Source organism: Phoenix dactylifera, chromosome 7 (assembly GCF_051530095.1).
Source record: "Phoenix dactylifera cultivar Ajwa chromosome 7, Ajwa_hap1_PhDact_Kaust_v1.1, whole genome shotgun sequence".
Lineage (NCBI taxonomy): Eukaryota > Viridiplantae > Streptophyta > Magnoliopsida > Arecales > Arecaceae > Phoenix > Phoenix dactylifera.
Genome location: NC_143196.1, coordinates 21,763,224 through 21,829,928, shown reverse-complemented (window position 1 = coordinate 21,829,928; position 66,705 = coordinate 21,763,224). Strand labels below are relative to the sequence as shown.

Genomic DNA, 66,705 nt, shown 5'->3' with positions numbered 1-66,705 from the left:
TTCTAATTGTGAAGGTTGCTGTGGGATAGGGGCATTATAAGGAGGTATAGATGGAACCAAAGGTTGGTTCATTTGTGGTGGACCTATCCTGGGGAAGTTGTTTTGAAAACCTGGTGGACCACTTTGATGCTGAATAGGTTCATTTTGCTTGTATGAGAAATTTGGGTGGAACCTATTATCAGGGTGGTAAACTGGGCTGAACGAGTTGGGAGTGGGCTTCTTAAAGGCACTATATGAATTTAGAGCATTTGCTTGCTCGGCCTTTATGATGGGCAGATTAGGGCAGCACTCCACTAGATGCTCCGGACTATTACACAAAACACACAAACTATATGACTCGTGATCCACTTTCATGACGGGATTTGACTCTTTGTATGAACTCGAACTAGTGGAAACAGTGAAAGCATCAAACTTTTTACTCAAGTTGTTCATTCCAGCCACCAGATTGGACATGACATTTTTGAGTTCTGGGTCTGCTTTCATTTCATAATTACCTGGTTTTCTAGACCCAAACTCATCTCTAATTACTTCCTCACCATAGCTCCTCCAATTTTGGGCATTTTCAGCTAAGTTAACAAGAAATTTATAGGCTTGATTTGGAGTTTGGTTTATGAACCTACCCTTGTGCATGGACTCAATCATGTTTCTATGTGCTGGAGGTAGTCCTTTATAAAAGAAGTGGACCAGATCAGCCTTATCAAGCCCATGGTGCGGGCACTTGACCAAAAGATCATGGAATCTTTCCCAAAGTTGGAAAAATTCCTCCTCAGATTTTTTTCTAAAAGTTCTGATTGCATCCTTAATTTTTTCAGTTTTTACCATGGGATAGAACTTAGCCATGAACTTCCTAGATAGTTGTTCCTATGATGTGATGGAATTTGAAGCTAGGGAATACAGCCATGCAGCAGCACGATCCTCTAAAGTCATGGGAAATAACCTTAATTTAATACCCTCTTCATCTAAATTTTGATTTCTAAACGTTTGACAAATTGTCAAAAATTTGTTTAGATGAATGTAGGGTTGTTCACTCTCGAACCTATGAAACTTGGGTAACATGTTTATTGTTGCAGCCCGAATCTCGAATTGGGCTGCATTATTTATTGGCAATACTATACATGTAGGTGGACTAGCGGATGCAGGAGCGAAAAATTCATTCAGGGTTCTAATATGTTCACCCATTGTAGAGAGCGACGGTTGGTTTACAGTTCGCAGGTTATGATGAAAAGTTCTGTCAATCTCAGGATCAAATGGGGTTAACTTATCTCTTAATGACCTTCTACCATGCATACATTTTCCACAACTTAATTAGACTCAATTTTTTTAAACGAAATCCTAAAAGATAAGAAGAAGGGCTAGACCAAGATGACCACAATCAACACCACACAACAATTTGATCTATTAGTCTTAGAACTAAGTGAGGTTTAGTAGCTTCTTAAATCTAGTTGCACAGAGACTTATCAGGTTAAAAAAGTTCCTGAAATTCTCTCTAGATTAGACAGCTCCTAATCTTCCTTTCAGATTAAGCTTGAGCTTACCAGTTAAGTGATCCAGTAACCAGTGACCAGGAAAGTCCCGGGGTGTGTGGTCGTACCAGAAGGGATACACCAATACCACAATACCCGTAACAGTTCTCACTGTTGTAAAACTTTTCTAGACATCACCAATTACTAAATCCTCACTGGAGTGGCTTTCAGCCGCTTCTTTCCAAGAGCCTAATTGAGCTCGAAAACCCTAAGGCCAATGTCTAATTTGATTTTAATTTAATTTGGCTTAGGATAAGTATGCAAGGTGGTGATTTTTGGGCTAAGGACAGGTAATGACTTTCCGACCTTATCTTTTTAATGGGTTTTGCCCTTAAATTATTTTATGCAAATGCTTAATACTAAATGCAACAAATAATCAATGTTTTTTTTCAAAGTTTATGCAATGTCATTAGGTTGTATTGATTAAATGAGCAAGCAAAATTTTTTTTTTTTTTACTTTTACTTTTTTTTTAAGCAATAACTTGAATGTAAACTAAACACAATCCTTATGCGTCAGTCAATCTCCGAATGCCCGTTGAATAAGCTCTGGAGATTACTCCGTGAGGAGCCCCAATAGAGGTATGATAACCTCGGGGGATTGCACCTTATCAATTACTAGCAAAAATAATATTTTTTGATTTTTTTTAATTTAATTAATTTTTTTTAACTTTTTTTTTGAATTTCCAATTTCGAATCACAGAATTCAAATTTTGAATTTAAATTTTTGAATTTTTGAATTTTTTTTAAATTTTTTTTTTCAAATTTTTTTTACTTTTTTTTTAGAAAACTTTAATTTCGAATTTCAAATTTCAGAATTTAATAACTACGAAATTACTAACTGAAAATAATCAAAATAAGAAAATTAATAAAAATAAAAACTTACTACCGGAGTGCGTTCACTCCGGGCATCCAAAATCCGATTTGATCTTCGTGATCGTTCTTGCTTCTCGATTTGCCTCCCCGGCAACGGCGCCAAAATTCTGTTCGTCCGATTTCTGTCCACCTAAAAATATGCTAGACAGATCGTTGTTAGAACCGACGGACAAAAGTTAAATTAAATTTCTACTCTTACTTGTTCTACTCGAAGAATAGCGGTTGTAAGAGGTCGATCCACAGGGAGGCGATTGGAGTTGCATAAAAATTAGAACATTCACTCGGATTCAAAATCGACTTTTGAATGATGGAAGAAAAACATTATTTTGAGGATGTTGATGGATTCTCTAGTCTACCGGAGAATGTTTTTTTTATTGAAATTAACTAAAAGACAGGTATTTAAATTCAAAAAGCATTTATTTAATTAATCAAAGAAGAGTTTTGGCATAAATTAAAATAGATAAAATAAGAAGATTGAAGCGAACACAAATTGCATGAAGGAAGATTTAATTGTATTGCATAACAAAGAAGAAAGATTACAGAATTTGGAGAACGGAAATTAAAAATAATAGAAATTAAAAACTTTAGCATAAATAGATCTCTCTATTAAACTAAAACTAAAAACTCCAAGACAACATGCTCTCAAAATAAAACTCTTACTAAAAACATTGCTCTTCAATCAAAATAAAAATAAATAAATAAGAACAATATGATACCCAAAATAGAATAATTAAACACCAATTAAAAATATAACCTTTAAAAGAAAAACAACTAAAACAATAAAAAAAAAATAAAAGAAATGTAATGCTCTGTTTTCAAATAGAGCACTACTGCCGATCCTTTCTTCTTCCTCTCGCTCGACTTCTCCTCCCTCCTCTGTTCTTTGGAACTGATCCCCAACCGAGCTCCTCTCCTTTGGACCCGCCGGCCACCAGCTTTGGACCCGCCGGCCACCAGCCTTGGATCCGCCGGCCACCACCCCGAGAGCCCTCGCCCTCCTCTACTTCTCCGTCGGCCTCTTCCTCTCCTTAAATAGGTCGCCCACCCCCTGATCTATAGCGACGAATCCCTTGATGGAGGGGTAACGGATGCAGGGGCTCTCGAATCCGGAAGAGGGGGATTTGGTGCGGGATCGTCGGGAAGCCGGAAGAGGAATCAATGGGCGGAAGAAATGGGACCTTGATCGATGGGAGGAAATCACGGAAGGGCTGCTGGGGGCTTGGACATGTGCTGAAACTCGGAAGCGGGATCATGGGAAGGCTGAGAGGTTGATTCGGGAAGGGAGGAGATGCGAAATTCCCATCTGGTTGGCCAAGGAATCGCTGGATTACGGGATGAGAAACGCGGACTTCCTTCTTCGGGCGCTGCTGGGACTGCTGGGAGCGTGATCGACGGGGTGCTGAAGAGGAAGGATGTTGATCGTGGCATGCTTGAAGATGGCGGCCTGATGCGGAAGGAAGGATCAGCTGGGAATCCGGAATGGGCGCACGTCTTGATGCATCGCGGGATCTTGGACACGGAAGGAGGGAGGAGCTGCAGACGGCGTGATTTGCTGGCACGGTGGCTGGCACGGATGAGGGACCGCCGGGGTCACGGAAAGGCAGGAGACGCGGGATCTCACTTGACTGAATATGGGTCATGTGCCAGTTTCTGCAATGGAATTGGATTTGGAAGAAGGTCCGGGTCCTTCTCTTCCCTTCTGAGAGGGGAGTGGGAGACACCAAGTTCCGTCCAATTAGTCATATAGATAAAAAATAGTGTGATATGAAATTTGGGAAATTCGTCACAGGTCATCTGTTCTGACTGGAGGTCAATTGCAAGTCTTTCAAGTCATGGGTCAGCCAGCACCTCATAGTTATGATATGGTCAAATTAGATTTGTCCAAAATTCTCTCCCAAAAACACAAAGAAATTGGACTCGATTCGGACCCGAACCCGACTCGGACCCGAACCCGACTCGTACCCGAACCCGACTCGGACCCGAACCCGACTCGTACCCGAACCCGATCTTCAACCGGGTCGGATCTGGGAAGGGATCCTTCTTTAGTCAAATTTGTACTTAATGTGCATTTTATCTCTAATTTATTAAAATATGTGCCAAACCCATATATAATATTAATCCAGTGAATTTATCATTATCGGTTAGCAATAATACTAATTTAGGTGACATGTAGGTCGCACTTTTGTGCTCTTATCAACTGGCTCTCAATATCTGTCACTACCTCTTCCACAGTAGTGATGTGAAGTGGCTTGGTTGTACTTAGATCAATAGTCTTCCTTTGGAAATCATTTTGAACAAAATCTAATTCTATAGGTTCGTCTTCAAAGTCTTCTTCATAGTCTTCTATATTTGATTCATAGACTTCTTCGACATATTCGACCTCTTGGCTCCTAGCTTCTGGTTCAGTAATCAGGTAGGTCTTAATGGAATATTGGGATGCTATGTGGTCGAATTGTTGACATCTTGAGCATTGGGTTTGGTGCCCAAGAAAATGGGGAAGGATTACAGGTGGTGCAACCAAACCGTTCTTAGGTTGGGCTGCAACAGGGGTTGGCGGTGTAGGGGTCCTAGAATTTTGCATGAGCTCACGGATCTCTTGTGTGAATTCCTTGTATTCAGCCCGCATGGCAACGATCTGTTCCTTGATAGACCTCAAAATGTCGGAATTCATGGTAGCTACAGGGGTTTTAGGTTGACTGAGATAGTACTCCATATCACTACAGGTTGGCATGCAATGATGACACTGGGTGATGATGTGAAATGCAGTGTCACTAATGAAACCCTTATAAGTATGATGCAAGACCAGATTTGATGCAGGACAACCTACTAATGCAATCTATTATGATTTCAGAAATCAACAAGTTTTCACAAGAATAACTTAAAATTTAAATGTTGCTGATTTTTACTACGGTTATTCAGAATTAAGGATTAAGATTATTCAATTTAAGAAATTAGATTGCAATCCAGTAGTGCAGTTGTTCTGATCCTAAAGTAATCTGATCGAATAATGTTGAGAAACGTCCTGTTACTAGAGTGTGCTAATTTAATGTCAAGATTTAAAGGGTAATAGGACGGGTTCGAAAGTGAAAGGTTTAATATTCTGAATTTTGACAACAATATAAATTTTCAAGAATATGGCTATCATGCAAGAGAACTAGAATATAATTAAATGAACAAGCCCAAGAAAAGTAGAAACCTTATTACCTGTCGTGAAGTAGGCGACCAGAATGTGTGCTCGTGGGCTGGGACGACGATCGGTGCGCGGTTGCAGCTGATGGACCTTTTTAATTGGCTTCAATTGGCTTCTATTTGGGTCTGATCACACCTTGGCTAGTCTGCTGGGCTTGTAAAATGGAGGAGAGTGGACCTGCTGAGTTTGTGAGATGGGATCAGGCCTACGTAGTGAGGGCCTGTTGGCTTGGGCCTGTAAGGAGGCAATGGGTGGCCTGGCCCAAAAGGGGCCTGTCTGGGGGTCGATGGAGAGGTGCTCGGGTGAGTTACAGTGGGCGAAGAAGAAAAGGGATGAGGGGAAAGGGAGGGCGGCGAGCTGTGGGTGAGGAGGCGGTGGTGAGTGGTGGAGGGGTGCAGCAGCGGTGCAAAAGATGGAGAAAGGTACACGGCGGGGCAGTCGGACTGTGAGGAGGAGAGGGCGGCGGAAGGAGGGCGGTGTGCGGCATGCGGCCTGTGGAGTCGGCCGGTGGTGAGGAAAATGGGAGGGGATGTACGAGGAGGCCGTCGGCATCGGCTTGGGCCCCGGCGGGATGGTGGCATCGGCTCGGGCACCGGCGGCTCAGGCGGTGGACGACGGAGGAGAAGGAGGGGCTCGGAGGCAACGGTTCTCGGCGACGGGGAAGCACCATGAGGGAGCGGCGGCACCTCGGCGGTTCGGCGAGGACGGCGGCGGAGGAGCCACGACGACGGCAGCGGCGGCGGGCGACGACAACAGTGGCGGGCAGACGATCGGGGAAGATGAACAGGTACCCTTTTTTTTTTTGGCAAGCACGTGAGACTCACGTGCAAGGGAAGCACGCGCAGATCACGTGCGACTCTCTCTCTCTCTCTCTCTCTTTTTTTTTTTTTGAAGCGGAGCCAGGCTAGCGGATTAACGGGTTTGGTTCTTACCCGTTAATGAAGTCTGTCTTCAACCGCCAACGGACTCGGTGTTATGCTGCGGTGGTTGCGGGACGGAGGCAGAGGCCCGATTGCGGCTCCGTGGACGGTGGCACCGGGGTAGTCGACCATGGGTTTCCGGCGGGCGGCAACTTCTTTCGACGATCGGTCACGGGACCGACGGTGGCAGAACCATGGAACTCGTGGCACGGTGGGTGTTCGTGGGGTGCGATGACCACCGGCGGCGAACCAGCGGCACGGAGGCGTCGTGAAGGGAGACGGCGGTGGGTGTGGGCACAGAGATAGGGAAGGGCCAACCACGAAGGGGCTGTTCTTTTTTTTTTTACTTTTTTTTTTTCTGTTTTGAAACCGAGGGTTTGTTCCCCTCTATTCCTTCCTATGAAAACCGAGAGAACGAGGATATATATATATATATATATATATATATATATATATATATATATATATATATATATATATATATATATATATATATATATCGCTCTCGGTTTGGAAGAAATAGCCGGGAGATGGAAGTGCTAACACAGTTTTCACCTGACGGCAGCCCATGGAAACTAAGGCCCTTATGGATCGGGGCTTTGGCAGCAGGGGCAAAACTGATAAGTGCTAAATAATGAATAAATTTATCTAATTTATATAGCACTTATCATTATTTTAATTCGCATATTTCATAAATTTAACCATAAAATATGTGTTACCATCATCATTGCATTTTAATAATTATCAGAGGTAATTCGAGTTGATTTAATTATTTAATGGTTGAGTCTAATGGATGCAGGTCAAGTCGAATTGATTTAGGATGATCTCTGAACCCAAATTCCATGCACCCCGCAAATCAAGACCCTCTGATTCAGTCACCTAATTTTCTTTTCACTCGTTCCAACTCTTTCTCCACATGATCCAATTTTAATCTCAAAAATAATAAAATCCCTTCAATTAATTGTCCCCCAGATCTCAAAGCATCCCATCTTAATTGCACGGATCCCAAAACCTCATCCCATCTCAGCCATTCATCTTGCATCCAAGTTACCACGGGTCATTTCCTCCCAACAGCTTATCTCTCCTTCAACTTCTTCCACATACACCCAAGCCAGTCTTCCCGAGCATCACGGGAGAGCTCTTTCTCCTTATCCCCTGCTCCCAGCGAACCTTCCCAGATTTCCCTCGCGCCCGTGTTCACCTTCCACGTCCACAAACCAAGCCAACAGCCGCTTGTATTCAGCCTCATCCACGTATTCACCCCATATCCTAGCTCCGAACCAGTCAGTGTTCCGGATTGAGCTTATCCACAACCGCAAATCAAAGATTCATCCTCTTCCCCTGTTTCGGAACAGAGACGGGATCTTCTGCATCCTAGGATCAATCGGGATTCCTCCCAACATTTCCTGCTTTCCACGATGCACTCCACGCGTCTCAAGGATTTTTCCGCCCCAGCTCCAACCTCTCTCGCATCCGGATATCTCGTGTCCAGCCGGGATGAGCATCACGAACGGATCTCAGCCTTTCAGCCGAAGCATTTCAGTTCATCCAACGCTCTCCACATCTTCCCCTGCTTCGGAACAAACTCCCAGTTCACCTTATCTTCACCCATGGATAAACTCTCCCTCTCAGCTTCATCCAGCTTCTCCTCCACGTTCCGGATTAGATCACATCTCCCAGCTTGCGATCATCCTTATCCCAGCAGCTTCTTCTCTCCCACTACATCCACGTCACCAGCAAATCCAAACATTCCCTGCTTCAAAATAGAGTATGGATAAGCTCTAAACTCAACGCCCGAATCCGCTCATGCCTTATCTGCCCATTCGGAAGAGCCACGAAAACAGAGGAGAGAGGGCTGGTGAAGCTATAAAAGGGGAGGAGACGGACCCCATGAAGCATTCCAGGGGGAGTCCAAATCCCACGGGAAGAAGAAAATAAGAGGGAGAGATAGTAGTTTGGGTATTTCGGGAATGATTTTCCAAAGAAAAAAATAATGAAGTTCAAGAGGGAGGGGAAGCCGACGGGAGAAAAGAAGGAGAACCCAGTCGTGATGAAGGCCTTCTACATCGCTGCTGCTGTCGTCCCCCACTCCATGGAAGGCTAATCTCCTCACTAGGGCTGGATGCAGCCCTAACAAAGGGACATGGGTTTTATATTTTATTTTATATTCTTGGGGTTGTATTAACTTATTGTTTTTAATGGATATCTTCTTTTGAATCATATTTAATTTCTGTGATTTTAAGTATGATGTTTATACAACTGTTCTTCATGATCACTACGTAAATATAAGATAGTCCATGCTTAGGAAAGATGCGATGTGCTGCCACCTCAGATTAGGGTAGACATTTCATGCCAACCAAAGATGGATTATGCCTAAATTACTTTTGTGAAATTTTATTCGGATGCTTATTAGGCTTGTAGCCAATTTGCATGTTAATCCAAGAATAAATTAAAATACAAATAACCCTTGTTCCAATGTTAGTGGTGAATTCCTTGCCTTAGGTTCCCTCAAACTGATATCACTTCAATTGCATTTCTCTTAAATTTTCTTTTTCAAATATTTTTTTTAAAGAAAAGCAACTGTACCCCAATCCCTGTGGATCGATACCCGTAATCACTATCCTACTAGATACGTGCTATTGCGTGGTCTTTAAAGTTGACTATCAATTTTTGGCGCCGTTGCCGGGGATTGCTAGTATAGTGTTTTTCTTTTCATATATATATAATTTTTTTTTAAAAATATATATATATATATAAAATAAAATAAAAATATTTTTTATTTTTGTTACTTTTCTTATATCCTTTCTCTCTCTTACTAATTTTTGATTTTTATTTGATTAGGAATCGAAGAGGAAATCTGGGACAATCAAAAAAGGAACTGCTGGAGAAGGAATGCTATAGAGGTTTGCCTAAAAATAAAGAAAAATTGTTTGGAAAATTCTCTTTGGTAACATCTAAACCTTTCTTATTTAAATTGATTCCCAACTAGCCTGAAATTTTGTGATGATTGTTTGATTTTAATTTCAGCAAAAGTGTGAATGCATGCTTGATACACATCCACCAATTAATCCGCACATAGTAAGGACAATCACCTTAACAAGATAAGAACTGGATTTTATTACCAGATTCTTGTCCAAATTAGGTGAATCAATTCTCACATAACTATCACGTTAATTAAAATTAATTGGACGTTGGCTCTTAGGGACATTCGAGCTCAATAGGACGAAGATCACCGAAAGTTGCACCAATTTCGCTCTGTGGCTTAGTTGATGTCTAGGCAAGCTTTGTCCCTTTAAGGGAGACAGTTCATCTGTTCGAGACAAGTGGTTTTTAAGTGGAACGTTTGCAACGCATCGTGACCCCCCCACTTATCTGGGAGCTTACCTGGTCAACTCAGTTCATTAGACCGGATTGGAGGCTTAGGTGCCCTCTTCAAACCAGTTAGGAGTTGTCTAGTGATTTTAGGATAAACATAAGAAATTGATGTATTTTTCCTTTAGTGCATGCTTGACTGTACTTGACTGATCCAACAAGTTTTAGTGTATGCTAGGGTGTCATTCCAGATCTCCTGAATTAGTACCTTTTGATTCTGAAATAGAGCGTTCTATTAGGGCCCTTCGAGCCGAAATCCGCACTTATAAAATCCTAGGATCTGCTTCACCTATCAAGATGGCTGAAGAACAACCCAAGCTGTTAAAGGAGTACTTCACTCCTTCCATTTATACCTCTCCATCTTGTATTCGACTACCTGATACCACTGCTGCTGTACAGTTTGAAATTAAGTCTAGTGTCATCCAAATGCTTCCCTCTTTTTATGGACTTAACAATGAAGACCCATATAAACATTTGGATGAGTTCCTTGAGATCTGCACTACTGTCAAAATTCAGAACTTCACTGATGATGCTCTGAAACTTAGGCTGTTTTCTTTTTCCCTTAAGGATAGAGCTAAACAATGGCTCCATTCATTAGAAGCCAATTCTATTCTCTCTTGGGCTCAAATGCAACATGAATTTCTAAAGAAATATTTTCCCATAGGAAGAACGAACCAATTTAGGCGTGCTATCACGAGCTTCTCCCAATCTGACGGGGAAGAATTTCATGAAACATGGGAAAAATTTAGAGACTTACTCCGAAAATGCCTGCATCATCAAATGCCCAAATGGCAATTAGTGCAATGCTTTTATGACGGATTGTCTGAACGAAACCGTCAGATGGTTGATGCTTCGTGTGGGAGAACTTTCATGCTTAAGAGTGAGCATGAGGCATGGCAGATGTTTGAAAACCTTAATGAAAATTCTCTCCACCATGCCTCCTCCGCTGGTCAAGCACCCCCGAGTTCTCAAAGAAAAGGAACCATATATGAAGTTAGCCAGTCCATAGGTCTATCTGACAAAGTAGATGCACTATCCCCAAAGTTGGACCAGCTAATGTCTAGAGAACAGCTCCCAAACTTTCTCCAAGCACAAGTGTGTGCTCTCTGTTCTAGTCCGTCTCATACTGTTTTTGAGTGCCCTTCGGCAGCACAATTCCCTGAATTTGTGCAAGAACAAGTAAATGCTGCCCAAGCACAGTCCCAACCGGGTAATGATCCGTATTCTAACACTTATAACCCGGGGTGGCGCAACCATCCAAATTTCCCTTGGAAGCAGCAGACTTCCAATACCTCCCAGCCTTATTTCCAAAACTTTCAACCATTCCAGAATGTTAATCCCTACCGTCTTTCAATTCAATTTCAACACACTCCTCCTCCACCCCATAGAAACACAGCCTTTGAGGAGAAAGTGTTAACCTCCCTTCAAGGTTTGGAAACCATTACACAATTAGTGCACTCTCACACGCAATCCATCGCCAAGCTAGAATCCCAAATGGGGCAACTAGCTAATGCACTGAACAAGCGAGAGGAAGGAAAGCTTCCAAGCCAACCAGTGAGTAATCCTAGGGGACAATATATGGCTCAAGAAAATCAGCTAAATACAATTCATCATGAACAAGCCAATGCTCTGACTACCCTAAGGAGTGGACGTGTAGTAAACAATAAGATTGAGGAGGGTAACAATAAGGAAGGTAAAGAGGAGGAGCAAAATGTATCACATGAAAATCCAAAACCTTCTTCTTCTTCAGCTCTTCCAGCTTTTGCCCAAACTCATATTCCAAAAGTCCCATTTCCTGAAGCTCTTAATTCACCCTCTCCCTTTGGCAAGAAAGGAACTTCACTAGAGGAGATGATGGAGGTTTTCAAACAAGTCAAAATCAACCTCCCGCTTCTTGATGCTATTAGACAAGTTCCTTCATATGCCAAATTTCTCAAAGACCTTTGTACCCAAAAGCGAAAATCTAGGACACATGTGCCTAAAAAGGTCTTCCTAACTGAGCAAGTGAGTTCTATTCTCCAACACAACACCCCACCAAAATTCAAAGATCCTGGTGCTCCCACCATCTCTTGTGTCTTAGGAAATAATTTCATTGATCAAGCACTCTTAGATCTAGGGGCAAGTGTCAATCTTTTACCTTACTCAGTTTACGAGAAACTTGGGTTAGGTGAGTTAAAACCATCCTCGGTATCCCTTCAATTGGCTGATCGATCTGTAAAAACACCACGTGGGATAATTGAAGATGTTCTTGTCAAGATAGACAAATTCTATTTTCCTGTAGATTTTATCGTCCTGGATATGGAACATGAGCCTAATCCTAAGAAACAAATCCCCGTGATCCTTGGGCGCCCCTTTTTAACTACAGCCAATGCGAGTATAAATTGTAGAACTGGGGTGATGAATATATCCTTTGGGAATATGAAGGTCAAGCTAAATATATTTCGTGCCTCTGACCAACCCGCGAGAACAGTTGAGTGCTTTCTAATAGACAAAATGGATGATCTTGTAGAAGAAGCTCTTCCCTATATTTTGGCAGATAACCCTCTGAAAATATGCTTGGCCCATTTTGACTTTGATATAGACAAGGCCATAGAAGCAGTCAACTCCTTGCCTGATAATTAGTTTCCCACAAATTTTCTTCCTTGGAGAACTCGACATGAACCCGGTATGATTTGATAAGGATGCGCTGCGTCTAGCTGAAGACGTTAAACTTAGCGCTTGTTGGGAGGCAACCCAATTTTCATAGGTTATTTTTGCACATTTTCGTGTCACATTTTTTCAAGTGTCCTCATATTACTGATGCAACTAAGGTACAATGCTTCTATCCTCCATATGCATCATATTTTTGTCCAAAATAAAAATAATAAAAAATAATAAAAAATAATAAAAAATAATAATAATTAAAAAAAACATTGAGGACAATGTCTGGTCTAGGTTGGGGGGTATAGAAAATTCGAATTTCCTAAAGAACTTTTTACATTTTCGTATTTTTAAATAAGTTTATCTAAAAAAAAAAACCTAATTTCTATGCTTTAGTGCTGAAATAATAAACACACAAAGTATATAAAATCTAAAAAAGCCCAATGACTAGTCAGGAGTAAGACAATTTGAGTTCTTTTTATTAAAAGTTCTTTTAGCGAGTTGTAAGATAATTTTTACTTTGGAATTTCACAACACACATGGCCTGCACTTCTAAGAGTTAGGTTCAACATTATGTTGTTAAGTCTGGTAGCAACCTTGAGTCCTGATGAATCATTCCTATCTAATTCACTATTATCCCATGTTAAAAAAAAGAAAAGAAAAAAAAAAAGAAGAAGAAGTGAATTTAGTCAGGTACATCGAAAAGGGCTACCTATTGTCAAAGGTCAGCGGGCTTGTATAAGGAACCCGAGCATAGGTCCGTAGGGGAGTCTTGATACCCAACATCTTACGCCATCTGGTGTGGGAGTGTTGACTGAATGCTCGCTACACGGAGGAATCATTACAAGAGTAAAAGTGCGTAATTTATTTATAAATTAAAAAAAAGAGAAAATAATATTGACCTTGAAAAAACGATAGGGTGAAAGCCGTCGTTGTAAAAATTCGAGTAAACTGGAATATTACAGATAAAGCCCATGAAGTATTAAAGTAAATATCCACAACTCTCGAAATCCTGCAAGATAGGATGATTTTGAATCAGTGATTAGGTCTTATATGATCAATTCTTGGAAACTACTAGTTTTAGCAATATTTGGAGAATCTACAGCCTTAGCTTGTGTATGGTCCAGATATCACCGAGCACCCAAGTATAAATTAGCCTTACAACTCTCTAATAGAAACTTAATAACTTCAACTTAAATTGCATACTGACATAGGATTTGGGCTGACTTAGTAATTAAAACTCTGTGTGCTTTTGAAATTCTTGGCACTTATGCATTTGAAGTTAGATTTTATAAAACAATAAACTCTTTGGATAGAGACAACAGTTTGTGGGTATCTGAGCCGAAAATTCTCACGAGACAAAACTCGTCCACTAGGGCCACCTAGGGGTTTAAAGCCTTATTGCATACGGTAAATGCAATCGCGATTCCTGCGAAAGTGAGTTAGTTTTTTCTATTTTGCTCGAGGACTAGCAAAATGTAAGTTGGGGGGTGTGATAAGTGCTAAATAATGAATAAATTTATCTAATTTACATAGCACTTATCATTATTTTAATTCGCATATTTCGTAAATTTAACCATAAAATATGTGTTACCATCATCATTGCATTTTAATAATTATCAGAGGTAATTCGAGTTGATTTAATTATTTAATGGTTGAGTCTAATGGATGCAGGTCAAGTCGAATTGATTTAGGATGATCTCTGAACCCAAATCCCATGCACCCCGCAAATCAAGAACCTCTAATTCAGTCACCTAATTTTCTTTCCACTCGTTCCAACTCTTTCTCCACATGATCCAATTTTAATCTCAAAAACAATAAAGTCCCTTCAATTATTTGTCTCCCAGATCTCAAAGCATCCCATCTTAATTGCACGGATCCCAAAACCTCATCCCATCTCAGCCATTCATCTTGCATCCAAGTTACCACGGGTCATTTCCTCCCAACAGCTTATCTCTCCTTCAACTTCTTCCACATACACCCAAGCCAGTCTTCCCGAGCATCCCGGGAGAGCTCTTTCTCCTTATCCCCTGCTCCCAGCGAATCTATCATCCTCATCCCGTAGCATCCCAAATCTCCCAACCAACTCCTCCCAGCTTCCGATCTCTTCTTCCTTGGGACAGAGCATCAGCCGTTCACAATAACCACGGTTTTCCCCTCTGTTGAAATAGATCCCATCTCTTCCCATATCCCATGAACAAAAAGCAAGCCTTGCATCCTTATCCAGCCAACGGCAGCACTTCCAAACTCCCCAGCATCCGCATCATCTTCCTAGATCTTATCCCATTCAGAACGGAATTCCATCACCCGTGGATCAAACCAGTGAACCTTCCCAGATTTCCCTCGCGCCCGTGTTCACCTTCCACGTCCACAAACCAAGCCAACAGCCGCTTGTATTCAGCCTCATCCACGTATTCACCCCATATCCTAGCTCCGAACCAGTCAGTGTTCCGGATTGAGCTTATCCACAACCGCAAATCAAAGATTCATCCTCTTCCCCTGTTTCGGAACAGAGACGGGATCTTCTGCATCCTAGGATCAATCGGGATTCCTCCCAACATTTCCTGCTTTCCACGATGCACTCCACGCGTCTCAAGGATTTTTCCGCCCCAGTTCCAACCTCTCTTGCATCCGGATATCTCGTGTCCAGCCGGGATGAGCATCACGAACGGATCTCAGCCTTTCAGCCGAAGCATTTCAGTTCATCCAACGCTCTCCACATCTTCCCCTGCTTCGGAACAAACTCCCAGTTCACCTTATCTTCACCCACGGATAAACTCTCCCTCTCAGCTTCATCCAGCTTCTCCTCCACGTTCCGGATTAGATCACATCTCCCAGCTTGCGATCATCCTTATCCCAGCAGCTTCTTCTCTCCCACTACATCCACGTCACTAGCAAATCCAAACATTCCCTGCTTCAAAATAGAGTATGGATAAGCTCTAAACTCAACGCCCGGATCAGCTCATGCCTTATCTGCCCATTCGGAAGAGCCACGAAAACAGAGGAGAGAGGGCTGGTGAAGCTATAAAAGGGGAGGAGACGGACCCCATGAAGCATTCCAGGGGGAGTCCAAATCCCACGGGAAGAAGAAAATAAGAGGGAGAGATAGTAGTTTGGGTATTTCGGAATGATTTTCCAAAGAAAAAAATAATGAAGTTCAAGAGGGAGAGGAAGCCGACAGGAGAAAAGAAGGAGAACCCAGTCGTGATGAAGGCCTTCTACATCGCTGCTGCTGTCGTCCCCCACTCCATGGAAGGCTAATCTCCTCACTAGGGCTGGATGCAGTCCTAACAAAGGGACATGGGTTTTATATTTTATTTTATATTCTTGGGGTTGTATGAACTTATTGTTTTTAACGGATATCTTCTTTTGAATCATATTTAATTTCTATGATTTTAGGTATGATGTTTATACAACTGTTCTTCATGATCACTAAGTAAATATAAGATAGTCCATCCTTAGGAAAGATGCGATGTGCTGCCACCTTAGATTAGGGTAGACATTTCATGCCAATCAAAGATGGATTATGCCTAAATTACTTTTGTAAAATTTTATTCGAATGCTTATTAGGCTTGTAGCCAATTTGCATGTTAATCCAAGAATAAATTAAAATACAAATAACCCTTGTTTCAATGTTAGTGGTGAATTCTTTGCCTTAGGTTCCCTCAAACTGATATCACTTCAATTGCATTTCTCTTAAATTTTCTTTTTCAAATATTTTTTTTAAAGAAAAGCAATTGTACCCCAATCCCTGTGGATCGATACCCATAATCACTATCCTACTAGATACGTGCTATTGCGTGGTCTTTATAGTTGACTATCAAAAACCCACCAAGGCTCTGATACCAAGTTGATGCCGGACTATTGCGGGAAAAGAGGAGAAGAAGGAAGAACAAGAGAGGGAGAAGGAAGAAGAGGTTCTAGGGACGCAGGAAGAAGAGAAGGAGAGGAGGAGGAGGAGGAAGAAGAATAAGATGTGGGAAAAAAGAAATTCTTAATCATTCATTCATTAAAACCCTAATCATGAAAATAGTCCCCTATATATAGAGCCAAATAAACACAATTAACATAAAACCTCCTTACACAAAAATAACTCCTAATAAGCCCACAAATAACACAAATAAGCCCTAAAATGCAAACAAGCCCAGAAATAAAATAAATAAAATAAATATGCAAATAAACGGGTCTGACTCAATCTGGGGGCTCAGGATCATCTGGATGAAGGGCTCTGATGTCCCCATCACAAAGCCTGACCAAAAGGAAGCAAAGGCTCCTTATAAAACGGGAACAGGAGTTGCCTATGAGTCTTCCCCCTTGATGGAAGGGAGGTGGAGAGTTTCCTAGCCTGCAGGGGGAAAGGAGAGGGAGAGTACATACCTGATCCAGTGTGAAGCAAAGGACCCATATAAAACGGGAATAGGAGCTGGCTACGAGTCTTCCCCCTTGATGGAAGGGAGGTGGAGAGTTTCCTGGCCTGTAGAGGGGTTGATAGTTGTTGTGCTGTGATGTTGCAGTTGCTGCTTCGAGTACAGGAGATGGTGGGATGAGATTTTTATTAGTTAGATGGAGTGAATTTCTCATAATGCCCTTGCTAGTGAATAGTTGCTAAGCTAGGATGATATGCTAACCTTTGATTCATAAGATTTTTGTAAGGGATCTACTTAATTCCCAGCCTTGTCTTGACTGTGATCACTATAGGAAATATGGGTTTTAACGACGCTTTTTTGTCAACGCTTGTTCCAAGCGTCGGCAATTTTCCAACTACTGCCAAAAATAGCCGACGCTTGTAAAAAGCGTCGGCTAATTACGACGCTTATTAGCGTCGTCGTAGAGTTGGGATAAGACGACGCTTATATGCGTCGTTGAAAACCAAATCTCATCAAATCCTGCGGCCGCCCCCCTTCTCCCTCTATCCTCGATCGATCAAGCCCTAATAGAGCTAGCCGACCCTTGTCCCCTCCTCCTCCCTCGTCTCTGGCGCCGACCCTTGTCTCGTCCTCCCTCCTCCCTCCTTTTCCTCCCCCCAAAAGCTCGGGTCCGAGTCTTGGCCATGGCCGGCGATCGAAGAGCTCTTCCAGTTCGTTGCCTCTTCTTCTTCTGAATCTCGTCTCTGCTCTCGATCTCGCTCGCTTACAGGCTGGGAGACATCGTGCCAATGAGCAAGGCGGGCCAGTGCCACGGGGTAAAAACTCGAACTGAAACCCTCGTTTTATCTGGATCCGTTCTTGATCCACTTCGATCTGATGTACTTTGGAAAATCTCAGTCAAGAACTGTCTGGAATGATGTTATTGGCCGCCACTGCCCTATTTTTGCTGTTAATCGGGAGGGTAAGATCTTTGGTTTTGTTCTAGGGTTTTCCGCCCTCATGATTTGTTCTTTATTTGTTTGTTTTTCTTTTGACTTTGTGCACAGGTTTTTATTCCGATACCAAAACCTACTGGTTTCACTGGTGCCGATCCTTACAAGATGTAAGTCTAATTGAATTTTCGTGTTTTTCTTAATTTGTCTAACATGTCATTTGAATATGCTTCTCTTTAGTCAATTTACGGTATCTGTGCAATTTCCCTGCTATATATATCAATGCAAACATCAAGAGTATAATGTTTATAAACACATTAGAAACTAGTTGACAGATGTAAGTCTAAATGGAGAATGATGCACATATTATAGCAGTCCTAGTATAGGGTAAGATGTGTGTGTGCACCTCTCCTTGGAAAATTCAAATCTCTTCCATAATGCATTTTGATATTTATATTTGGAGATCAATGTATCTCAGAATTTCTCCTCTGCTTTGTGCACTGTTTTGAGTAAGGGAAAAATCTTGATCTTACCTCAATCTGGAAATTCATATGCCTTTTGTCTTACACTCTCTTATTGCATATGCAGAGCTACTTGATCTTCACTCTTTGAGGAGTTGACTAAAATGGCTGCGGGAAGAGCCATCCACCAGCTTTTGAGGAAGAGACCTCAATTTCAATCAACTGTAAGCATCCCATCTGCCTCCCCATTCCCTTCCTCCACCCAGGTACTTAATCTTCATTACGCAAATAGATGAAACTTGTTCTCTGAGCAGTAGGCGAAGAACAAAAATTACTGATAGCCTTTCCAGTTATTATATTCCTCTGGTTGAAGGGAGTTTCATTTTCTAGTTTTGGTGGTGGTTTCTAGTCAAGTTGCATTAATTTTATTATTTCCATTCTTTGTGCATTTAACTATCTATCATTTACATGCAGGCCCTATTTTTGCTTCGATCTTATGTGTGCAAGCAAGATCAAGAAAGTGTTGGATCTACTGCTGTGAAATCACTAAGAGCATTGGCATTCCTTGGAGCAGGTGTTTCTGGTATATTGAGCCTGGCTACTTTGGCATCTGCTGATGAAGCTGAGCATGGCCTACCATGTCCAATCTATCCTTGGCCTCACAAAGGCATTCTTAGTTCCTATGACCACGCATCGTAAGTGGAGTACCATCTCTATATTTACTAATTTTTTTCTCATTTCTGTAAGATTCTTATATTCGCTATACTGATTTAATTATATATTACATGAATTTGAATGAATTTATGCTTTGAGATCTGCTGCATCAACTTTGAAGAGATCTCTTATCATTTAATGGCTAACCTGAGTAGCTTAGTAGCTTGGCTGCAAAAAAAGGTTGTCCGTTTTAGATAACTAACATTTTGTTCATCTACACAACGAAATAAGCAAAGCTGTATACTAGTTTTAATGTGGATGTACAATGATTGAAATACTAATTATAATGAACTTGAGCAGAATTCGGCGCGGTCACCAAGTTTACCAACAAGTTTGTGCTTCTTGCCATTCAATGTCTCTGATTTCATATCGAGATCTTGTTGGTGTAGCATACACTGAAGAGGAGACAAAGGCTATGGCAGCTGTGGTTGAGGTGGTTGATGGGCCAAATGATGAAGGTGAAATGTTCACACGTCCTGGTAAATTAAGCGATCGTTTCCCTCAGCCACATCCAAATGAACAAGCAGCAATATTTGCCAATGGAGGAGCATATCCTCCAGACTTGAGCATTATCACTAAGGTAGTATCACTGAAAATTTGGACTCAGATTTGCATCAATGTCTGTCTGGTTCTTTTACTAATGTTCTTCTGCATATTCCTCCAGGCACGACACAATGGCCAAAACTATGTTTTTGCCCTACTCACAGGATATCGTGATCCTCCTGCAGGTGTTTTGGTAATATTTTTCTCTGTTCTTTAAGTATTTATTGCGACATTTTTTCCATGTCCATCACAGTTCTTGTCTCACTTTGTTTGGATGATCATTCTTGGCATATCTGATAAATTCAATGGAGCTATGGCTGAATAAAATTTTACATATTATCAATTATGATGTATAAGTTAATGTATCCCATTTTTACAAATATCTAAGGTTTCTTTTTTTTTTTTTTTGTAGATTTCTGATACTTCAAATGCTCGTAGAGATGATGATGATGGAGCTGAATCCCGTCCCTGATACTTTATAGATTGTTTTTTATGGAGTTTGATATGTAAAAGTACATTGTAATTCATAACTTTTTATGTAAATTTATATTTCAAATGATCTAAATATTTGTGTTAATATCAATGTAATTTGAATGTTTGGTTCATATTCTATAATGTGTGTTTTATGATATATGTAAATTTATGGAGTTTGATATTTTTAATTTTTTTTAAAATAATTACATTGCCTGACGCTTTAAAGCATCGGTAAAAACCGTCGGCCTAGGCGTAACCCGCGTGCCACGACAGTTTTTTCTGACGCTTTATAGCGTCGGTAAACAGTATTTGCTGACGCTTTAAAGCGTCGGCAAATTCCGATTTTTGCCGACGCTTTAATGTAGCGTTGGTAAAAAGTTTTCGCACTCCGGTATCGCCGACGCTTCTGCGACGCTTTGATTGGCGTCGCCGAAGCTTTAGCCGACGCTTATAAGCGTCGCTAAAGGCCCTCAAAAGCGTCGGGAAAGGTAAGTTCTCCTGTAGTGGATGATGTCCATTTATAAAATATGAACTGATTTATTATTCCATCTAATAGTTGAACATGTCAAAAAATTATATAAATAGTTAAAGACATGAATTAAGCTGACAAAAATATAAACTTGTAGGTATATATGCTTTACTACATAGCCGCATTTTTTTTAAGTGGTCAATGTTTCATTATAGTTCTGTATTATTAGAGAATTTGTGTCTGGGTCCTTTTTTTCCTCCTCTCTATGGCTACTTGTTGGTTATGTACCATGCCTGTGAATTTGTCCCTTTCTGGACAAATTCTTTCCTTCACCTTGACCATGAAGTGCCATGGGATAACCTATTCCTATTCTGGTCTTGCTTGACATGGTAAAGATAAGTTCATAGATAAGTTCCTTATGTGGTTTTTTTTTGAGATTAAAAGAAAGCTTGCCATGTAAAATTAAATTGTTTGCATTATTGTTTGCAGTAATGGCTCGATTTCCAAGGTCAAGGCATTTGCAGTTACTTGGTATCTTAATTTTTTGAATGAAAATGATGGAGCACATATACTTCAGCATACAATTGCTTACTACTCTCATATTTAGGAATCAATCTAATTTGAGATTAAGATGGAAAATGGATTTAGTTAGTAGGCAGTACATAAGGTCTATGAATTTGGGTAAAATTGTGTTTGATAGTGACTTAGCCTCTGTTGAAAATATACAGATGGATAGGAGAGCCTTTCACAAATTATGTTATTTACTAAAAATACAAGAAAGACTCAAATCCTCTAAAAACATGGATATAGAGGAAATGGTTGCCATATTTTTACATATAATTTCACATGATGTGAAGAATAGGATAATTAAGAGACAAGTCGCCTGTTCTAGCGAGACAATAAGTAGACAATTTTATGCTATTCTCAACTCTGTGCTACGTCTCCATTCCATGTTGTTATGGAAACTTGAAGCTGTGACAGAGAACTGTACAGATGAGAGGTGGAAGTGTGTTGACCCCCTAATGGATTTTGATGAATACAAAACACTAGAGTATAATTCCATTTATCTTAACAATTTACTTGAGGATTTCATGTGTTTAATTAAGAATATTGTTAAGAAATGTCTAGGCAAGTTCCCATAATTTTATGAATTTATTGAAGAAGTTTTGAGCTGAAGAAAACAGATCAGGGACAGCCGAGACGTCTCCGGGTTGTCTCAGAGACGTCTCTGGCACAAACAGGAAGAACTGGCACGACTGGAGACGTCTCCGGCACCTGCCGAGTCGTCCCCGCGATAGCGGAGTCGACTCTCTCAGTAGCGGAGTCGACTCTCTCAGAGGCGGCAGAAAGGCCGATTTCAAGTGATATGCGCGAGTCGTCTCCACAGTAAGCGGAGTCGTCCCCGCAAGTAAAAAGTAAACCTCCCGAGTCGTCCCCGAGGTAGCGGAGTCGGCTCTCTCAGGGTTTTCCAGAGGATGTCTTTTTCGGTGTTAAGGCAGCGGAGACGTCCCCTGAAAGAGCGGAGTCGACTCTCTCAGAGAATTCCAGAAGACATGTTTTTCGGAGATATAACAGCGGAGTCGACCCCGAAGCAGCGGAGTCGTCCCCATGTAAAAAGCGCAAACAAGCCAAGACGTCCCCATAAAGCGCCGAGTCGACCCCAAACAACGTCAAAAGTAAAATCTTACAGCCGAGACGTCTCGCGTTGAAGCGGAGACGTCTCCGGAGCGCCTGGGACGCGACTGACACCTTTTTGCAGGATGTTTTGAATTTCAAATCCCTTTAACTTTATCTCTAACGGCTATATTTGCTTTTTGGGCTATAAAAGGGACCTCTTAAGTGCTTCTCAATAACTTCTCACCAACCCAACACAAGATCATTCAAGAGAGAAGCAAGAGAGAGAGGTTCAAGGGAGTTAGTGCATTCAAGTGAAGAAATCAAGTGCCTTCAAGCTTCCCAACTGATTTCAAGCTCGACTACTCTCTTCCGCTCGGGATTCAAAGCTCACACTCAAGCCAACGCGATCCACATCGGAAGAACCATCATCTCCCACACTTCCAACGGCTAAAAGGGTTCTTCCGGGTTCTATTGCTTATCATTGTTATATTTGCTTATTTAGAGCTTTTAAATCCTTGTAAAACTTTTTCAATATTGTGCTTGTTCCAGTCAAGAAACTTGGAACCATGGAAAGGCGTCCCAAGCCTAGGTTAAATTGGGGGTTATAGGGTTCGTTGTTAGTCCGGTGTAAAACAACGAGTTGGATAGTGCACTCGCAAAACTACCGGACTGTAATCTTGGATTATAGTGGAAATTCCCAAAGGTGCTTTGGGGAGTGGATGTAGGAGCAGTGGAAGCTCCGAACCACTATAAAACCTCGTGTTTGCGATTGACTGTTCTCATCCCTCCATCTTTACTTTAGTTCATACATCTGCGTGTTTTATTTTTTAAATAGTCAAAAAGTTTTAAAACACCCAATTCACCCCCCTCTTGGGTGACCATCTCTGGGCAACAAGTGGTATCAGAGCAGGTGCTCTGTGTATTTCTTGAAAGACCTAACCGTCTTAGCCAAAGATCTAGATGGCAACACCCTTTAACAATGTTCCTGCTGAGGGGCAGGCAACCAATAGACCTCCACTCTTCAATGGGACAAATTATACCTATTGGAAGACTAGAATGAGGATCTTTATTCAAGCACAAGATTATGCCTTGTGGAGGGTTATAGTCAAGGGACCACAAGAACCATCACACATGGTGAATGGCATTCAAGTTCCCAAACCTGAGGAGGATTGGGATGAGAATGATAATAGGATGGTTCAACTCAATTCTAGAGCCATGAACTCATTATTTTGTGCTCTAGATGTAAATGAGTTTAATAGAGTCTCCATATGTAGTTCCGCTAAGAAAATATGGGATAGGCTTGAAGTTACCCACGAGGGTACAAATCAAGTCAAAGAGTCTAAAGTGAACATTCTTGTTCACAAATATGAGTTGTTTAAGATGGAACCCAATGAAACCATCACATGCATGTTTACACGCTTCACCGATATAATTAATGGTCTAAAGAGTTTGGGTAAATCTTATACTAATCCGGAACTTGTGAGTAAAATTTTTAGGTCTTTGCCGAAAGCATGGGAAGCAAAGGTCACGACAATCGTAGAAGCCAAAGACCTCAACACCTTGGGACTAGAATAACTATTGGGCTCATTGATGACGCATGAGCTCACAATGAAGCAACATGAAGAAGAGTTGCCAAAGAAGAAGACAATCGCACTCAAGGCTACCTCGAGTGTGTGTGAAGAAGAAAGTAGTGAGAGTGAAGAGGAAAGCGAAGATGAGGATTTGGGTTTAATAGTAAGGAAGTTTAAGAAATTTATGAGAAGAAAGAAACCCTTCCCAAGAAAGAAATTTGGAGGGAGAAATGATTGGGAAAAAGAAAAGGAAAAAGAAAGAGACCCAATCATATGCTATGATTGCAAGAGACCGGGACACATTCGTTCCGAATGCCCTCAACAAAAGAAGTACTTTGGGAAGAAGAAGAAGAAGGCATTAAAGGCAACTTGGGACGATAGTGACACATCCTCCTCCGAGGAAGAGAAGGAAGAGACCGCCAATTTGTGCTTCATGGCATTCGAAGACGACGAGGTATGTCAAAACTCAACTATAAACTTTACTTTAGAAGAATTGTATGAAGCTTTTCAAGAACTTATGAGTGATTGTAGTATGTTAGGAGCAAAGAATAAAGAATTAAAAGCCTCCAATCTAAAACTAAAGGAAGATATTAAAAATCTATTGATTGAGAAAGAGAGCATTGAAAATGTTAAAACCATTGATCTAGAAAACAAAAATTCAAAACTTAGCATTGAAAATGAAACGGCAAAAACACTAATTAAGAAATTGAATCTAAAAGTTAAATCTCTACTCAATAATAATACCTCACTTGCACAAAATGTTGAATCCCTTAAAAAGGACAAGGAAGAACTAGTTAAAGAAAATTTGAATCTTAAGAATGAGGTACATAAGTACAAACCAATTGTTGAAAAATTTACACAAAGCTCTGAAAAATTAAATCTTATTCTTTCAAATCAAAGAGCTGTTTTTAATAAAGCCGGATTAGGACATAAAACTAACAAGCAACAAAAGTATCTAAAGAATTTCTTTGTGAAAGCAAAAGATGTCAAAACTGAAAAAACTACATGCTTTCATTGTAAAAAGGGTGGACATAAAGCCTACTCTTGTATTCAAAGAAAGATCCAAACTAACAAGAGTACATTTGTAAAAGCTAAAAACATAACTAAAGTATGGGTGCCTAAGGGAACCAACTACACTAACCACGAAGGACCCAAGAAGACTTGGGTACCTAAGAGCCTCACATAATCATTTTGCAGGTATGCCTTGCAGCCGGAAATAAAAAGAGAATGTGGTATCTTGATAGTGGTTGCTCAAGGCATATGACCGGTGACAAGAGTCTCTTCGTCACCTTGAAATCAAAAGAAGGAGGAGTAGTCACATTTGGAGACAATGCTAAAGGTCAAATAATTGGTGTTGGTAAAATCTCCATATCACCCTCCTCTTTTATTGACAATGTATTGTTAGTTAATGGACTAAAACATAATTTATTAAGTATAAGTCAATTTTGTGACAAGGGCTTTAAAGTGTCATTTGAATCATCACTATGCATAATTAGTAGTCCAATTGACAATGAGATCATACTCACAGGACATAGGCATGGAAATGTTTACATGGTAGATCTTGATGATCTCACCATAAAGGTGGCCAATGTCTTGTAGCCATGGATCCCAAAGTCAATGAGACTAGTTGGTTATGGCATCGTAGGTTAGGACATGCTAGCATGGATTTAATTTCTAAATTGATTACAAAAGATCTGGTCAAAGGACTACCAAAGATAGATTTCGAAAAGAACAAAATTTGTGCTGCATGTCAATTAGGGAAACAAACGAGAAGCTCTTTCAAGCCTAAAAACATAGTCTCAACAACAAAATCCTTAGAACTAATTCACATGGATTTATTTGGACCCACTAGAACTGCTAGTCTAGGGGGTAAGAGATTTGGTCTTGTAATTGTTGATGATTTTTCACGCTTTACATGGGTTTCATTTCTTGCACATAAAGATGAGTCCTTTCCCGCTTTTATCAAGTTTCATAATAGAGTTTCGAATAAACTCAATCTTAAACTAAAAGCAATTAGGAGTGATCATGGTACCGAGTTTGAAAATCAGCACTTTGAAAAGTTTTGTGACGAAAATGGTATCAATCACAATTTCTCGGCTCCTAGGACACCCCAACAAAATGGGGTGGTAGAAAGGAAGAATCGCACACTAGCAGATATGGCTCGTACCATGTTGTGCGAATCGGATCTACCAAAATATTTTTGGGCTGAAGCAATAAATACTGCATGTCACATTTTAAACCGTGCATTAGTTAGATCTATTTTAAAGAAAACACCTTATGAGCTAATAAAAAATAAGAAGCCCAATATAAGTTACTTTCATGTGTTCGGTTGTAGGTGTTTTATTTTAAACAATGGAAAGGACAATCTAAGCAAATTTAGTGCTAAATCAGATGAGGGGATCTTCTTAGGTTATTCCTCATCTAGTAGAGCATACAGGGTCTTCAACAAGAGAACTCTCGTTGTTGAAGAATCCATTCATGTTGTTTTTGATGAAGCTAATGGAGATTCTTCTAGAAAAGAAGAAGATGGCGATGCAGGTATACTTGAAGACCGAATAAAGGAATTCTCCATACAAGACAAACAACATGAGGATGAGATCAAAGAAGATACAATTCAGCAAGATGAAGAAGATCAACCTCCATTGAGAAATCAAGATCTTCCTAAGGAATGGAGGTATGCACATGGTCATCCAAAGGATCTAACTCTTGGTGATCCTTCACAAGGGGTAAGGACAAGATCCTCTCTAAGAAATACTAGTAATTATCTTGCTTTTGTTTCACAAATAGAGCCTAAATCACTAGAAGAAGCCGAAAAAGATGTTAATTGGATGAATGCTATGCAAGAGGAATTAAACCAATTTCAAAGAAATGAAGTTTGGACTTTAATGAAAAGACCCCCTAATGTTTCAATTATAGGCACCAAATGGGTATATAGAAATAAACTAGATGAAGATGGAGTAGTAATAAGAAACAAAGCTAGGCTAGTGGCCAAAGGCTATAATCAGGAGGAAGGAATAGATTTTGATGAAACTTTTGCTCCTGTTGCTAGGTTAGAGGCTATTAGACTACTTTTGGCATATGCATGCTTCATGGACTTTAAACTCTATCAAATGGATGTAAAAAGTGTATTTCTAAATGGTTATATAATGGAGGAAGTTTATGTAGGATAACCTCCAGGCTTTGAAAACCACTTACATCCAGATTACGTTTATAAATTGCATAAAGCATTGTATGGGCTTAAGCAAGCTCCTAGGGCATGGTATGAAAGATTAAGTAATTTTCTAATTGAAAATAAATTTAAGAGAGAAAATGTAGACAAAACCCTCTTCATTAAAAGAAAAGGAAATGACTTATTGCTTGTGCAAATTTATGTGGATGATATAATTTTTGGTGCTACTAATGATAGTCTCTGTCAAGAGTTTGCCAAGCTTATGCAGGGAGAATTTGAAATGAGCATGATGGGTGAGCTCAACTTCTTCCTTGGGCTACAAATAAAACAATCAGAGGAAGGCATCTTCATCAGTCAATCCAAATATATCAAGGAAATGTTGGAAAAATTCAAGATGAAGGATGCAAAGGAAATTAGCACACCCATGGGCTCAAGTTGCAAGCTTGACAAAGATGAAAAAGGTAAAAGTATAGACTGCAAATTGTACAGAGGTATGATAGGCTCTTTACTTTACCTTACTGCTAGTAGGCCAGATATATTATTCAGTGTTTGCATGTGTGCTAGATACCAAGCATGTCCTAAGGAATCACACTTGCAAGCTGTTAAAAGAATTTTTAGATATCTAGTAGGGACATCTAATGTAGGCTTATGGTATTCTAAACAATCTGACATAAATTTAATTGCCTATTCCGATGCTGATTTTGCCGGGTGCAAACTCGACAGAAAAAGCACAAGTGGCACATGTCAATTCTTGGGTGCTAATTTGGTTTCTTGGTTTAGCAAGAAACAGAATTCAGTCGCCTTGTCCACAGCTGAGGCTGAGTACATTGCAGCTGGAAGCTGTTGTGCCCAAGTTCTTTGGATTAAGCAACAACTTGAAGACTTCGGTATCAAAATGGACAACATACCAATTAAATGTGATAATACAAGTGCAATCAATTTAACAAAAAATCCTGTCCAACACTCTAAATCAAAGCATATAGAAATTAGGCATCACTTTATTAGGGATCATGTGCTGAAAAATGATGTGATGATTGAATATGTATGTACTGAAAATCAATTGGCCGATATCTTTACAAAGCCCCTTTGTAAAGATAGGTTCAACTTCTTAAGGAATGCTTTGAGCTTGTATGATCCTAGCAAATAAATTCAACTTGTATTGCAATGCTTTGCTACTCAAGCTAGTAATCCACCTCAAGGTCAACATAAGTGAAAGCATAAATCCATCTAAGCTAAATGACGAACTATTTGACTTTCCGGAGGATGGTTACCCTCCCTTGGACTCTTCATAGAGATATTTTCAGAGCCTATTTCATAGGTATTCGAAATTTGGTCAAACATTCCTCATTTCAACATTAATAATTCAAAAATCATTATCAAACCTCTATAGGATGTATTATTAAGGGGGAGGATCACAAACAAACTCATTCTGTATTCACCAAAAGAAATCATATTGATTAGTGTGATTAAATGAAACAAATTAGGAAAAGATAAAAATCAGTCTGAAATTTTTCAGTGCCGGAGACGTCTCTGGCAAATCGCAGAGACGTCCCCCCGGCGAGACGTCTCGCCTTAGTCGCGGAGACGTCTCGGGGACCGAATGAGGGTTTTTAAAATAAGTCGAAACAGCTCGAGCCGACCCGAGCTATACCTTTCATCCCCGACAAAAACAAAAACCCTAGCCTCCATTTTCTCTCCAACACAAACCCTAGCCTCTTTCTCCTCATTTTCCTAGGTTTTCCATTCAATGGCACCTAAAAGAGCTAGGAGGACTGGTGGGAGGCGTCCTAGGGCAGCGACCGACGGTGAGGAATGGAGGGAAGAGCCTTCCGCGCCGTCTCCTCCGGTTGCTCCGCCAACCATGACCATTTCCTGTGCGAATCGCACAGTAACCACTGGGAGGTACATAGATTTCCATTTTCTAGATAGTGAGGGGTTCTCTATTGGAGAGAGACTCCGTGCCCAAGGGTGGGAATATCTTTGTACACTCAATACTTCAACCTACCCCGGCCTAGTTAGAGAACTATTTAGCAATATGGCCTTAGGAGACTTGGGGTACACTGCATATGTTCGGGGGACGTTGGTAGAAATTAATGAAGATGTCCTATCTAGCGTCTTGCAAATCCCTAAGGACGGTGAGGCTCCGACCTCACATCCCCAAAGGAAAATAGCCCTAAACTTGCTTTTAGGATGAGAGGACTGCGGCCCTCTCGATGTGGTTAACTCCCAAGACCTAAATGCCGAGATGAGACTCCTTTTGAGTATTGTCAACCGAGTCTTATTCCCTAAAACTGGCCGCTTCGATTTTATTTCGGAGCGAGACCTAGTTATCATGCACCACATCCTACTAGGGATTCCCCTAAACCTCCCTAGACTTATGTTGAACTACATTGCTACATGTCATAGGTATTCTAGGTTTAGCATACCTTATGGGATGATCCTTACCCTACTCTTCAAACATTTCAAAGTACCCATTCCAGAAAATGAGCCTGCAAAACCCTTGAGAAACACCGACTATTATAATGAGAGTACAATGCGTAGAATGGAGTTTCACAAGGTAGATGGGTCATGGGTCAAGGTACCAAAGAGAAAAGCTCAAACCCTAGAGCCTGAGATCCCACTTCAGGAGCCTGACCACCACTCTCCTCCACATAGTCACATGGACTTTCCTGATGTACCCTCCAGCTCAGCTGGACCTTCCACATCCATGCCACCACCTCCTCCAGTCAGTGGGCCCTACTCCCTATCAGAAGACCAGATGCGCACTTTAGCATCTGTTATTTGCCAGCAGATGAGGGAGGAGATGAGATCGATGATCTCTACTGAGTTGGCCCCCATCAGAGCTTCACATGAAGGGATTCTACAAGAGCTGAAGGAAATTAGAGCTCAGATAGAAGCTACAGCGCAAGAACTAGTTAGTGTGAATGCCACCCAAGCCTTCAGATCAATTGAGCTACAAGACAGCTTGAGGACCATTTCAAATAGCCTTCAAGAACTGACAAGCCCTGGAGGTAATGTGGGCACTGTGGTTGCCCAACTTCGAGGAAGAATTGAAAGGGCAAGCATTGAATTTGAAGCACTAGTGGCAGCCTTTCATCAGTCACAGGGAGATCAATTCAGAACACTGCTAGATTCCATCAATGCTTTTATAGATGCAGCTGCCAGAGTTTATGAGCAACGTCGCCGATGAGGGACACCTTGTAGACAACTAGGGTTCTTCTTTATGTAAACCCTAGGCTCATTTTGAAACACTTTTTGTATTAGAAATCAATACTTGTAATGATTTCCTCTTTTAACTTTGTAATGACTTCAAAGGTTTACAATGATACATGAATGACACAATTTCTTTTGAAACCTTGTGTACACTATTGCTAACTCTGTGTATGTGATTCTGTGATGTGCCATAAAAATCTCATAACATACCTTAAATGTTCAAATTTGACATAATTTATCAATGCATATAAAACAGGGGGAGAAAAGAGGAGTCTGAAATGAATTCCAAAACAAAGGGGGAGTAAAATGAATGCAGAATTCATTAATAGAAATAACTTGAATATCCTTGAGTGGTTCATGGTAATATGCTGAATTTTACTAGAACTTGAGTTTTAAGTACCTAAGGATAATTTGTCCCCTTCATTGTTGATGACAAAAAGGGGGAGTAGAACCAATATGGATATTGGATATATTGGAATGCAAAATTTATGGTGGAATGCAAAATTGAAGAATTAGAAGAGATAAAATTGAAGAATATTGGCTTTAAGATAATTGCCCTTCTGGAAAAGAAAGGGGGAGTCAAAAAGAACTTAGCTTTCAATTATTTTGAACATCAATATTTCATTTTAACTTGATTCAAATTCAGTTGATATGCTAAAATTGCTTAAGAGCTATTAAGATCAATCTTATGCATAAGGATAGAAATGAAAGTTGACTATTTTGAATTATGCACACTGTATCTAGCTCTAATCAAAACATTATACTTGTACATCTGATCAAATACTGTGTATATGTTTAAATTTTGAATTTTGCATATACTCAGTGTTTTGTCATCATCAAAAAGGGGGAGATTGTTGACCCCCTAATGGATTTTGATGAATACAAAACACTAGAGTATAATTCCATTTATCTTAATAATTTACTTGAGGATTTCATGTGTTTAATTAAGAATATTGTTAAGAAATGTCTAGGCAAGTTCCCATAATTTTATGAATTTATTGAAGAAGTTTTGAGCTGAAGAAAACAGATCAGGGACAGCCGAGACGTCTCCGGGTTGTCTCAGAGACGTCTCTGGCACAAACAGGAAGAACTGGCACGACTGGAGACGTCCCCGGCACCTGCCGAATCGTCCCTGCGATAGCGGAGTCAACTCTCTCAGTAGCGGAGTCGACTCTCTCAGAGGCGGCAGAAAGGCCGATTTCAAGTGATATGCGCGAGTCGTCTCCACAGTAAGCGGAGTCGTCCCCGCAAGTAAAAAGTAAACCTCCCGAGTCGTCCCCGAGGTAGCGGAGTCGGCTCTCTCAGGGTTTTCCAGAAGATGTCTTTTTCGGTGTTAAGGCAGCGGAGACGTCCCCTGAAAGAGCGGAGTCGACTCTCTCAGAGAATTCCAGAAGACATGTTTTTCGGAGATATAATAGCGGAGTCGACCCCGAAGCAGCGGAGTCGTCCCCATGCAAAAAGCGCAAACAAGCCGAGACGTCCCCATAAAGCGCCGAGTCGACCCCAAACAACGTCAAAAGTAAAATCTTACAGCCGAGACGTCTCGCGTTGAAGCGGAGACGTCTCCGGAGCGCCTGGGACGCGACTGACATCTTTTTGCAGGATGTTTTGAATTTCAAATCCCTTTAACTTTATCTCTAACGGCTATATTTGCTTTTTGGGCTATAAAAGGGACCTCTTAAGTGCTTCTCAATAACTTCTCACCAACCCAACACAAGATCATTCAAGAGAGAAGCAAGAGAGAGAGGTTCAAGGGAGTTAGTGCATTCAAGTGAAGAAATCAAGTGCCTTCAAGCTTCCCAACTGATTTCAAGCTCGACTACTCTCTTCCGCTCGGGATTCAAAGCTCACACTCAAGCCAACGCGATCCACATCGGAAGAACCATCATCTCCCACGCTTCCAACGGCTAAAAGGGTTCTTCCGAGTTCTATTGCTTATCATTGTTATATTTGCTTATTTAGAGCTTTTAAATCCTTGTAAAACTTTTTCAATATTGTGCTTGTTCCAGTCAAGGGACTTGGAACCAGGGAAAGGCGTCCCAAGCCTAGGTTAAATTGGGGGTTATAGGGTTCGTTGTTAGCCCGGTGTAAAACAACGAGTTGGATAGTGCACTCGCAAAACTACCGGACTGTAATCTTGGATTATAGTGGAAATTCCCAAAGGTGCTTTGGGGAGTGGATGTAGGAGCAGTGGAAGCTCCGAACCACTATAAAACCTCGTGTTTGCGATTGACTGTTCTCATCCCTCCATCTTTACTTTAGTTCATACATCTGCGTGTTTTATTTTTTAAATAGTCAAAAAGTTTTAAAACACCCAATTCACCCCCCTCTTGGGTGACCATCTCTGGGCAACAAAGTGGTTCAAGGTACTCTTTACCACTACTTTTAGTTGTATCAATTAAATTATTCTACTAAACTAAATAAACTATCTTATAAATGTAGAACTGTCTTGAAGCACTTGATGGAACATACATAAAGGTCGATGTAGAGGAGGCCGACAAGCCTAGGTATCGAAGCCGCAAGGGTGAGATTGCTACTAATGTCCTTGGTGTTTGTACTCGAGACATGCAATTCATTTATGTATTACCTGGGTGGCAGGGATCAGCTATTGATTCTCGAGTGCTTCGATATGCCATTTTGAGGAGAAATGGCTTAAAGGTGCCCCAAGGTAAGTAAAAAAATGATAAATAGAATGGCCAAATTCTCATACCAAGTGATGCATTATTTATTTTGAAAGTAATTATCGTATTTTACAATATACAGGTTACTATTATCTATGTGATGCTGGATATGCAAATGCTGAAGGCTTTTTGGCTCCTTATGGAGGACAAAGATACCATTTGAATGAGTGGTGACAGAGTCAACAACCCACAATGCTCATGAGTTCTTTAACATGAAGCACTCTTGGGCTAGGAAGGTTATAGAGAGGTGCTTTGGGTTGCTAAAAGGAAGATAGGCAATTCTAAGGTCTAAGTCATTTTACTCTGTAAAAACCCAATGTAGAATCATTAGTGCTTGTTGTCTTCTTCACAACTTTATTAGAGAAGAAATGCCTATTGACCCAATGGACATCGAGGTTGTTGAGGATGTCACTAGCTCACAAGAGGAAGAAGTTAGTGATAGGATAACCTATGTAGAGACAAGTGATGCTTGGGCTCCTTTCAGAGAGAATTTGGCGAATGATATGTTCGAGCAATGGATGAATAGTCGAAATACATAGGCTAACATGTTTAATGAAATTTCTATTTGTACTTGAACAATTTTTTTCTATTATTTTTGTAATGTCATCATCTATTTCGCTGTTGTTTTATCTATTATGTATAATTACTTGTGTCCAATGTGTGCAATATTATTCTTTCTGTCTAATTTTTAGGATGGAAGAACAACTTTTTCAAGGGAATAAAAAAGCAAATATAAGAGCAGACAGAACTACTTCCTCAAAAAGAATTTGGACAAAGATTGAAGATGCAAAGCTGGTTGAGTGCCTTATTGAGGTAGTGAATGCTGGTGGTTGAAAGGGTGATAATGGCACATTTAGGCCAGGATTTCACCAGCATTTGGAGAGAATGATGGAAAAAAAGCTTTCTGATTGTGGAATGAGAGTAAATCCATGTTGGAATTTGTATCCTAAATGTCAATTGTCAGCATATTGATGATTGAATTTTGTAAATGAATTGACAAATTAATAAAGTGTTATTTGGCATTATTCATCATTTCATCTTCAAATGAACTCTTATATGATGAAGTCCTTAGGACTTATGTTATGATAAAAGAGGATTTATCTTTGAGTCCTTAAACTTGTTTGCAACGAAATGATATGTTGTTACTAGGACGACAACATTATCGAGATTAGGTCGTTGTGTGACATATACGTTGGTTGTCCTCTTAACCAAGGAGTGTGGAGACACTGGTATGCCACACAAGTGAAGTGTAGAAGTACATTTCACTAAACGTGACCAATTTCGGAACGCTCTACTGTCGAGAGATGTTCCGAGTGGATATGGGTATAAGTTTGGCCCTCTGACCTGAGACCGCAACCTGTGACTAGCAAGCAACTCACTGTACTTCGGTACCGGACTACCTGAATTTCTAATTCAGTGACGGAAGGTCACTGGGTGCAGTCAAGTACTTGCATAGTCAGTTGTGAGTCAAGATGGAATTGACCCCTCCTGAAAACAGGAGATAATGTCTTGTGATTAATTTAGCAAAACCTTGGCCAGGGTAATCCCAGTGAGGAGTCACGGGATATCTAAAGTTAATCACATAATGGATGTACTAATTATAGGGTTGACAGTGAGCTCTAAGTCATCCTGGCATTAGGAGTCAAAGGGATTGAATTATACAGTAACCATAGTTCAGGGTTCCAGAATATTTGCTTCGCATATATTCGACCTATCCGGACGTCGGGTACCATTGCTAGATGGTCACATCGATTAGTGTAGAAAATTGTTCCTATACTACCGGCTTAGGTTCGAACCTATGAGGTCACACGCATAGAAGATTCCTGATTGATCAAGAAAGCTGATGAATGATTAAGAATCATTCAGGGGTAATTTGGTCAATTTGATTGGCAAATTATCTTATAAAATAATTAAAGTAATTATTGAAGGATTAATTAGTAATTAAATTACTAATAAACTCAATTTGATTGAGTAATTGTGCTAAGGATGAGCCAAATTGAATTGGATTCAAGTTTGGGCTCAATCAGGGTTTTGACCTGATTGGATTAGGTCAAACCAAAAAGGACTTAAGCTGATCAAATTAATTTTAAATTAATTTATTCTTAATTGGGGATTGACCTAATTGAATTAGGTCCAACACAAAGTAATAATTCAATTTGATTGAGTTTGCATGAGCCAAAATTGAATTGGATTCAATTTGAGCTCAATCAGGGTCTGACCTGATTAGATTGGGTTCAACCAAATTGCTTTGTTTTAATTCGGGTTTGACCAAATTTGATTAGGTGCAACCCAAGGGGATTAGGCTCAGATGATGTGGCAATTATTGGTGACATGGAATTGGATTTCATGAATTTTAAATAAACCAAAATTATTGCATGGCACATGGACCCATTGCTTGACACATGGCGACATTGTTTGTTATTTGAATTTAAATTCAAATATTAAGCAATGTGTTAAATGATTTTAATCACTCAAACCATCAGCCAAGGTGGCGTCTGAGTTTTTGAATGGATTATGTGAGGCCCAATAGTCCCACATCGGAAAGACTCGTTCCAGAGCCTGGGCATATGAGGCGGGTGTCTCCAAATCCTGCAGACGCGTTTTGGGTGGAAAACAAAACCGGGGAGGGATGAAGGACGCTTGCGTGAAGCCCCAGAACCGGACAATATCTGGCAGGGGAGCCCCGTGTTCCCCCCTCATGTGGCCCCCACGTGGGCACTAGGTGCCTCACGTGCCTCGCAGAGGCGGGGGCGTGACATTTGGTATCAGAGCCAGGTTGGCTCTTGTCCGATGGTGGAAAGGGTGTGAGGCCCAATAGTCCCACATCGGAAAGACTCGTTCCAGAGCCTGGGCATATGAGGCGGGTGTCTCCTAATCCTGCAGATGCGTTTTGGGAGGAAAACAAAACCGGAGAGGGGTGAAGGATGCTTGCGTGAAGCCCCAGAACCGGACAATATCTGGCAGGGGAGCCCCGTGTTCCCTCCTCATGTGGCCCCCACGTGGGCACTAGGTGCTTCACGTGCCTCGCAGAGGCGGGTGGTGTGAGGCCCAATAGTCCCACATCGGAAAGACTCGTTCCAGAGCCTGGGCATATGAGGCGGGTGTCTCCTAATCCTGCAGACGCATTTTGGGTGGAAAATAAAATCGGAGAGGGGTGAAGGACGCTTGTGTGAAGCCCCAGAACCGGACAATATCTGGCAGGGGAGCCCCGTGTTCCCCCCTCATGTGGCCCCCACGTGGGCACTAGGTGCCTCACGTGCCTCTATGAGGCGGGGGCGTGACATTTGGTATCAGAGCCGAGGACGGCTCTTGTCCGATGGTGGGAAGGGTGTGAGGCCCAATAGTCCCACATCGGAAAGACTCGTTCCAGAGCCTGGGCATATGAGGCGGGTGTCTCCAAATCCTGCAGACGCGTTTTGGGTGGAAAACAAAATCGGGGAGGGGTGAAGGACGCTTGTGTGAAGCACCAGAACCGGACAATATCTGGCAGGGGAGCCCCGTGTTCCCCCCTCATGTGGCCCCCACATGGGCACTAGGTGTTTCACGTGCCTCGCAGAGGCGGGGGCGTGACATTTGGTATCAGAGCCGAAGACGGCTCTTGTCCGATGGTGGGAAGGGTGTGAGGCCCAATAGTCCCACATCGGAAAGACTCGTTCCAGAGCCTGGGCATATGAGGCGGGTGTCTCCTAATCCTGCAGACGCGTTTTGGGTGAAAAATAAAAACGGAGAGGGGTGAAGGACGCTTGCGTGAAGCCCCAGAACCGGACAATATCTGGCAGGGGAGCCCCGTGTTCCCCCCTCATGTGGCCCCCACGTAGGCACTAGGTGCCTCACGTGCCTCTATGAGGCGGGGGCGTGACATTTGGTATCAGAGCCGAGGACGGCTCTTGTCCGATGGTGGGAAGGGTGTGAGGCCCAATAGTCCCACATCGGAAAGACTCGTTCCAGAGCCTGGGCATATGAGGCGGGTGTCTCCAAATCCTGCAGACGCGTTTTGGGTGGAAAACAAAATCGGAGAGGGGTGAAGGACGCTTGCCTGAAGCCCCAGAACCGAACAATATCTGGCAGGGGAGCCCCGTGTTCCCCCCTCATGTGGCCCCCACGCGTGCCTCGCAGAGGCGGGGGCGTGACAGATTAAATTCGAATTTCAAGAGGTGATTTCGAAATTATGAAGTGTTTTACCTTGCCGCATGGATTTCAAATTCCTTCCCTCTTGCACATGTGTTTAAAATTTGAATTTAAATCAGATTTGGTTGAGATCTGATTTGGGTTGTTCCTATTCCTTTGCATGTGCCAACTAAAAGAGGTTTTCTGAAAATAAATTTCGAATTTTGAATGAAAATTCGGAGGCCATTAAAAGGGGTCAAACATGGGCACCAAAAACACATCCATTGCAGCCTTCTTCCTCACCCGCCTCCTCCTCCTCTTCTTCTCCATTTTAGATAGGGTTTTCAAGGTGAATATCTAGAAGATTCAAGATCAGATCTGAGTCCTCTACTTCCCTTACAAACCTCATCTCTATCTGCTTCAAGACGATTGATCAAGAGTTGATTGAATCCCGGCGGGCAGATTTCAGCCTTCAAGTGTTCTGCAGCTGCTAGCACTGTTGCGGAAGAAGATCCTTCAGGACTTCGCGTGTACTTCTCGTAGAGGCCATTCGTGTGCGTGGCTGCGAAGTCAAGAATCAGATTCACAACTTTCATCCATCATAAAAGGTATTAATCTAGCATTAATCATTTATTATGGTGTCAAGGTCTAGGTCCAATTCCCCGAGGTTTTATCCTCTTTTGGGGCTCCTCACGGAGATATCTCCAGAATCCATTCGATGGATATTCGGAGATTAATTGGAATAGAGTTCTTAAGTTTCAGATCTGATAGTTAATCATGCATAAAAGTTTTAGCATAATTGTTTAAACGATTCCGGCATAATCCTATATGTTCTTAAGGTGCTGATTTCTAGATTTGATCTTATAAGCATGCATGAATTAAATTGTTTGATTCGATTTTTCCGCCGCATTTTAAAACTTAAAAAGAACTACGTATGGCTTGATCCCCTTTATGAAGGGGTACGTAGGCAACCCGATCAGGTTCAGCCATGGTTTTAAAAAAAAAAAAAATTCAGCATGCTAAACACCGAAGAACGTAGGATTCACTTTCAGTGGTATCAGAGCCAGGTTGATGTTTAAACTTTTATGTTTTAATTCTTGCAATTAAATCTGAAATCATTAACATGTTTAGATTAGATCTAAAGTGCTTTTTATGATTGATTTAATTGCTGATTATGCATGATTAAGTAGATCTGAAATTTTGGATGCATATGATGCATGTTTGTGTTAGGATTAGTAACATGAATAAATCTGAAATCATAATATTGTTTAGATTAGATTTAAATAAAGTTTATGATTCATATGATCTTTGATTTTAATGAACAAATCAGATCTGAAAATAAAAGTGAAAAAACAAATACATAAGATGTATGTTGTTTGTATTAATTCATGTTGTTATGTATATGTGATGCATGAACATAAAACATAATGACTTAAACATGAATTAAATCTGATTACATGTGATTAATTACAAAAACTCAGATCTGAAAATATGTTTTAAGAACTGAAAGATTGTAATTAATATGTAATTAAAAAAAAATATGCAATGATCAAAACTTTCATAAGTCTAAACTTAATTGAGAATTAAGTGTTATGAAATAGAATTGTAACTCAATTAATTGACATTGCATAATTCTTTGGGCATATGGGTTAGCTTGAATCAAGTTCTTAGGATTGGGTTAGACCTAAGGTTAGAATCAAACATGGTCTAATTAGAGTTAATTGATCAAATCTAATTAAGTAGTAACTAGATTAGGTCAAGAAAACTCTAGGTTAAATACAATATTTGTAGATTGATCAATTCCATGTCTTTGATTAGACCAAGATGGAACTTGATTTAGGCTCAGAGGTGTAGCCCGAGTCATTTGAGTAATCAAATCGAAATTGATTAATCAGTCGGTGTCTAAGGTAAGTTTGGCAGTTTTGACCGGTGGTTTTTAATTGGGTGCTACTCGCACTGATTCGTCTTTGTCGAGTTAATGGCATATTCCTTCCATCGATCTCACTTACCTGGCCGACATGGTCAATCACATTTTGATTGGATCACTTAATGATTCGAGTTAGCCCATGCCTTAAGGAAAATCAGTATGACTGATTTAGGTGTCTCCTTAACCGGTTTGAGTCTAATCTGATTTGGTGAAGTCAGTGGAAGAAATTAGACTAACCGGATCTTCTCATCTATCCTAATTATGAAATCCTCTAAAATTATTAGGTCCTTAAAATGAAATGGTTATGGAGATAACTAGGTCATAGCCTCCCATTAAGTTGGGTGATAATGGGTCCAATGTTTTGATAATTATTGGAGGCGCCACACGTCTGGTACTTATCAAGCATTGGAATTGTCATTCAATATATGATGAGTTAAGTGTCCCTTCAATAGACGGTCAGGTGAGCCGAGCCACACTCGGGCTTGGTCGTCTATTAGTTGATTAGACTTAACCCTATCATTTAATGGTTGGACCTGACTAGGATATTCGGTGGAGGTGCCACACGCCTGCCGGAAAACCTAGGGCAAAATCATCACTAGAAGTTGCTTGGTGAAGCAATTGGTTAAGAACCTACCAATAGGTGCATATGGGTTGGCCGAGCCACACTCGGGCCTATATGGGATCTATTGGGTTCTAGTGCCCACTAAAGAATTAGGAGTAATTTTTCGAATTAGAGGTAGAGGCTACCAATTTGTATAAAATAGTGGAAATATCTTTAGACTAAAGTCCAAGTCTACTGTGTTTAGTCAATTCATATACTAATAGCCAAATTTTCTTTTTATGCAGAAATGGCCACTAATTTATCACTTCGCTCATTGTTGGACAATGACAAGTTGACTGGTCCAAATTTCAATAATTGGCATAGGAAACTGAAAATAGTGCTAGAGCATGAGAGGATCCTTTATGTGATAACGGATCAAGCACCTGAGCAGCCCGCTGCTAATGCATCAAGATCGGCCAGAGACACTTATCAGAAGTGGCTCAGTGACCGGATCACTATTCGATGCATCATGTTGGCAGCAATGAGTGATGAGTTTAGTAGGCGTTTTGAGAATACGCAGCCGGAAAATATCATTCAAGTGTTGAATGAATCATTCGGCGTTCCTGACGACGTTGAGAGGCACAAAACTAGTTGTGCCATCTTCAGCGCCCGAATGAAAGATGGGACCTCGGTAACTGATCATGTACTGTACATGATTGAGTTGATCGAGCGTCTAAGCTCTCTTGGCTTTCCCCTTCATGATCAATTGGGGAAGGATGCCATACTAAACTCATTGCCTGGATCATACCGTCCTTTTCTCACTCATTTTCGTATGACGAAACCTGTAGTGAATTATCACCAATTGTTGGGGTTACTACAGACGTTTGAGAATGATCACCAACTTCTTAAGAAGACGGTGAATTTAGTGGGAGGTTCATCCAAGGGTCGCTCCTTTAAGAAAGGGAAAAGAAAAATAAAATCCAAAAGAAACAGGTGCACCATGCTCAGCCTAGTCAGAAAAAGAATAAAAAGGCTGATCAGAGCAAGGCGGAGTGCTTCTTCTGCAAGAAGCAAGGACATTGGAAGAGGAACTGTCCTCTTTACATTGCATCCCTCGATCCGAACCGGCCTAAGAAAAGTGGGCAATCAGTTGCCAATCAAGGTACTTATATGATAACACCTTGCAATTTTTCTATTTGTGATAATTCGACCTGGGTATTGGATACCGGTAGTCCTTTTAATATTTGCAATTCGTTGCAGGGGCTACAAGTCAGTAAGAGGTTTGAAGAAGGAGAAAGGTTCCTGAATGTTGGAGATGGAAGACCAGTTCCAGTTCTAGCTTTAGAAATTCTTAAACTTGAATTCAGCTCTCATGTAAATGTCCTTAGTGATTGTCACTATTGTCCAAGTTTTCTATTGAATATCATTTCTGTAGGCCTTTTGGCCAAAAATGGTTATGAAATATCAATAAAAAAGGATTATTGCAATGTCATTTGGAATGGTGTTGTTGTAATGAATGAAATTCTGAGTAATGACATTTACATTTTGTCACAGCCTGTTCATGTAATGTATAAATCCAATAAGCGCCCTAGAATAGATAATGTCACGGATGTCTACCTTTGGCATCATAGGCTAGGTCATATTAACAAGAATAGGATGAACAGGTTAAGTAAAGAGGGAATCCTTGATGTTAATGATTGTGAATCATTGACAACCTGTGAATCATGTCTTCTTGGTAAAATGACCAAATCACCTTTTACCGGAAAAGGTGAACGAGCCAGTGATTTATTGACCCTTGTACATTCTAATGTATGTGGGCCAATGAGCACAGATGCTAGAGGTGGGTATTCATATTTCATTACGTTTACAGACGACCTTTCTAGGTATGGTTATGTCTATTTAATGAGACATAAATCTGAATCATTTGAAATGTTCAAATTATATCGTAATGAAGTAGAAAAACAAACTGGAAAGAGTATTAAAACTCTTCGATCAGATCGAGGAGGTGAATACCTCTCCAGTGAATTTTTGACATATCTAGGAGAAAATGGGATTCTCTCCCAATGGACTCCTCCTGGTACACCACAATATAATGGTGTGTCAGAAAGGAGAAATCGAACTCTGTTAGACATGGTTCGATCCATGATGGGGTTTGCTAATCTGCCCATATCCTTTTGGGGATATGCTCTTGAGTCAGCCTGCTATATTCTAAATAAGGTTCCAAGTAAGTCTGTAAATAAAACTGTTAGCATCCCTCATATGCCATGAAAATTTTGAAATAATTTTCAGATTGCAGCGGAAAAAACATATGCGGGATCTGTTCATCGCATGAACGTGTTTTAAAACCTTTCGTTTGTAGATAGATTAGAATTAAATTATTTTAAACTATTTTAAAATCATTAAGAAGATCAGATCTTTACCTTGTACGGGTAGATGGTCTCCGCAAATCTGATTTACGTGGTATTTGATCAAGGCTCAGTGGAAGCCGCACACGCGTCCGGCCTCTACAGGTATCCACACGAAGTACTGACTCGATCGAAGCCTTTGGATCTCACCGGGGTGCTAGCTCCCTTGCAGAGATGGCTATGGATGGCTGAAGTCCTCTCCTTTGAATCAACCTTTGATTGGCTTGAGAGGAGGAAGAAGAAGGAAGAACCAAAGGAACAAGAACAAAGCCCTGCAGCCTTTTTCTTTTTCTTCCTTTTGGAACCAAGATGAAGAAGGAAGAGGGCGTCTTAGGCTTTTCTTTTTCTTCTCTTGATTGTGGCTCAAAGGAGGAAGATGGAGGAGGGTGCTCACGGCTGGAATGAGGAGAAAAACATCCATCTTTTTCGAAATTCCATGCTCCCTTTTAATTAGTTAAGAGATAAGGATGAGTTCCTATTTTTTAGGAACTCATCTTTATCTCTTCTTTTTGGCTAACAAGGAGGGGCGTGCGCCCCTCCTCTTTCTCCCACGCACACCCCAAGGGGAGGGGCGTGGGCCCCTCCCTCAAGTTCATTTAAATCTGCTATTTAAATAAATTAAAGGGGGTTTTAATTTGGGTCCATTGTTTGAGTCCAATCCTAGTCAAAATAGGATTTTTGTTAACCCATTTCAATTTCCTCCAATTCCTAATCCAATTAGAATTTAATTGAGCCATGACTCTATTGAACTCTTCAATCCTAATCCAATTAGGAGTCATAAAATTAATTAGATTAAAATTAAAATTAATTAGGACTTAAGAAAATCCTAATCTAATCAGGACTTGTTCAATTTTCAGCCCTAAGACAATTTGGACTTTAGAAATCCTATTCCAAATAGGATTCTAATTTAATTTGAAATCTTAATCCAATTAGGACTCCATGATTCCCACTCCAAGTAGGACTCATGATCAAGTCCAATTAATTAAATCCAATTAATTAAATTAAATTGCAATTCGATTGCAATTGTTCCTTCTTCTAGCCACTAACTCTTAGCGGGTTTTCATTTATCAATCTAATTGATTATTTGTGATTCCTAATCACATTCAACCATTGGATCGGTCAATACCTCTAATGTGTGTGACCCCATAGGTTCCATTCTGACTGATAGTGAGATATATTATGATCTCTATCACAATATCATTGAAAACTCCTTTCAATGGGTTGAAACAATTCCAACTCAACTCACCAGGGATTATCGACCATCGAGATGATCCCTGTGAGTCTCACCATCCACCAGTGACACCTAGCAGTATGTAGTGGCCACCCAGCAGAATAGAATGATGAACCTCTAGGTGCAGCAATCGTATGATACAGTCCTTCTATCGTGGATCCCTACAGATCGGAGGTCATGAAAAACTCGTCAAACCCCGTCGTCTTTCTCCACTTTATATTTCTGCCCTGGCCAAGGTCTTAGAACTCAGTCTAACAAATCACATAGGATCACTCCTCTTCTATCAAGGTCGATAGATTCCATGTAAGTGCATACCCTACTCCTACAGTGAACTTACTGCAGCCAATCTACACTACAAGACCCATATGGCTAGAGACCATGTATACGTGTAGTCAAACTACAATAACCTCACTGTGAGTAGCCGAAGCACCGCAGGTCAAAGGACCAGTCATACTACTGCAACATCAAGCAAGTCACTGACGAGTGGATAGACATCCAAGTGACTTCTTGTCTTGGTCACGCTCAGTACCCTTGTTCTCTAACAAGCACCTGCACTATCACTTCAGTGTCCCTACACTGTGGACTCGAGTCTCATCCATCCAGAAGAAAAGTGATCTGTGCACTGATCGGATCGATCACCGTCCTCGTGATGATCCATTGATCAGGAGCATTTAGAAATTAATCACCAATGATACATGGCTCAAATTCTCAACTCTTGAGAATATGTATCATCATCTTATTAATTTCTTGGACGATTCATAGACACATAAAAAATATGAATGAAAAAGATGCCCATTTATTATTCAATAATAATAAAGTCAAGTACAAATTTATGTCCTAGAAGTAATAATGTGTCCGCCAGATTGGCTTCTAGGGCATACATCTAACAATCTCTCACTTGCACTAAAGCCAATTAGACATATATCTAAGTCCCATCTTCTCAAGGTGGGCTTCTGTCTTCTGCTGATTTAACTGCTTAGTGAGCGGGTCTGCCACGTTGTCCGCGGAGTCTACTCTCTGCACCTCGACATATTTCTTCTCTAGGTATTCGCGTATGAGGTGAAAGCGCCGCTCTATGTGCTTGGACTTCTGATGAGACCTTGGCTCCTTAGCAAGAGCTATGGCGCCATTATTATCGCAGTAGAGTGTGATGGCATCCGATGGCATTACATCTAGCTCTGCAATGAATTTGTTGAACCAGAAGGCTTCCTTTGCAGCTTCAGAGGCGGCGATATACTCAGCTTCCATGGTAGAATCAGCAATGATCGGTTGTTTGGAACTCTTCCAATTTACCGTACCACCATTGCACAAGAACACATATCCAGATGTAGACTTTCTATCATCAATATCAGTCATAAAGTCTGAATCTGTGTATCCTTCTACCTTTAACTCCGATGCTCCTCCAAAGACCAAGAACAAATCTTTAGTTCTTCTTAAGTACTTAAGAATGTTCTTCACAGCTGTCCAGTGCTCTTCACCTAGATTCGACTGATATCTGCTAGTGACACTCACAGCAAGGGCTATATCAGGTCGTGTACACAGCATGGCATACATGAGGCTTCCTATTGCAGAAGCATAAGGAATCCTGCTCATGCGTTGAATCTCTTCAGATGTGTTGGGGCACATCTTTTTGGAGAGATGAATCCCATGCCTAAGGGGTAATAGACCCCTCTTGGAGTTTTCCATACTGAACCTCTTCAGTACCTCCTCTATGTACATCTTTTGTGATAGGCCAAGCATCCTTTTAGATCTATCCCTATAGACCTTTATCCCCAAAATGTAGGATGCTTCCCCAAGGTCTTTCATGGAGAACTCTTTTGATAACCAGACCTTGACCGAGGTTAGCATAGGAATATCATTTTCTATCAGGAGGATGTCATCCACGTACAGTACGAGGAACACGACAGCACTCCCACTAACCTTCTTGTAAACACACGGTTCCTCTTCGTTCTTGATGAACTCAAACGATTTGATCGCATCATTAAAACGAGTGTTCCAACTCCGAGATGCTTGCTTTAGTCCATAGATGGACCTTTGCAGCTTGCAGACCTTGTGATCACCATCACTGGAAGTGAAACCCAAAGGCTGCTCCATATAGATATCTTCATCAAGATATCCATTCAGGAAAGCAGTTTTCACATCCATCTGCCATATTTCATAATCATGAAATGCTGCAATGGCAAGCAATGTTCGAATGGATTTCAGCATGGCTACTGGTGAAAAGGTCTCCTGATAGTCAATGCTTTCGCGCTGACTATACCCTTTCGCTACTAGCCTTGCCTTATAGGTCTCTACCTTTCCATCCGAACCTATCTTCCTTTTATAGATCCATTTACATCCAATAGGTACTATACCTTCTGGTGGATCTACTAAGGTCCAGACTTGGTTGGAATACATGGAGTCTATCTCTGACTTCATGGCTTCCAGCCATTTCTCGGAATCGATATCAGATATCGCCTCATCGTAGGTATTGGGATCCTGTACATGTTCCCTATCTCCCATGAGGAACATTTTCTCGGTGTCCTCTACTAGTATACCTAAGTATCTATCGGGAGGATGGGAGACCCTACTAGATCTACGAGGTGGAGGAGGTACTACGTGTACTGGCCCTGTATGAATAGGTTCTATAGGATCCATGACTCGTTGCTTTTCAGAGACTCTCTCTTCAAGCTCAATTTTTCTCCCACTGCCTCTATCAAGGATAAACTGTTTTTCCAGAAAGACGGCATGTCGGCTCACAAACACATTGTGATCCTTTGAGATGTAAAAATTGTATCCTAATGACTCTTTAGGATATCCAATGAAACGAGCACTTATGGTCCTAGGCTCTAACTTGTCCGCCTGTAGTCGCTTGACGTGGGCCGGACATCCCCAAATCTTGAGATGACCAAGACTCGGCTTCTTACCATGCCATATCTCATACGGTGTGGTAGGAACGGATTTAGAGGGAACTCTATTCAATAAATAAATTGCGGATAATAAGGCATCTCCCCAAAGAAACATAGGTAGATCAGTGAAGCTCATCATGGATCGGACCATATCCAATAGAGTCCGATTCCTCCTTTCTGACACCCCATTGAGTTGAGGTGTACCCGGAGGTGTCCATTGTGAGACTATGCCATTTTCCTTGAGATAATCCCGGAATTTCCCACTAAGGTATTCTCCTCCTCGATCTGATCGAAGAACCTTAAGGGTTTTTCCAGTCTGTTTTTCTACTTCATTTCTGAACTCTTTGAACTTTTCAAAAGACTCAGATTTGTATCTCATAAGATACACATACCCATATCGTGAATAGTCATCGGTAAAGGTAATGAAGTATGAATAACGACCCCTGGCTAGCACATCGAATGGGCCACACACATCAGTGTGTACCAGGGTAAGTATTTCAGTGGTCCTCTCCCCATGTCCTACAAAGGGTAATCTAGCCATTTTTTCTTGAAGACAGGACTCACAAACTGGATATGACTTGGAAATCAATGGGCCAAGAAGCCCATCTTTCTTCATTTTGTTCATTCTGTCCTCTCCAATATGGCCAAGCCTGAGGTGCCACAAATACTTCTGGTTTATCTCATCTCTGGATCTTTTAGATCCTATGGCACTCACTACTTGCTCAGACACATTCACAGACACATCAATATGCAAGTGATAGAGACTATCAATCATGAAACTACGTGCAACTAATTTATTTCTGAAATAAATAGAACAGCAGTCTTTGTCAAAGGTCAAAACATGACCATCCTGTGCTAAACACGAAACAGAAATCAAATTCCTGCTAGCAGCAGGGACATAATAACAGTCTCTAAGCAATAAACTAAATCCAGACGGTAATCGCAGAGGGTAGGTGCCCACAGCTACAGCAGCAACTCTTGCCCCGTTGCCAACCCGAAGGGTCACTGCACCTTCCGCCAGCCTCCTACTTTCCTTTAGACCCTGCATAGTAGTGCACAAATGAGCACTAGAACCAGAATCTATAACCCAACTAGAAGTAGAAGAAACCGTAAGATTAGTTTCAATTACGAGCAAATCTAACATACCTTCAGAAGGTGTGTCTGCCTTTTTGTTCTTCAGGCTCTCGAGGTATGAAGGGCAGTTTCTTTTCCAGTGGCCGTCGACGTTGCAGTGGAAACATTTTCCCTTGTCATTAGCCCTTTTCTTGTGAACTTCCTTCTTAGGCTTCTTGTCTTTCTTTTGCTTCTTAGCAGGCTTCTTTTTCTTCCAAGTAGACTTTCTCTTGGAACCAGAAGTCAGCTCAGCAGCCAGAACAGAGCCCCTTGAACCTTTCAAGGCCCCTTCAGCAGTTACCAACATATTCAACAATTCGGTCTTTGTGCATTCAATTTTATTCATATGGTAGTTTACTATAAACTGACCAAATGAATTAGGAAGGGATTGCAGGATCAGATCTATCTGCAGTTCCTTATGCATGGACATACCGAGCTTCTCAAGTTCCTCGAGGTCCTTGATCATAGTCAAACAGTGATCGTGGACAGACTGCCCCTCATGCATCTTTGCCTTGAAGAGCCTCTTGGACACTTCAAAGCGTGCAGTGCGGCTCTGCTCACCATACAACTCTTGCAGATGAGCCAGTATTTCCCTAGCAGTCTTTATGTTCTCATGCTGGCATTGAAGTTCGTTAGTCATGGATGCCATGATGTAGGACTTGACCCTAATGTTGTCATCAGTCCACTTCTGATGCGTCTCACGCTGATCATCAGTAGGACGTGCTGGTAGCCTAGGGATATCATTCTCGAGCACATACCCTATTTTCTCACAATTCAGAACAATTTTCAGGTTCCTAAGCCAGTCTTTATAGTTGGTTCCGGTCAGTCTGTTGGTCTCAAGGATTCGGGTCAAAGGGTTTGAAGCTGACATTGTGATCTGTAGAGAGTAAAGATTCTAGTTAGACTTTGTACTTGAACTTAATTTGTTCTAGGGACTTTTAAAACAAATATGCTCCCACTATTTTCTCGAATCCCTCATACTCCCCTGATGGAGAAACGAAAATCCTACACGACTAGGATTTCTAGTGGGTACTGCGGTCTCACCGATTTACATGCCGCCTCACCTAACAGTTATTGGTGACATATAAATGGATGAGTGTACAACTCTTGTACAATGCTTCTCAAGCATATTGCAGTATTACTTGGTCTCTAAGTGATGAAGACCTCACCTAACAGTTATTGGTCCCATTACTTAGTTAAGTCAGACCCACCGTATAACCGCGGAAATAAAGTCGTCATTGGGTCCTCACCTAACAGTTATTGGTGCCCAACCCCACCTTTACCCCACAACATCTCATGTCTAATAGAGAGGTCCAGTCCCCCGATGCAACTTGCCCACTGTGTCCAGCCGAGACAAATCAACGCCGGAAAGACCTTAGCAACTCTACTACGGTGGAAGACCTATGGACTTAATATTGCATAATCAAGTCTTAGTGTTTGCAACTTGAGTTCTTCATAAGAGATAATCGAACAATTGGCCAGGTAAGCAGGTGGGAGGCTCTCCTTACTCAGAGAGTAAGGTCCTAATTAAGTAACCACCTTATAGGCTTGCCTAGATACCAATTAGATCAATTAATCTAATATGACTAACTCATGTTGGTTCACCCTCGACTGATTAGGGAGGTTTCGATTTAGGTCTCACTCGATCGCGTATTCACATCTCATGCAAATATAAGTCTACCCGCATAATCATAAGCATTAAACATCCAGGCATTTATCAAAAATAAAATTAAATGGTGATGATCATGGATCCAAGATGGGGTCATTTTACAAGCACATGCACGTCAATTGGTTTGATCGTCTTCAACTCTTGACTCGATCTTGATCCTCTAGGTCCAATTGTGATCAACTCCTTGATCCATCTTCAATCAACCCTTGATCTTGATCCGCGCATGTTGAGCTTGTTGATGTACATATCGATCAACCATCGACGTGCAACACACATCACAGTTTACATCCCAGATTGCTTTAAAAATTAAATAAAAATAAAAATAAAATTACAACCCTTTTCATTGAGACACGCAGGTCTCTAATACATGAATTTAAGATGCACGCAGGCATCTGAAAATTAAAACTACATGCATCACAGAACATCACAGAACATCGCAGAACATTTCAGCACATTCAAAGGGTCCATCCATGATCATCACCATACGCATCACATGCATAAAAATTATTTTTAGATCTGTAATTTAATTGATTATTCCATCTCATGACTTGCTGATCATGCTAGATTTGACTCTAAATATTTGTAATCACATTATCAAAGCTTTAGAATCATTAATCTAAGCATCTAAAAATTAGTATGCAGAAAAATCAGCAAGCTGAAAATTCTACATACATAAATTTCAGCAAGCCTAATCCCTTAAATTTCAGATCTAAAATGCCTTAAAAAATTTAATTCTAATCTTAATCTACATAACCTGGCTCTGATACCACTGTTAGCATCCCTCATATGCCATGAAAATTTTGAAATAATTTTCAGATTGCAGCGGAAAAAACATATGCGGGATCTGTTCATCGCATGAACGTGTTTTAAAACCTTTCGTTTGTAGATAGATTAGAATTAAATTATTTTAAACTATTTTAAAATCATTAAGAAGATCAGATCTTCACCTTGTGCGGGTAGATGGTCTCCGCAAATCTGATTTACGTGGTATTTGATCAAGGCTCAGTGGAAGCCGCACACGCGTCCGGCCTCTACAGGTATCCACACGAAGTACTGACTCGATCGAAGCCTTTGGATCTCACCGGGGTGCTAGCTCCCTTGCAGAGATGGCTATGGATGGCTGAAGTCCTCTCCTTTGAATCAACCTTTGATTGGCTTGAGAGGAGGAAGAAGAAGGAAGAACCAAAGGAACAAGAACAAAGCCCTGCAGCCTTTTTCTTTTTCTTCCTTTTGGAACCAAGATGAAGAAGGAAGAGGGCGTCTTAGGCTTTTCTTTTTCTTCTCTTGATTGTGGCTCAAAGGAGGAAGATGGAGGAGGGTGCTCACGGCTGGAATGAGGAGAAAAACACCCATCTTTTTCGAAATTCCATGCTCCCTTTTAATTAGTTAAGAGATAAGGATGAGTTCCTATTTTTTAGGAACTCATCTTTATCTCTTCTTTTTGGCTAACAAGGAGGGGCGTGCGCCCCTCCTCTTTCTCCCACGCACACCCCAAGGGGAGGGGCGTGGGCCCCTCCCTCAAGTTCATTTAAATCTGCTATTTAAATAAATTAAAGGGGGTTTTAATTTGGGTCCATTGTTTGAGTCCAATCCTAGTCAAAATAGGATTTTTGTGAACCCATTTCAATTTCCTCCAATTCCTAATCCAATTAGAATTTAATTGAGCCATGACTCTATTGAACTCTTCAATCCTAATCCAATTAGGAGTCATAAAATTAATTAGATTAAAATTAAAATTAATTAGGACTTAAGAAAATCCTAATCTAATCAGGACTTGTTCAATTTTCAGCCCTAAGACAATTTGGACTTTAGAAATCCTATTCCAAATAGGATTCTAATTTAATTTGAAATTCTAATCCAATTAGGACTCCATGATTCCCACTCCAAGTAGGACTCATGATCAAGTCCAATTAATTAAATCCAATTAATTAAATTAAATTGCAATTCGATTGCAATTGTTCCTTCTTCTAGCCACTAACTCTTAGCGGGTTTTCATTTATCAATCTAATTGATTATTTGTGATTCCTAATCACATTCAACCATTGGATCGGTCAATACCTCTAATGTGTGTGACCCCATAGGTTCCATTCTGACTGGTAGTGAGATATATTATGATCTCTATCACAATATCATTGAAAACTCCTTTCAATGGGTTGAAACAATTCCAACTCAACTCACCAGGGATTATCGACCATCGAGATGATCCCTGTGAGTCTCACCATCCACCAATGACACCTAGCAGTATGTAGTGGCCACCCAGCAGAATAGAATGATGAACCTCTAGGTGCAGCAATCGTATGATACAGTCCTTCTATCGTGGATCCCTACAGATCGGAGGTCATGGAAAACTCGTCAAACCCCGTCGTCTGTCATATGTCTAGATTTATTTGACTTGAGTTCGATAGTGAAAAACTCTTTCTCCACTTTATATTTCTGCCCTGGCCAAGGTCTTAGAACTCAGTCTAACAAATCACATAGGATCACTCCTCTTCTATCAAGGTCGATAGATTCCATGTAAGTGCATACCCTACTCCTACAGTGAACTTACTGCAGCCAATCTACACTACAAGGACCCATATGGCTAGAGACCATGTATACGTGTAGTCAAACTACAATAACCTCACTGTGAGTAGCCGAAGCACCGCAGGTCAAAGGACCAGTCATACTACTGCAACATCAAGCAAGTCACTGACGAGTGGATAGACATCCAAGTGACTTCTTGTCTTGGTCACGCTCAGTACCCTTGTTCTCTAACAAGCACCTGCACTATCACTTCAGTGTCCCTACACTGTGGACTCGAGTCTCATCCATCCAGAAGAAAAGTGATCTGTGCACTGATCGGATCGATCACCGTCCTCGTGATGATCCATTGATCAGGAGCATTTAGAAATTAATCACCAATGATACATGGCTCAAATTCTCAACTCTTGAGAATATGTATCATCATCTTATTAATTTTTTGGACGATTCATAGACACATAAAAAATATGAATGAAAAAGATGCCCATTTATTATTCAATAATAATAAAGTCAAGTACAAATTTATGTCCTAGAAGTAATAATGTGTCCGCCAGATTGGCTTCTAGGGCATACATCTAACAAAAACACCACATGAGATGTGGACTGGACGTAAGCCGATGCTCTCTCACCTTAGGATTTGGGGATGTCCGGCGTACGTCAAACGTTTGAAGACAGACAAACTTGAACCCAAGTCTGACAAATGTTTCTTTGTTGGTTACCCTAAAGAAACTAAAGGATATTACTTCTACTTTGCTGAAGAACAAAAGTTGTTCGTAAGCAATAGAGCAATTTTCTTAGAAAAGGAATTCCTTGGTGAAGGAACAAATAGCTCTAATGTTGAGCTTAGAGAAGTTCAACATGTAGAAGATCCGACACTATCTACTGAACCAGTTGAGTCGGATTTGATTAGATCAGATCCAGAACCCATATTAGATGCACCATTAAGGCGATCGGGTAGAGTACCACGTCAGCCGGACAGATACTACGGTTTCTTGGTCCGGGATGGGGATCCTATCAAACTTGATGAAAACGATGAGGATCCGATCACATATATGGATGCAATGCAGAGGTATGACTCTGATAAATGGCTTGGAGCCATGCAATCCGAAATGGAATCCATGAAGGTCAATGATGTTTGGACATTAGTTGACCCACCCGAAGGAATTAAATCCATAGGGTGTAAGTGGATATTCAAAAGTAAACGGGGCGCAGACGGAAAGGTAGAGACCTATAAAGCCCGTTTGGTTGCCAAGGGTTATCGTCAACGTTATGGTATTGACTATGACGAGACGTTTTCTCCTGTGGCAATGCTCAAGTCCATTCGGATTGTGCTTACGATAGCAGCACATTTAGACTATGAAATCTGGCAAATGGATGTAAAGACCGCATTTCTAAATGGAGATTTAGAAGAGGAAGTGTATATGATACAACCTGAAGGTTTTACATCTGCAGATGAGTCCAAAGTGTGCAAGCTTCAAAAATCCATTTATGGATTAAAACAAGCTTCACGGAGTTGGAATATACGTTTTGATAAGGTAATCAAAACATATGGCTTCATTAAGAATGAAGAGGAACCTTGCATTTATAAATGGGCAAATGGTTCAGTTATTATATTCCTTATTTTGTATGTGGATGACATTCTTTTAATCGGAAATGACATTCCTGCATTACAAGGAATAAAGGTTTGGCTATCATCTCAATTTGCCATGAAGGATTTGGGAGAAGCATCTTACATCCTAGGGATGAAGATCTATAGAGATAGATCTAGAAGATTGCTTGGATTATCCCAATCCACATACATTGATACTATACTGAAGAGGTTCAGTATGATTAATTCCAAGAAAGGCTATCTTCCGATGGGCCATGGAATTAACCCAGGGGCGGCCCAATACATCTGGGGGCCTAAGGCGAATTCAGTAAATGAAGCCTCTTTTTTTTAAATAATAATTTTTTTAATAAATATAAAATACCTAAAAAATGTTATGGAAATAGATTGCTGTCAAGTACACTATTTCAACAAAGATGCATGAATCTAATAAAGGTAGACAAAAAATCTTTTCAGTTTAATATAATTTTTGAATGAAAATATTAAAAAAAATACTTAAAAAAAAAGTCCATGAAACTGTTCTTGGCAATACTGTTTATCATGTGAAGCAAGAGCAGAATAGGAAAAGGTCATCCGCGCTTCACGGTCAAAGAATTTGTCCAGAAAAGGACTTCTCTGTAAGAGAAAGTAGGGTCATTATGGGAAATTCACTCTATTTAATTAATAAAAGTCCCGTCCCACCATCTCCCCTTCAAGTGAGTACCCAAGCAGCCACTGCAACATCACGGCACAGCAGCCATTCAACCCCCCCTCCCTCCTTCTCTTTCTCTACCCTCCTTTTCTTTTGCTAAGGACCATCTCCCCCTTCAAGTGAGCACCAAAGCTGCAACTGCAACATCACGGCACAGCAGCTATTCAACCCCCTCCCTCCTTTTCTCTCTCTACCACCCAAGAGGGGAGAAGAAACCGAGAGGAGAAAATTAAAAGAATCTCCACCCTCCAAGAAGTCCATCTCCAATCCCCCTATCTTTCTTCCTGATGGCCCAGCTGGATCAGGAGTAATGACTTGTGAGGGAAGGAAAACCAAGACCAAAACCAAAAAAGAGAAGGGATGAAATATAAGAGTAGCTTCAAGCATGTATCAAGCCAACCAAATCCCTCCTCTCTCTCTCTCTCTCCACCCAAAACAAAACTACTGTCCCCAACTTCCCCAGTTGCCCCTCTGCAGGCCAGGAAACCCTCCACCTCCCTTCCATCAAGGAGGAAGACTCGTAGCCGGCTTCTGCTCCCGGAGGCCTTCCATTGGCCTGAGGCCTTAGGCGACCGCCTCGGTCGCCTAGGGCTCGGGCCGGCCCTGAATTAACCTCTCTAAAAGGGATTGTCCGACAACCCCTCAAGAAAGAGAGAGTATGGATAGAATTCCATATGCTTCGGCAGTGGGATCTATAATGTATGCCATGACATGTACTAGACCAGACGTGGCATACTCACTAGGAGTAGTGAGCAGATACCAGTCTGATCCAGGTAGCAACCACTGGAAGGTTGTAAAAACCATCCTTAAGTATTTGAGAAATACTAAAGATCAGTGGCTTGTCTATGGTGATTCTGACTTAAAACTTGAGGGATATACTGATTCAAGTTTTCAGTCAGATCAAGATGATAGCAAGAACGTGTCAGGATATATCTTCACTCTTAAGGGTGGGGCCATCTGCTGGAAGAGTTCCAAGCAGCATACAGTGGCAGATTCTACATGTGAAGCAGAATATATCGTAGCATCTGATGCCGCCAAGGAAGCTGTATGGTTGCGGAAGTTCATCACCGAGCTTGGAGTGACACCCTCCATTGATGGTCCAGTGCCTGTATTTTGGGACAATACTAGGGCCATAGCTCAAGCAAGAGAACCCAAAGCACATCAGCGGACCAAGCATATTCTACATCGCTACCACCTGGTTCGAGAGATCATCGATCGAGGTGATATTGATCTTCAGAAGATTGACACAAAAGAAAATCTGGCTGACCCATTTACCAAAGTCCTCGGCATCAAAGAGTTCGACGAACACAAGTCGAAGATGGGTATTAGATACTGTGCCGATTGGCATTAGGCTAAGTGGGAGTTGTTGGAATTTGTATCCTAAATGTCAATCATCAGCATATTGATGATTGAATTTTGTAAATGAATTGACAAATTAATAAAGTGTTATTTGGCATTATTCATCATTTCATCTTCAAATGAACTCTTCTATGATGAAGTCCTTAGGACTTACGTTATGATAAAGGAGGATTTATCTTTGAGTCCTTAAACTTGTTTGCGACGAAATGATATGTTGTTACTAGGACGACAACATTATCGAGATTAGGTCGTCGTGTGACATATACGTTGGTTGTCCTCTTAACCAAGGAGTGTGGAGACACTGGTATGCCACACAAGTGAAGTGTAGAAGTACATTTCACTAAACGTGACCAATTCCGGAACGCTCTACTGTCGAGAGATGTTCCGAGTGGATATGGGTATAAGTTTGGCCCTCTGACCTGAGACCGCAACCTGTGACTAGCAAGCAACTCACTGTACTTTGGTACCGGACTACCTGAATTTCTAATTCAGTGACGGAAGGTCACTGGGTGCAGTCAAGTACTTGCATAGTCAGTTGTGAGTCAAGATGGAATTGACCCCTCCTGAAAACAGGAGATAATGTCTTGTGATTAATTTAACAAAACCTTCGCCAGGGTAATCCCAGTGAGGAGTCACGGGATATCTAAAGTTAATCACATAATGGATGTACTAATTATAGGGTTGACAGTGAGCTCTAAGTCATCCTGGCATTAGGAGTCAAAGGGATTGAATTATACAGTAACCATAGTTCAGGGTTCCAGAATATTTGCTTCGCATATATTCGACCTATCCGGACGTCGGGTATCATTGCTAGATGGTCATATCGATTAGTGTAGAAAATTATTCCTATACTACCGGCTTAGGTTCGAACCTATGAGGTCACACGCATAGAAGATTCCTGATTGATCAAGAAAGCTGATGAATGATTAAGAATCATTCAGGGATAATTTGGTCAATTTGATTGGCAAATTATCTTATAAAATAATTAAAGTAATTATTAAAGGATTAATTAGTAATTAAATTACTAATAAACTCAATTTGATTGAGTAATTGTGCTAAGGATGAGCCAAATTGAATTGGATTCAAGTTTGGGCTCAATCAGGATTTTGACCTGATTGGATTAGGTCAGAACCAAAAAGGACTTAAGCTGATCAAATTAATTTTAAATTAATTTGTTCTTAATTGGGGATTGACCTAATTGAATTAGGTCCAACACAAAGTAATAATTCAATTTGATTGAGTTTGCATGAGCCAAAATTGAATTGGATTCAATTTGAGCTCAATCAGGGTCTGACCTGATTAGATTGGGTTCAACCAAATTGCTTTGTTTTAATTCGGGTTTGACCAAATTTGATTAGGTGCAACCCAAGGAGATTAGGCTCAGATGATGTGGCAATTATTGGTGACATGGAATTGGATTTCATGAATTTTAAATAAACCAAAATTATTGCATGGCACATGGACCCATTGCTTGACACATGGCGACATTGTTTGTTATTTGAATTTAAATTCAAACATTAAGCAATGTGTTAAATGATTTTAATCACTCAAACGATCAGCCAAGGTGGCGTCTGAGTTTTTGAATGGATTAAATTCGAATTTCAAGAGGTGATTTCGAAATTATGAAGTGTTTTACCTTGCCGCATGGATTTCAAATTCCTTCCCTCTTGCACATGTGTTTAAAATTTGAATTTAAATCAGATTTGGTTGAGATCTGATTTGGGTTGTTCCTATTCCTTTGCATGTGCCAACTAAAAGAGGTTTTCTGAAAATAAATTTCGAATTTTGAATGAAAATTCGGAGGCCATTAAAAGGGGTCAAACATGGGCACCAAAAACACATCCATTGCAGCCTTCTTCCTCACCCGCCTCCTCCTCCTCTTCTTCTCCATTTTAGATAGGGTTTTCAAGGTGAATATCTAGAAGATTCAAGATCAGATCTGAGTCCTCTACTTTCCTTACAAACCTCATCTCTATCTGCTTCAAGACGATTGATCAAAAGTTGATTGAATCCCGGCGGGCAGATTTCAGCTTTCAAGTGTTCTGCAGCTGCTAGCACTGTTGCGGAAGAAGATCCTTCAGGACTTCGCGTGTACTTCTCGTAGAGGCCATTCGTGTGCGTGGCTGCGAAGTCAAGAATCAGATTCACAACTTTCATCCATCATAAAAGGTATTAATCTAGCATTAATCATTTATTATGGTGTCAAGGTCTAGGTCCAATTTCCCGAGGTTTTACCCTCTTTTGGGGCTCCTCACGGAGATATCTCCAGAATCCATTCGATGGATATTCGGAGATTAATTGGAATAGAGTTCTTAAGTTTCAGATCTGATAGTTAATCATGCATAAAAGTTTTAGCATAATTGTTTAAACGATTCCGGCATAATCCTATATGTTCTTAAGGGGCTGATTTCTAGATTTGATCTTGTAAGCATGCATGAATTAAATTATTTGATTCGGTTTTTCCGCTGTGTTTTAAAACTTAAAAAGAACTACGTATGGCTTGATCCCCCTTATGAAGGGGTACGTAGGCAACCCGATCAGGTTCAGCCATGGTTTTCAAAAAAAAAAAAAAATTCAGAATGCTAAACACCGAAGAACCTAGGATTCACTTTCAATCCACACATTGAAAATCATGTGAAGTTACTAAAAAAGCAATACAATGCAATTGCAGAAATGTTAGGACCAAACTGCTCGGGATTTGGATGGAATGATAGAGAGAAATGTGTGGTGGCAGACAAAGATGTTTATGACTTGTGGGTGAAGGTATTACATAAATATATGCTTTCTAAGTTGTTTTCAACTTATGCCTTTTCAATATAATTCTTCACTTGTTTGTATCTCTAAAATTGTTTAATAATTTTTGTTTTGTGTTGACAGAGTCATCCCCATGCAACTGGCCTGAGAAACAAGCCTTTCCCTTATTATGAAGACTTGTCAATTGTGTTTGGTAAGGATAGAGCAAATGGGGAGGGTGCAGAGGATCCAACTGATGCTTGTGAACAAATTGAGAAAGAGGAGGAAGCTTTAGGTGATACTATGAGTTTGGAAGATAATATGGATGCGGAGGGAGGTTCTCCGAATGCAATAGATTCACCACCATCTATTTGCCAACCTACAGGCGTTGGTACTAGTACTGCAACAATTGGCAAGAAAAAAGGAAGCTTAGTAAGTAAAAAGAGAAAGCACAATGATACTATCATAGAGAACTTGGTCACTGAGATGGGAAAGATAAGCAATGCGTGTGAAGGGAGTAAGGAAGACTTCAAAAAAATTGCAAACTTTTTTGAGAAGAAGGGGCAAAGTGATGAGAGGCATATGGCTTTGTTTGAGGAGATTATGAAGATTGAAGATTTGAGTGAGGATGATATGTTGATTGTTGGCGAGGTTATTAGCAAAGATAAGTCCAAAATTGACTTCTTTTTTACCCCGCCTCAACAATTCAAGAGAAGATATGTGCTAAAATAGTTAGAGGGCAGTCCATATAGACCCTCATTTGACTTTGATCCAGTATGATGCTACCTAAACCTCCTCACAGTTATACTTTAGATGTTTGTGGATTGGTGGAGTTTTGATATATGTTTATGGCTTTTTATTGATTTGGGTGTTACAATTTTTAGTGTTACAAGTATATATGCTGCTGTTTTGCCTTTTCTATCTAAATTATATTCAGGACATTGAACCATTCCCCTTTCTTTTCTCATGATCAAATGGAAATTATGTGCTGCAACAGCTCATCTTGTAATTTTGCAGTACCAAAATTGGCGGCATATTGCATTAAGGATAATTGGTGACATTGGAAATATGTGGCATTTCGCTAGATCGCTTGGATATTGCTGATTGTCCATAAGTAATTTGTCTCTTTTGGTCATTGCCGATTCTGCATTCTTAGTGTTAGCAGTATATATGATGTTGTTTTGCCTTTTCTTTCTAAATTATATCCAGGACATTCAACCATTCCCCTCTCTTTTCTCATGATCAAATGGAAATTATGTGCTGCAACAGCTCATCTTGGAATTTTGCAGTACCCAAATTGGCAGCATATTGCATTAAGGATAATTGGTCACATTGGAAATATGTGGCATTTCGCTAGATCACTTGGTCATTGTCTCTATAGTAAATTTTATTAGCATGAATGGTCATCAAAGAATTAAAAAGAAATTTTTTATAGGGGAATAAGCAAAAGAAACTTATTAAGGGCTACTAAAAGTAGAATATGTGACAAAATTACGGAGCTATTATAGAAATTAGCATATTGACTTACATTTTTAATTTATGAGAATTAAAAATACATAAAAAATCTAACTAAGATATATCAGAGGTATTTGTGGTATTATGTGGTCGGTGATCTTGGATCCCCGTACCATACCAAACAAGTTACTCACGGATACCCAGGGATTATTAATCATTGGACCATGGCCAACCAAACACAGTGATGTTAGATCACTGGGGATCAAATCATCCCAGTATTCGGATTACTAGGGATCTTAGATCACCGTGGTGTTCCTGTTGGGGTTACCAAACGCCCCCAAAAGACTTCCTGGACTAACCACAATCATATTTAACCTTCATCACTTGTACCCTGGCACAACGTTTCGGTTGTTGAACCAGGTAACCAAAGACTAAAGACAACAAAAACTCCATCAACCAGACAAAGTTAAAAAAAGAAGACCAAAACTCAAAGACCGTCTTCTGGCTAGAAGTTGTCTCAATCCAAAGAACCACCAAGATCCATCTAAAACAACCTTCTCCTTTCTGACCCTAGCAGAAAACTAATATCTCTCACTGCCTTAAAGGAGAATGTAGTGTGTGTTTGAGAATATAGAATTAATATTACAAAAATTCTGACTAATCTATTTGCACTAAGCCTGTCTTTCTTTTTGCAGGATAAAATGAATTGCAAAGTACAAAGATAGGTATCATCTGGCTGAAGTTACCAAAGTTTGCAAAGACTTATGGCCGAATTCAATGGTCCAAAAGGCAATTTGAATTTTCAATAGTGGTATAGTCCAAATAGTCTAGATTGATATTCAACGAACTAAAGGTTGATTTAGGCTTGACCTGCATTTGATCGCTTTAGGTGAAGCCTTGCCTAGATCTAATGTTTATGAGCTGATTAAGTTGAGCTGATGGTGCTTTTTTTTTTTTGGTACAACAGCAGCTCACACCCTGCGGTATGAATGCGGCCAAAAAAGTCAAAAAATAAAAGGCTACCCAGGGGCTCCAGCATCGCCCTTTGGGCCATCCAAATGAAACCACCAGAATGCTGAGCTGTATAGGAGGCAACCCAGTCAGCGACCCCATTTACCTCCTTGTAGACATGCATGACCTGGCGGGATGCACACTCCCCTATTAGGTTGCGGATATCATGGAGCAGTAGCCTTTCCTCGTTCATGCTCCTTCGACCCCGGACCCACTCAATCACTGTAGTCGAGTCTCCCTCAAGGAGGATGCTATCCGCGCCCAACACCTGCCTCGCATAAATGACACCCTCCCATGCAGTTTTGAGCTCAACACCCGCGACCGACGTGTCAAAAATATGCCATCCCCCTGCCGCCATTAGCCTGGCACCATGGTCTCTAATAACAAAACCCACACCTTCGTGAGTCTCTCCATCGCCAATACTGCTATCGAAGTTCACCTTGAGGTAGCCAGAGGGTGGGGACACCCAAAAAACAAGCATAATCCTGGATGTTGTAATAGCAGAATGGGTGCCCTAGGTTTTTCTAGCTAACTCAGTAGGCGAAGCAACACTAATGCCAAGAAACTCTGCCACGTGCAGAAGAGCTCTGTCCTCCACCACCCTTGGGTGTGAGCCACTGTCCTCGAAGATCCAGGCATTTCTATCCAACCAGTTATGGTAGGCCAGGTAGGCCACCTCGTCTTCTTCTCCTCATCTCCCGGACCACACATCGAGGACTTGAGGAAGTCTAGAAAGTCCCCAATAGATTCCCACATATGTCGATGGTCGGGGAAGGTCGAGACGCTCCCCCAAATCCATCTAGCCTGTGGGCACTCGATGAGGGCATGGTAAATAGTCTCCTCCACCTCCGGGCATACCACACATACTGATGGGATCTGCACCCTCCTCACTAGCACATCTCTGGTAGGCAAGCACCCCCACGCCACCTTTTAGAGAAACAGTGCTACACGAGGGTGGATGTTAAGCCTCCAAATCCAGGCGCCCTCCAGTTGTCGTGCCGGAGCCCTCCCGACCAAGCCATACAAATCTCGGGCTCGAACCTCTGCTCTCCTAGTCAAGCTCCACACCCTCCTGTCCGATGTCTCCCCAACCGGTATAATTGGATAGTGCTTGAATAGACAAGAACTAAGCCTAATTTTACTACAGGTATAACTGGATCACAAATCAAAACTTTTAATTAAATCATATGAGGTTTGAGTTGATTAGAAAATACAAAGGTATAGGTTTTTTTACCTATTATCACAAGTGAAACACTGGGTCATGCAAGTTCATGGTCAATAGAGGGCCACAACATTCAAAAACATGCATGTGGAATCAGATATTCTGCACTTAATGCCATCGTCCTATTTAGACCGCCACTGTTGGTGTTCGTGTATTACTAAGTCTCAATATTGTTTGATGTGGCTCAGTCAGCTCATCTGTGATGAATCAGCCTATTAGATAGAGGCTTTCTTCTGAGAGTAACTATGGGGAAATTACCCATCTTTTAACATTCTTGTAATTGAGACAAATAGGCAAAAAGATATATATGGAACAAGAGAAACTCGAACTTGCAACTACCTGTAGCTAGAGAAGGAAGATGGCCATGGAACTACTGCCTGTTTTGCTACAAAAGATTATAAATAGCATAGAAGACCACTGAATGCCTGCTTGGATGTATTATCTCTCACTTGTCCTATGAGCAAGAGGCCAAGGATTCAATTATGAGTCACAGTAGCTGTAATAACCCAGGATTTCACCAAAATGATTAATCAAAAGATATTTAGGTTTCTTGGCTTTGTATAATTATACAAGAACTCTAATAGCCAACCCTAAAGGATCAATGTTGTGATGTCCTTTACTCGCATAAGGGCTATAGGGGGGTCCTCTCTGATCCTCTCTAATACTATTTGGAATGACTTTGTACCTCACTCCAAAAGTCTAGATAGATGTTATTGTTTGAATTTTCTGCTCTCATATATATATCTAAGATCTACCTAGCACATAACCGATATGGGACTAAATACATACCTCCACGGGTTTTCACAAACTCTTATCATTTAAGTCCTCCCTTTCCATCAAGCTGACGGTTCAAATCCAATCACAAATATTAAGATTAACCCAACTAGTTTTAAAAGGGCTCATGTTGCAGTGTTCCCTAACTTATATAGACTATGAGATGGGTATGCTCTAATATCACTAGAAAAAGACTAGATATAAAGAATATTTTAGGTTTCTTAATCTCCTGTAATATTCAAGATCTCTCTAATGCACAAACAATGTAGGACTAAACACATACATGTACGAGTCCTCACATCATTTGCATTTAGTCCCATATCAGTTGTGTGATGGGAAGATTTTGGTATTTATGAGGATCAAAAATTCAAATAATACATTCCAGCTAGCCTTGTTGGGTGAGGCCTTGAGTCATTACAAATGAATCAAAGTGGACCCAAATTATGGCCACATGAACTAGGGGCACTATAGCATAGACCTTTTTGGGGTTGACTATGGACTCGAAGATCATGGAGTTTGTGATTGGATTTGATTGTATCTAGATCCTTAAACTGGCAAGGATACTAGAATTTGAATTTGAGATTATATAAGGATACTCATAGACATGTTTAGTCCTATATTGATTGTGCACTGGGAAGATCCTGAGTATTTATACATAACCAAAAAAACATAAACTAACACCTTCCACCTAATTTGTTGAGTGAAGTCCTATATTATTACAAATGATATCAAAAATAGACCTAACTCATGACCCATTTCAACTAGGAATATGACAGCATGTCCCTTTTAGGATTGACCATAGGTCGTGGTGTCTATAATTGGATTTAATTAGCTTTGTACTCGTAACCTAGCTAGGATGCCTAAGAATGGGATATATGAGAGCTCGAATGGGGGTGTATTTAGTTTCACATTGACTATGCACTAAAGATATCTTGGATACTTATATAAGACTATGGAATCTAAGTAATACATTTTGGCTAGTATTTTTTTTTAGATCTTGGATTGTTACATTAGATCTTGCCTTCTGTTAATCCGATGATTTTAATAGTTTATTATTTGATTTTGATGATAACAAACAAATGAATTTAGTTTATTATTATGATTATAGCAAACAAATGAAAATTAGAAATTTAGATTTCTTTTGAAGGCAGATGCTGAAATTCTAAACATGTGTTAGTATTTTTGACATAACATTTTATTAGAATATAATATTAATGCAAATCTTAATGATCTGAAAAGAAGACTTATCTAAAACTTTTATATTCAATATATTTTTAAATTTGAACGTTAGCAATGAGTAATAGGGTTTGTAATCCATCCATAGCTGTAATTCAGGCTGACATATATTTACTCTTTTAGTTGTAACTTTTCAACCAAATATCCTTTTGAGATGATTCTTATCTGGTTGGAAAAAACATAAAGGGATACAATGTTGTCTAGCCACTAAGTCAAATTCAGCCTTTTGATTTGTCAAAAAGGTGTTGCAAAGTAGGAAATCAAATCTGACCCGAATCTGCCTACATTAAATATGTTGAAAAAGGGTTTCCAAAGCTTCAAACTATTTCAAACTGAAAAATAACTTCTCAAGCCTATAAAAGGAGGTTCATACCTCATATTGCAACAAAGGAGAGAGTTTCATAGAGAATTGAAGAGAAATCAAGAGAGTATTGTACTTACAAGTAAAAAGCCTTTCTTGTTGAGAAATTGAGTGTAGTGCTTTCATTCTTGTTATTTTGATTAAGTATTGTAAGAGAGTTGTTGAGCTCTTGTTAGCTTGAGTGATAGAGAAGATTACTTGGAAGGATCGTACTCTAGATAAATAAGAAAGTGTTTGAAAGAGTAGATCAACCAAGGGTTAGCTCGGATATCACCAAGTGTAAAGGTTGCTTGCACCCGAAAATTAAGCAGTTTGTAAAGCTTTGGATAAGCATAGTGGATTAAATCTCGAGAAGATGTTTCGGAGAGGGGATGTAGGCTCACAAGAAGACCAAACTACTATAAATCATCGCGTAACACTTTTCTTTCCTTCACTCTTTACTTTCTATACTTAGTTGTATATTTGTGATTATTACTTGTTATACTTGTTGCATCTAGTTTATTTCATTAGATTTTAAAATTTGAGAAGATATGATTTTATTTCTGGAAAATATTATAAAATTCAATTCACCTCCCTCTTGGGTTTGCCACTTCGGGCCAACACCTTCAAACCTCAATTAGTAAAATCCTAGTTTTATAAGCTTTGGCTTGGTCATCCAAGGATTTGCGGGGCCTACCCTACATGCTACAATATTCAGAATCAATGTACACTTAAGTTATGCTTAGGAAAAAACCAAACATTTTAACTAAATCCATTGCATTTAGGTATAAAACATAAGCCCAATTAGAGTAAGTCCAAACAATTGACCTGGCTCACTTTCCTTTGTAAACATATAATATGTTGAGGAGAAAAAGAGGCCTTGACTCCACCAAAAAAAATGGAAAGCACAATACCTTGGCTTAAAGTTGATGAACGACTTCTTTTGAGGGAATATAGGACAAACTTCTAAGAAATAAACTAACATTCTTCCTCATGAAGGCATGCGAAAGCAAAGAATTTGAAGAACTTCTTTATCTAGTGCATGATGCTTCTCCATCTTTGACCAATTGGTAATTGTTGCCCAAGGTGACAAGCCAAGAGGGGGGGGGGGTGAATTGGTTTCTCTAAATTTTTACTTCCTTAATTGAGTTAATTGATGAGTGAGTGAAGTTAAAACAATACACAATGCAAACACACAAGAAGTATAGTGGTTCAGTGCTCTCCTAAACACCTGCGTCCACTCCCCAAGCGACCCCTTGGAAATTCACTATAATCCCGTGGATTACAGTTGGATTGTTTTTCGGGCTCACAATCCAAAAATCTTTACACTTTGGTTTTTTGGGATCACCAAAAACCTATATTGGTTTTACGGACTTACCAACAAACCTTCACAGTTAGTTTTACGGGTTCACCAACAAATCTACACCGTTGGTTTTACGGGCCCACCAACAAACCTTTACAAGGTGATTAAGAACAAGAAAAAAGTTGAAACTCCTAGATGAGCAAATATAACAACTATGAGCTACAAAGAAGAGTTTAGAATATAGTTATCGCTTTGATGAGACTTCTCTCTTCTTTGTCAAGATTGCTTCACTCTTCAAGGGTTGATGGAGTTCTTAATGTTTCTTGGAATTTGCTCAATCACTTTCTTTTGGCTCTTTGAATGAAGCACTTGGATGAAGAAGATTAGGGCTCGTCTTTCTTGTGTAAGCTTTGATATTTTTCAAAAGAATTACTTCTCTGATTAATAGTGTCACTTTAAATAGTTTTCCTCATCCATTGGACACCTCCCATTCATTAGATTTCAAAAACTAGCCGTTACTTGCTGTTGGGAGACCAAAAAGTACTTCTGCAGAACTAGCCATTATGCTTCTGCCCGTGCTGGGGTCGACCCAAACTTTTCTGGGGTCGACTCAAACCACTGTTCATCATACTTGGGGTCGACTCAACTTTCACTGGGGTCGACTCCTGCTGCATTAGGGTCGGCCCTCTCAGGAAACACAGAACCTTATATTTCAGTTGTTTTTCACTGAGATCGACTCAACACTTTTTGGGATCGACTCAAGGTACAGTGGGGTCGACTCAAGTTCCATTGGGGTCGACCCTCTCAGGGATTCCAGAGACGCAGTTTTGAATGACACAGCCTTGGGGTCGACTCATGTTCAGTTGGGGTCGACTCCATTGGGGTCGACTCAAGCATTCCTAGGGTCGGCTCCATCTGGGGTCGGCTCAAGGAAGGTTGGGGTCGGCCCTCTCAGTAAATTCCAGAGACTTGTTTTCTTGAGGCTTGAATATGGGGTCGACTCAAGCATGCTTGGGGTCGACTCTACTACTGTTCATCCGTGCCATTTTCACAGAGATGTGCCTGATGGTTCCATGATGTGCCGAGGTCGACTCCACTTTTCTTGGAATCGACTCATTCCACACTTTGCTGCATCTTAAGGTTAGATTCATCCATACAATCAATAAAATATACTTCAAGCAATTTTGAATGTATGTCATGGTAGTGCTTCATACTTTTAACAATGAAAATTACTATTGTGCCCTTAAGAGTACGTTTCACTTGAAACTTTGCTGAATTAGAATTTAGAATTCACTATCCCTTTTCTATCGCAAATTTTATCTCATTGTTAATCATTGAAAGACATTTTGATCTCATTCTTCTAATGTATCGAGAGTGTCGAACTCAGTAATGATGTATCATGTTAACTTGTAGTATTTAATTAGATATGTCCTCAATGGTTGTATTAATCACAAAATAACACTATCATCCTCAGTAATCTTTATTTTCTTAATGATGAATCAAGAGCATTGGATATTCCCTCATCATATTGATGCTTAACCTCATAATTTCAAGGCCACAATCTTCATCTTCTTCTTGTCAAGGATGCTCATAGATTCGAACAACCTATCAACGGTGGTGTTCCAATTGAAGAAATACTTGAGATTAAGCCTCCTTCTTCAGGTTATGTATCGAGGTATGAGAGGTATGTGCCCAATTCTGAAATTTGATTAAAAGTTTAGACTTTAACATTTTCATTGTTACATATCGCTCCCCCTTAAATGTATATTATCTCCCATTATAATTTTTAAACTTGTTTGTCAACTTATTACAACTTCTTTCTTTCCTTACTTCTCTCCCTTTTTG

General features: G+C 40.5%; 2 protein-coding genes across 6 annotated transcripts; both read left to right on the top strand.

The window, feature by feature from the left end:
* The first annotated feature begins 7,528 nt into the window (after positions 1–7,528).
* LOC113461592 (cytochrome c1 1, heme protein, mitochondrial-like) lies at positions 7,529–20,140 on the top strand. 5 transcript variants are annotated; one of them, XM_088701289.2, is made up of 8 exons: positions 7,529–9,409; positions 14,193–17,846; positions 17,932–17,987; positions 18,406–18,502; positions 18,753–18,973; positions 19,293–19,572; positions 19,657–19,728; positions 19,948–20,140. In XM_088701289.2, the coding sequence occupies exons 4-8, from the start codon at positions 18,443–18,445 to the stop codon at positions 20,005–20,007; spliced, it is 693 nt and encodes a 230-aa protein (XP_088557415.2). In that variant the 5' UTR covers positions 7,529–9,409; positions 14,193–17,846; positions 17,932–17,987; positions 18,406–18,442; the 3' UTR covers positions 20,008–20,140. The 5 variants fall into 5 exon arrangements, with proteins under 5 accessions (XP_088557415.2, XP_088557416.2, XP_089780441.1 ...); XM_088701290.2 differs by lacking the exon at positions 14,193–17,846; XM_089924315.1 differs by having other exon boundaries at positions 14,193–17,987; positions 19,974–20,140.
* Positions 20,141–21,116: 976 nt separating this feature from the next.
* Positions 21,117–58,596, top strand: LOC148702963 (uncharacterized). The gene is made up of 3 exons (XM_088724337.2): positions 21,117–21,488; positions 32,491–32,526; positions 57,664–58,596. The coding sequence occupies exons 1-3, from the start codon at positions 21,117–21,119 to the stop codon at positions 58,249–58,251; spliced, it is 996 nt and encodes a 331-aa protein (XP_088580463.1). The 3' UTR covers positions 58,252–58,596.
* Positions 58,597–66,705: the final 8,109 nt, after the last annotated feature.

What these genes read in the sequence shown, in the direction of transcription:
- LOC113461592 (XM_088701290.2), top strand. Translation starts at nt 18,443, where the DNA reads ATGGCTGCGGGAAGAGCCATCCACCAGCTTTTGAGGAAGAGACCTCAA. An exon ending in AGTTCCTATGACCACGCATC is followed by an intron (nt 18,974 to 19,292) that starts GTAAGTGGAGTA and finishes GAACTTGAGCAG; the next exon opens with AATTCGGCGCGGTCACCAAG. An exon ending in ATCCTCCTGCAGGTGTTTTG is followed by an intron (nt 19,729 to 19,947) that starts GTAATATTTTTC and finishes TTTTTTTTGTAG; the next exon opens with ATTTCTGATACTTCAAATGC.
- LOC148702963 (XM_088724337.2), top strand. Translation starts at nt 21,117, where the DNA reads ATGGATTTAGTTAGTAGGCAGTACATAAGGTCTATGAATTTGGGTAAA. An exon ending in CAGATGAGAGGTGGAAGTGT is followed by an intron (nt 21,489 to 32,490) that starts GTTGACCCCCTA and finishes TTATAAATGTAG; the next exon opens with AACTGTCTTGAAGCACTTGA. An exon ending in TTGATGGAACATACATAAAG is followed by an intron (nt 32,527 to 57,663) that starts GTCGATGTAGAG and finishes TTGTGTTGACAG; the next exon opens with AGTCATCCCCATGCAACTGG.